Genomic DNA, 70310 nt, shown 5'->3' with positions numbered 1-70310 from the left:
GAGAAATGTGGGGTAATCTGTCTCCTGTGATGTTCCCTTCCTGACCACTAAGAGTGATCATCTTCAACCCTGAAGCATGAGGCTTTATAACCCTTCCAATAAGCCATGTTCATTGGGAAATGCCCAATATGCATCAGAAGCAAAAGCCATCACACTGTCATCCTCACCCCAGGGAAACGGACAGGTCATTTATTGCCCTCTGCCCAGACACAGAACTTGCAGATGCTGTCTTTCAAAAGATGCATTATTTGAATTACTAAAATCAACTAGAGAAATGAGCACATTTGGATTTGGATTCAAGGGTGATTATGCCACTGGCATCTGTTGATCAGAAGGGATCTTCATTGGGAGAACAGAGGTGTCCAGAGCGGGGCTCATTCCTTTCATTTAATTTTGAATGTCATCATTTTGTCTCCTCCCGGCTCTGGGGCTGTCACCTGAAAAGGACAGAAGGACAGACCTTCAGTGCCACTTCATTAGCAAGGCATCGGGACGGCAGAAAAGGATCTAGGGGTCAGGGTGGATCACAACTTGAATATGAGGTTGTGAAAAAGGCAAATATAATTCTGAGGTGTATTAATGGGAGCATTGTGTGTCAGACATGGGATGTCATTGTCCTGCTGTAGTTGGCATTGGTGAGGTCTCAGCTGGAGGACAGTGTTCAGTTTCGGGTACTGCACTTGAAGAAAGATGTGGGCAAATTGGAGAAAGTCCAGAGAAGAGCAACCAAAATGATCAGAGGTTTAGAAAACCTGACCTAGGAGGGGAGGTTGAAAAAATTGGGCAGGTTGAGTCTTGAGAAGAGAAGGCTGAGGGGGGAACCTGATAACAGTCTTCAAATATGCAAAAGGTTGCTAGAAAGAGGATGGAGAACAATTGTTCTCCATGGCCACCAAGGGACAGACAAGGAGGAATTGGCTGAGTTTGCAGCTAGGGAGATTTAGGTTAGATACTAGGAAAAGCTTGCTAGCTCTACAGATAGTTCATCTCTGGAGCAGGTTACCTAGGGGAGGTTGTGGCATCCCCGTCATTGGAGGTTGGACAAACACCTGGCAGAGATGGTTTAGGTATATTTCGTCCCGCTTCAGCATGTGGCAGGTGGGGGGGAGGCTTGGGCTCTTCAGGTCCCTTCGTATATCACTATGATTCCATAGTTGGATGGTTGGTGGATGTGTATGGGGATGGTTGGATGGGTGACTGTGGATAGGGATGTATGAGTGGGTGGATGGATGTGTATGGGAATGTATGGATGGGTGTGTATGGGGAAAGATGGATGGATGCATGTAATGATAGATGAATGGACACAGAGTCTTCAGATTGGGGCCCCATCACATCAGGTGCCACCCAGACACAGAGTCACAGAGATTGGGGTCCCCTTGAACCGGGTGTTGCAGACAGTCCCTGCCTGGAAAAGTTCCCAGTGTAAACAGACAAAAGAAGGAGGATCTCCCTGTGATGTTGCACTCCACATGCTTTATGGAAATATGCTTATGAATATGACATAACTGGAATATGCTTTATGCTAAATACCCCTTGTATGGTGTCATTAGAAAGCTTGTCATTTACTAAGTGTGTTCATCCTATTTGTTTGCATGTATTATTTCTATAGCTGGAGTTAGGAGAATAAGATATCAACTTGTATCACTGATGTAAACATATTAAGTGGAGGCCATTAAGGGCGCTCTAGAAACAATCAGTTGTAAATGGCCTTAGTTACTTTAAAGCCTTCCTGTGTACGTGTGGGCCAGCCCATGGGGAATGGAGACTAGGGGTCTTACAGTGATATGTGACCATGTCACCTGATAATGAAATCTATCTTAAATCTGGTACTTTTCCATTTAGATGGATGGGTGGGGACCCAGAGAGGCAAAATATTCCTGCCTTGTGCCAAAGCTATAAACGGGGATGGAGGAGGACAAAAGAGGCTGCCAGTCATGAGAAACCCCCTGCTTACCACCTGAGATGTCTGCTGGAACTAACAAGGACTGTACCAGGGGAAAGGATTGGGCCCAGACTAGGAAGGAGTCTAGTCTGTGAAAGAAGCTTATTGGAACATCTCTGAGGGTGAGATATTACCTGTAATCAGTTTCTTAATGTATTAGGCTTAGATGTGCGTGTTTTTGCTTTATTTTGCTTGGTGACTTACTTTGTTCTGTCTGTTATTACTTGAAACCACCAAAATCCTTCTTTTTATACTCAATAAAATCATTTTTTTCATTAATAAATCAAGAGTAAGTGATTAATACCTGGGGGAGCAAACAGCTGTGCATATCTCTCTATCAGTGTTATAGACGGCAAACAATTACCAATTTACCCTGTATAAGCTTTATACAGAGTAAAATGGATTTATTTGGGGTTTGGATCCCATTGGGAGTTGGGTGTCTGGGTGCTGGAGACAAGTACCAAAGCTGGGTGCAGCTTTGAGGGTGTGGCCCAGACCCTGAGTCTTTGTTGCAGCAGGCTAGCGTGTCTGGCTCAACAAGTCAGGGTTCTGGAAGCCCCAAGCTGGCAGGGAAAATGGGCTCAGAGGTAATTTCAGCACATCAGGTGACAGTCTCAAGGGGGTCTCTGTGACAGAACCCATCACACACACACCTGGTCCAGATGGGGATTCTATAAACAGAGTCCACCCCATTGCCCTGTCCTACCTGTCTTAGGCAGGGCAGTAGCTCCACTGATGGTCCCGGTCGTAGTTGTCTGTGCTGGAACACCAGAACTTCCCATTGTCCTCTGCCAGGTTGGTGCAGGTGTGGAATTTAAACTTTTTGTAGATGAAGGGGAAGACACAGGGCTTGTCGTAGTCTGCAGACCAAACACAGCAACAGAAGCAAACACTTTGTTAGATGGTTCCCCATGCAGCTTAGGGCTAGGGGAGAGAGCGCGGCCCCATGACAGGGCGCCAGACTGAACAATGAGAGATTTGGGTGCTATGCCTGACTTTGCTGAGTGACCTTTAGGAAGGCACAGCCCAGTTCCATGCTTCAGTTTCCCCACTTCTGCAACATGGGGCTAATGAGCCAAAGATGCCAAGGGGACAGGCAAAAAAACCCCAACTGTGCAGTTGGGGGTTGCATATACAAAATGTGTTAGGTGGTTTGTGGGTCCGTGGGAAATCCATTTAGCCAGTTTATACACACACAGGTGGTTAGACACAGCCACACCTCAGATGTGTTTTTGGGGTACATCCTCTGTGGTTATTACATGCATTAGTCAAGGCGTCTAGATACTAGCCTCAGAGTCACTGAGATTGGGGCCCTATCATGCCAGGCGCTGCCCAGACACTGAGTCACTGAGATTGGGGCCTCGTTGCGGCGGGCGCTGCCCAGACACAAAATCACCGAGATCGGGATTGTGCAAGGCGCTGCCCAGACAGACAGAGACTGACAGGCCCTGTCTCAAGGTGCTGCCAATCTAAACAGCCAATAGAAGGAGCCCCATCACTCTAGGGCGATTTGGGGGATGGTTTTAAGAACTGCTGAACAGCTGCTACCCATGAACTTCAGCTTGCTCAGCATTTCCTAAAGGGCGGAAGGTGGGGACCAAAAAACCAACCAACCTGCTCTTAAGTGACTCACCCAAGGAGTCTATGACAGAGCCAGGAATTGAACCAGACCTCGTTGAGCCAAACACCTTAACCGCAAGGTTCAGCTTCCTCCATCCCCTGTCCTACCTGGCATGGAGCAGTAAGTCCACTTCTTGTCCATGTTGTAATTCCTGGTGGTGCTGCACCACAGTTTTCCCGAGCTCTCCCTGTCGCTGGTGCAGGTGTAGTACACTTGTTTGTTATAGATGAAGGGGAACACACAGCTCTTTCCTGGCGCGTTCCCACCCAGAACTAGGGATGCAAAGGGAGGTGGTTATAGAAACCGCCATCACGTTCACCTGCCTACAGACTAACGGCTCCCCCATCCCACTATGACCCAGCCACTCATCACCAACAGCCAAGAAATCTCAGGTAAGTTTTCATGGATTTATAGATTCCATGACCAGATGGGTCCACTGGGATCATCTAGTCTGGAACACAGGCCAGTGAATGTTCCCCGATTCTCTCTGTGTTGAACCCAATAACTTGGGTTTCACTCAAGTATCTTCTAGAACGGCATCCGGTCTGGATTTGAAGACATCATGGCTAAAGCATCTTCCAGGAGGGCCAACAGGAATCTGGCTTCCCAAAACCCACTGAGTATCGCTTCTGGATCTGATTCTATGACTGCTCCTTGACCCTGGCCTTGAAGCTTTCCTGAAGGAATCCTTAGAGGCTCATTCAGCTGGTGGGAGGGGCGTGTTGAAAGCCAGGATCCCAACCATCAATCAGGTAGACTCCCATTGCCCAACTCCCATTGGCATCCAAGTGTCACAACTTCTGATTGGCTCAGGGGCACAGCAGAGAGGTGATGAGATCATACAGGAGATCTGGAGGCGCCTGGGTAACTTGGTAAATAGAGGTTGATGAAACTTTTCAGATTAAATGTTTTTGGCAAAAAGTACAGATTTGGTGAAGCCAAAATGTGTAGTAAGGGATTGTTCATGTTGGAAAAACGACCAAAAATTCAGAAAGGGTCGATTCTTCAATTTGAAACAACATCTGCTTTCAAAATCTCCTTCTATTTTATTAAAACCAACATTTAGAAAGTTTAAAAAATGCTCAAAATTGAAATGAAATGTTCCATTAAACTCAAAGGGATTTTTTTTCCTTAAATTTTCAGTTCAATGAAAATTTTTAAAAATTCATTTTTGGGATGCATCCAAAACAATTTTGTTTCCTGATTTTTTAATTCACAATAAGTATTGAAGAAAATTTCAATTCCAGGATCCACCCAAAATGTTTTTTCCCCTGATCTTTCAAATGATAGAAAATTACAAACAAATTTGTTTCTGGGATCCTCCCACAACACATTGTCCCCAAATGTTTTTGATTAATTAAAAACTGTGAAATGTTTCATTTTGTGGACAACCCAAGACAAACGTTTTTCAAATTTTTGTAACTCTCTGAAAATTTCAGAAATTTCATTTTAGGAATACACTCAAAACCATTTTTCTGACTTTGCAATACAATGACAATTTTAAAAATAATGAACTTTCATGATCTACCTGAAATTATCCCCCCCTCCCAATTTTTTGATTCACTGACAATTTCAAAAAATTCATTTTCATGGCAATCCATGACAAGCTTGTCCCCTAACCTGATTTTTCAGGCTAGGTCTACACTACCCGCCTGAATCGGCGGGTAGAAATCGACCTCTCGGGGATCGATTTATCGCGTCCCGACGGGACGTGACAATGGATCCCCGAATCGACGCTCTTACTCTACCAGCGGAGGTGGAAGTAAGCGCCGTTGACGGGAAGCCACAGAGGTCGATTTTGCCGCCGTCCCTACAGCGGGGTAAGTCGGCTGCGATACGTCGAATTCAGCTACACTATTCGCGTAGCTGAATTTGCGTATCTTAAATCGACCCCCCCCCCCGTAGTGTAGATGTAGCCTCAGAATCACCAGAAAACCAGATCTGCCCCAGAAGGAATATACAAACAGACTGGATACATTACTGATATCTGGACAGTAGCTCCACAGCTTATCCTGGTTATAGTTCTGGGTTGTGGCACACCAGAAATTTCCCATCTTGTCTCCAGCATTCGTGCAGCTATGAAACAGCTCGGTTTTGTAGATGAAAGGAAACGTGCAGCGCTCGCCACTGGTGTTCCCCCCATAGGCTGCAAAGGCAACAAGTTAATCAGAGTGAACACCAAAGAGAATGACCGTCATGGCCATTTTGTTAGCAAAAAAGAAAAGCCGGGGTGTCTCATCTCACTGCTGCGGTGAAACAAAGATAATTTTTTACAGTGGGTGCATGGTGTTGCGCCTAGGAGCATGGGATCACCCCAGGGGCCCATCTCGCCTGGCAATGGCCTCCCATCTCTGACAGTCGCATCACAAGGAGGTGCCAGGCAATCTGGCTGCACAGGGGAAGCCATTTGTAGCATGCAGCCCCACCAGGAAGCTCATTTGGCCCACAAGACTGGGTGATAGCATTCCCTGTGTTAGAGCTCCACGTACCGGCATGTCCTCCACAAACCCTTTCCCTCTGTGCCAACACAGAGCGCTCTGGTCATGGCCGGGACTCACCCTTGCTAAAGCAGAAGCGCCAGAGATGGTCTTCATTGTAGTTGGGAGTGGCAGCACACCAGGGCCTTCCCATCTGATCATCAACGGCCGTACAGCTGTGGTAGATCTTGTCCTTATAGATGAAAGGGAAGACGCAAGGGGAGCTGTCCAAATTTCCCCCTGCAGCTGGTGGAGAAAGAGGCAAGGGAGGAAAGGGTTAAGACAGGGCAGAAGGCAGACGCAGGGCAGGCGATTTGCTGGGAGAACTGGGCACGAATTTTCCCAACAAACATTTTTTTTAAGTGGAAAAAATGCCAATTCATAGGAATCGAAAGTGTTTGGGCCTTTTGATGAATGTTGCTGGTTTTGATGCATTTCCCGACTTGAAAAAAATGTAGAGGGGAAAAAAGCGTGGAAATGTTTAGACGTGTTTGAAATGGGAAAAAGAAAATCTGGGTTCCGGGTTGGGACCCTTTTTGTTTTGAAATGTAAGCAGAGTCTGAATGAGCTCTCCCCTGACATCTAGTGGTGAGCTGTGGAAGAGCACTTCAGAAGCTGATCTCGTTTGCATGGACACACCCACCCTGCCTAGGAGCTCAGCATGATGGGAGTGCTGGCCCAAATGGTCACTTTTGGCTGGTGTGGCATCCCCAGGCTCCTTGTTATTGGGGCAGGAGTAATAAAGAATTGCTATCCTTGTATGAATCAAGGGCAGCAGAACTGTACCTGGCATATCCCAATGGTGGGACTCACCCTCAACTAAACAGCACTCACTAGGCAGGGGACATGAGTTCCAAAGCCCAATAAACTGAGAGAGGGTGGGGACAGGTGTTTGTGTGGACTGTGCCCAAGGGCCCCAGACACTCTTTGACCCATCCTCTCTCCATGGTATAATAAAAGAGCTAATTTAGACTCAATTGAGAGTTTTGTTACATGCTGCAGAGCTGACATCACTGATACCTGGGTCTAGGTATTAGACTTGCTTTGGGACAGTGACTCTGATGCAAGAGACTGACCCATGTGCACCAGCAGTGAGGCTCCCCCACTAACAGTTGAAATCCTGAGCGCTGTGTTAAGTGGTGGGCCCTGAAGACATCTTAGCGAGTGGCCAGCAGGGCAGCTGGTGGAGAGGGCCAAAGCAGAGCCCTGCAGAGAGGGGCAGCGAGTAAGGTGCCTCCTTACCCACCCTCCCTCCACCCAGGGTAGGAGGTGAACTCTGCAGATGCACATCTGAACTCTAGGTCTGCACTGTCCAAGGACAGCAACTGTGAGTGGGTGCAGAGAAGAGATGGGCATGTTAAAGGGACGTTTAGTTGCTGAACTTAAGACCTTAAGGGGAAAAGGATACGGCCCAACTTAGTTGGGGGTGGGTCTTTTGCTCATGGTTTATGTTTATGAACCCTGTTTGTGGTGTTTTCCCAAATTAATGCAGAGTTACTTCCCTCCTTTTATTAAAAGTTTCTTTTTTTCTACACTCAGACTCTGTGCTTGCAAGAGGGGAAGTTTTGCCTCTTAGGGGCACCCAGGGGGTGGTGTGTAATTGTCCCAGATCACTGGGTGGGGGCTCAAGACGGTTCTGTGTTGTATTGTCGAAAAGGAACCTCTATGTACTGAACCCAGCCCTTGTTGCTGCCAGCTCTGAAAGGTTGGCAGAAACCTTTGCCAGGTTGGTTACAGAAATTTAAGCTAACTAGAGTAAAAAAATGTTAAAAAAGAAAAAAAGGTTGAAATGGAAACAGAACATTTCAAAATGAAACTTTTCAACGGAGCCGAACTGAAAGAGAGTTTGGCTTTTCAGTTCATGAATATTTTCAAGGTTTCATTTCCCCCCACCTCTAATCCCAGAGGGGAAAAATGTTGAATTCCCAAAAATATTTCTAGGCTAGGAAAAAGATCCAAGGTGTCGATTGGCAGCACTGGGCAAAATTTTGGTGTGGTTCAATTTGGGCACTGAGATGTTCCTTGCTCCTACAGGACCTATATAAAAATGAATGCTTCTTGTCCACTCATTTTGTTTGACCATTCAAATACCACAGTAATGGTTAGTCTCTAAGGTGCCACAAGTACTCCTGTTCTTTTCACAGTAATGGTAACACTAAAATCCCCCAGAGTAGTATAGAGCATTGCCCAGTGTAACGTAGTGTGGGGGAGTCAGCGCCCGGCACCCCTCTTCCTGAAATTCACCATGACTCTCAGCCAGCCAGTAAAATGGAAGGTTTATTGGACAATAGGAACGCAGTCTACAGCAGAGCTTGTAGGTACAACCCGGACCCCTCAATTAAGTCTTTCTGGGGGGGTTCAGGGAGCTTAGACCCCTGTTTAGGGTTCCCTGCGTTGCACCACCCAGCCCAAACAGGAAACTAAAACCAAAACCCTCCAGCAGCTTTTTCCCCCTCCCCTCTGCCCTCCTCTCCTTTGTTCCGTCTCCCGGGTAGAAGGTGCATTTCTCCCAACCCGCTTCCTGGTTCAGGTTACAGCTCAGGTATCTCCCTGCAAGGGCAGCCCCCAATCCCCAGTGTAACTCCCCTGCTTCATCACATCTCTCTCCCCTTCAGGACTGAACTGAGCGGGGTCACTCTGACAAGTGACCTGGGAAAGTTCAGGGCTCCCTCTCTGGGACATCGCGTCCGCTATCAGGTTGGCACTTCCCTTCACATGGAGCATGTCCATGTCATAATCCTGCAGGAGCAGGCTCCACCTCAGGAGCTTGGCGTTGGCTCCTTTCATCTGGTGCAGCCAGGTCAGGGGAGAGTGGTCGGTGTGCACGGTGAAGTGTCGCCCAAAGAGATATGGCTCTAGTTTCTTAAGGGCCCACACCATGGCCAGGCATTCCTTCTCAATTGTAGTGTAGTTCTGCTCCCAGGGTAGCAACTTCTTGCTCAGGTACACGATGGTGTGTCTCTCCCCGTTTTCATCCTCCTGCATTAACACCGCCCTCAGTCCCGTGTCTAAGGCATCGGTGAACACCATAAAGGGCTTGTCAAAGTCTGGGTTGGCCAGAACTGGGCCGCTGACCAGAGCCTCCTTCAGTGCCCGGAGAGCCTCCTGGCACTCTTGGGTCCAGACCACCTTGTCTGGCTTCCCCTTCTTGTACAGCTCAGTGATGGAGCTAAAGTGGGGCACGAACGTTTGATAGTACCCCGCCATCCCAATAAAGGCTTGGACCTGCTTTTTGGTTTGCGGAGCAGGCCAGTCTCTGATCACCTCCACTTTGTCTGGTTCTGGCTTTAGGCAGCCGCTCCCCACCCGGTGACCTAGGTAGGATACTTGAGCCATCCCCACCTTGCACTTCTCCGGTTTTACGGTCAGCCCAGCCTTCTGGAGTCGGTCCAGCACTTGTCTAACCTGGGATATGTGGTCCTCCCAGGTCTGGCTAAAGACACAGATGTCATCAATATACGCCACGGCAAAACTCTCCATCCCCCTCAGTAGCTGATCCACCAGGCATTGGAAGGTGGACAGCGCCCCCTTGAGGCCGAAGGGCAGGGTCAGGAACTCATAGAGCCCCAGAGGGGTGATGAAGGCCGATTTCAGCCTGGCATCTGCATCCAGCGGCACTTGCCAGTAGCCCTTTGTAAGATCCATGGTGGTAAGGTACCGAGCGCCTCCCAGCTTGTCTAGGAGCTCGTCAGGCCTGGGCATGGGGTAGGCATCGGCTACAGTGATGGCATTGAGCTTCCGATAGTCCACACAGAACTGGATCAACCCGTCCTTTTTAGGGACCAGCACCACTGGCGAGGCCCAAGGGCTGGAAGACGGCTGGACCACCCCCAAAGCCAGCATGTCCCCGACCTCTTTTTCCAGGTCCTGAGCAGTTTTCCCTGTGACTCGGAAGGGGGAGCATTTTATAGGCGGGTGCAATCCTGTCTGCACCCGGTGGACAGTCAGATTAGTGCGTCCAGGCTGGTTGGAAAACATCTGTTGGTACAGATGCAGCACCCCTCTGATCTCAGCTTGCTGAGTAGGGGTCAGCTGATCAGAGAGGGGAATTGCTTCCAGGGGGAAACCAGCTCTTGTCCCAGGGAATAGATCTACTAAAGGGTCATCTCCCTGCTCCTCCCAATGTCCACACACGGCCAACACCACATTCCCCCTGTCATAATATGGCTTCATCATATTCACGTGGTACACTCGGTGGCGGTGTGCCCGGTTTGACATCTCCACCACATAGTTTACCTCGTTTAGTTGCTTGACAACCTTGAAGGGCCCTTCCCAGGTGGCCTGGAGTTTGTTTTTCCTCACGGAGATGAGGACCATCACCTGATCCCCGGTGGCGAAGGCGCGGGCCCACGCCATGCAGTCATATCAGACCTTCTGCTTCCTCTGGGCTCGGGCCAGATTCTCCCTGGCCAGACCCGTGAGCTCAGCAAGTCGTTCCCGGAAGGTCAGGACATACTCCACCACCGACTCTCCATCAGGAGTGGCCTTCCCCTCCCATTCGTCTCTCATCGGGTCTAGGGGCCCCCTTACCTGCCTTCCATATAACAGTTCGAAAGGCGAAAACCCGGTAGACTCCTGGGGTACCTCCCTGTACGCGAACAGCAGGTGAGGTAAGTATTTGTCCCAGTCCTGTGGGTGCTGGTTCATAAATGTTTTTAGCATCATCTTTAGCATTCCGTTGAACCTCTCCACCAGCCTGTTGGATTGGGGGTGATAAGCTGAGGCCCAGTTGTGCCGGACCCCACATCTCTCCCACAAGCACTGGAGTAGGGTTGACATGAAGTTGGACCCTTGATCTGCTAAGACTTCCTTGGGAAACCCCACTCGGCTGAAAATGGTCAGCAGCGCATCTGCCACAGTGTCTGCTTCGATGGACGATAAGGGCACTGCCTTGGGGTAGCGGGTGGCGAAATCTACCACCACCAGAATGTATTTCTTCCCTGACCGGGTTGTCTTGCTGAGAAGTCCCACTATGTCCATAGCCACCTTCTGGAAAGGCTCCTCTATGATGGGCAAAGGTCTCAAAGCTGCTTTCCCCTTGTCCCGGGCCTTCCCCACCCTCTGGCAGGGGTCACAGGATTGGCAGTACTGTTGGACGTTGGTTGTTTCAGAATTGATTCTTTGAGGACCTGCTCCATGATTTTTCCAGGGACTGAGGTGAGGCTGACTGGCCTGTAGTTCCCCATATCCTCCTTCTTCCCTTTTTTAAAGATGGGCACTACATTAGCCTTTTCCCAGTCATCTGGGACCTCCCCCGATCGCCATGATCTTTCAAAAATAATGGCCAATGGCTCTGCAATCTCATCCGCCAACTCCTTTAGCACCCTCGGATGCAGCACATTCGGCCCCATGGACTTGTGCACGTCCAGTTTTTCTAAATAGGCCAGAACCACTTCTTTCTCCACAGAGGGCTGGTCACCTTCTCCCCATATTGTGCTGCCCAGTCCAGCAGTCTGGGAGCTGACTTTGTTTGTGAAGATAGAGGCAAAAAAAGCATTGAGTACATGAGCTTTTTCCACATCCTCAGTCACTAGGTTGCCTCCCTCATTCAATAAGGGGCCCACACTTTCCTTGACTTTCTTCTTGTTGCTAACATATCTGAAGAAACCCTTCTTATTACTCTTAACATCTCTTGCTAGCTGCAACTCCAAGTGCGATTTGGCCTTCCTGATTTCACTCCTGCATGCCTGAGCAATATTTTTATACTCCTCCCTGGTCATTTGTCCAGTCTTCCACTTCTTGTAAGCTTCTTTTTTGCGTTTAAGATCAGCAAGGATTTCACTGTTAAGCCAAGCTGGTCGCCTGCCATATTTCCTATTCTTTCTACAGATCAGGATGGTTTGTTCCTGCAACCGCAATAAGGATTCTTTAAAATACAGCCAGCTCTCCTGGACCCCTTTGCCCTTCATGTTATTCTCCCAGGGGATCCTGCCCATCTGTTCCCTGAGGGAGTCAAAGTCTGTTTTTCTGAAGTCCTGGGTCCGAATGCTGCTGCTTTCCTTTCTTCCTTGTGTCAGGATCCTGAACTCAACCATCTCATGGTCACTGCCTCCCAGGTTCCCATCCACTTTTGCTTCCCCTACTAATTCTTCCCTGTTTGTGAGCAGCAGGTCAAGAAAAGCTCTGCCCCTAGTTGATTCCTCCAGCACTTGCACCAGGAAATTGTCCCCTACACTTTCCAAAAACTTCCTGGATTGTCTGTGCACCGCTGTATTGCTCTCCCAGCAGATATCAGGGTGATTAAAGTCTCTCATGAGAACCAGGGCCTGCGATCTAGCAACTTCTGCTAGTTGCCAGAAGAAAGCCTCATCCACCTCATCCCCCTGGTCTGGTGGTCTATAGCAGACTCCAACCACGACATCACCCTTGTTGCTCACACTTCTCAACTTTATCCAGAGACTCTCAGGTTTTTCTGCAGTTTCATACCGGAACTCTGAGCAGTCATACACCTCTCTTACATACAACGCAACTCCCCCACCTTTTCTGCCCTGCCTGTCCTTCCTGAACAGTTTATATCCATCCATGACAGTACTCCAGTCATGTGAGTTATCCCACCAAGTCTCTGTTATTCTAATCGCATCATAGTTACCTGACTGTGCCAGGACTTCCAGTTCTCCCTGCTTGTTTCCCAGGATTCTTGCATTTGTGTATAGGCACTTAAGATAACTCATGGATCGTCCCTCTTTCTCAGTATGAGACAGGAGTCCTCCCCTCTTGTGCTCTCCTGCTTGTGCTTCCTCCCAGGATCCCATTTCCCCACTTACCATCTTCAGAGTAAGGAGCTTAGACCCCAGCCCTGGGGCTGCCTCCATTTCCCCAGCTAGCTCCAAACTGAAAACCCCCTCCAGCCATCTCCCCCAGCCTCCCCCCAGCTCCTCCTCCAACCTTTGTCCAGTTTCCTGGGCAAAGGTGTCACCTGGCCCCAACCCCACTCCTGGGCTCAGGTTACGTGCTCAGGTATCGTCCCTCAAGTGAAGTCACACCCTTAAATCCCCATCACCAATGCAGCCAGTCCCAGTAAAACTCCAACGCAACATTCCCAGGTCAATCCGCCCCACTCCATCACACCTCTCCCCCCTTCGAGACTGAACTGAGTGGGGTCACTCTAACCAGTGACCTGGAGAAGTTCAGGCCCCTGTCTCCGGGACAGTGCATCAGCTATCATATTGGCACTTCCCTTCATATGGACCACGTCCATGTCATAATCCTGCAGGAGCAGGCTTCACCTCAGGAGCTTGGTATTGGCTCCTTTCATCTGGTGTAGCCAGGTCACGGGAGAGTGGTCAGTGTACACAGTGAAGTGTTGCCCAAAGAGATATGGCTCTAGTTTCTTGGCCAGGCATTCCTTCTCTATGGCTGCGTAGTTTTGCTCCCGGGGTAGCAACTTCTTGCTCAAGGACACGATGGGATGTCTCTCCCCCTTTTCATCCTCCTGCATTAACACCGCCCCCAGTCCTGTGTCTGAGGCGTCGGTGAACACCATAAAGGGCTTGTCAAAGTCTGGGTTTGCCAGAACTGGGCTGCTGACCAGAGCTTCCTTCAGCTTGCAGAGAGCCCTCTGCCACTGCTTGGTCCAAACCACCTTGTCTGGCTTCCCCTTCTTGCATAGGTCCGTGATGGGGGCGGCTATGGAGCTAAAGTAGTGTACAAATCTTCTATAGAACCCCACCATCCCAATAAAGGCTTGGATCTGCTTTTGGGCTTCCTGGGCTCAGGTTACATGCTCAGGTATCGTCCCGCAAGTGAAGTCACACCCTGATATCTCCATCACCAATGCAGACAGTCCCAGTAAAACTCCCACGCAACATTCCCAGGTCAATCGGCCCCACTCCCTACTCCGTCACACTGAGATTGGGCCCCCGTCATGCCAGGTGCTGACTAGACACAGAGCCAAAACCAGGAATAGAACCCATGTGTCCTGATTCCCTCTCCTGTGCTCTCTCCATTGGGCCATGCCCCCCACAGTCTGTGTATATACGAGCTGCAAAGCAAACCCATCCCTTTAGCCTCTCCTGGCCCCATGTACCTGCCATGCCGCAGTACCTCCATGTATGGTCTGCTTCATAGTTGCTTGTGGTGGCACACCAGGGCCGCTGCCCGTTGTCCATGGTGCAAGCCGTGTACTTCCTGCCTTTGTAGCTGAATGGGAACGTACAGGGCTCCTGCGAGTTCCCGCCAAGCACTGGGAGAGATGGGACGGGGGAAAGAGATGGGATGTGGGAGACAGAAGAGACAGAGAGCATGCTGGGTAACGTGGCTCACACTCAAACCAGAATCATAGAATCATAGAATATCAGGGTTGGAAGGGACCTCAGGAGGTCATCTAGTCCACCCCCCTGCTCAAAGCAGGACCAATTCCCAACAAAATCATCCCAGCCAGGGCTTTGTCAAGCCCAACCTTAAAAACCTCTAAGGAAAGAGATTCCACCACCTCCCTAGGCAACCCATTCCAGTGCTTCACCAGCCTCCTAGTGAAAAAGATTTTCCTAATATCCAACCTAAACCTCCCCCACTGCAACTTGAGACTATTTCTCCTTGTTCTGTCATCTGGTACCACTGAGAACAGTCTAGATCCATCCTCTTTGGAACCCCCTTTCAGGTAGTTGAAAGCAACTATCAAATCCCCCCTCATTCTTCTCTTCTGCAGACTAAACAATCCCAGTTCCCTCAGCCTCTCCTCATAAATCATGTGTTCCAGCCCCCTAATAATTGTTGTTGTCCTCCGCTGGACTCTTTCCAATTTTTCCACATCCTTCTTGTAGTGTGGGGCCCAAAACTGGACACAGTACTCCAGATGAGGCCTCACCAATGTCGAATAGAGGGGAACAATCACGTCCCTCGATCTGCTGGCAATGCCCCTACTTATACAGCCCAAAATGCCATTAGCCTTCTTGGCCACAAGGGCACACTGTTGACTCCTATCCAGCTTCTCCTCCACTGTAACCCTTAGGTCCTTTTCTGCAGAACTGCTGCCTAGCCATTCGGTCCCTAGTCTGTAGCAGTGCATGGGATTCTTCCGTCCTAAGTGCAGGACTCTGCACTTGTCCTCATCAGATTTCCTTTGGCCCTATCCTCTAATTTGTCTAGTTCCCTCTGTATCCTATCCCTACCCTCCAGCATATCTACCACTTCTTCCAGTTTAGTGTCATCTGCAAACTTGCTGAGGGTGCAGTCCACGCCATCCTCCAGATCATTAATGAAGATATTGAACAAAACCAGCCCCAGGACCGACCCTTGGGGCACTCTGCTTGATACTGGCTGCCAACTTGACATGGAGCCACTGATGACTACCCGTTGAGCCTGACGAGCTAGCCAGCTTTCTATCCACCTTCTAGACCAAGTTGAGCCCATTTTCAGTTAAATAAAATCCCTCACCTCCCCGAGCCCCCCAGCAGCCTGACCACTGCCCCCCAACCACCCCAGGGTAGTGCAGGGAATGGGGGACTGGGTTATGGGGCACTGACAGAGCTGTATGGGAGGGGAGCCCAGGGCTGGGGTAGCACAGGCTGCAGGTCATGAGTGAAGGGCACCGGCAGGGCTGGGTGCGTGTGGAGACACTGGGCGTGGCTGTTTCCCCTGCCCATGACCCCTGGCTGGGGAGCCCCCGGAAGCACCATACTTGTGTCGGGACAGTAGCTCCAGCGGCCGTCCGTGTCGTAGTTCGCTGTGGTGGAGCACCAGTGCTGGGCCCCATGGCTCTGCTCAGTGGTGCAGGTGTGGAAGGTGCGGCCCTGGTACACGAAGGGGAAGAAGCAGGGCTGGCCGTCCGTGTTCCCGCCGTAGGCTGGGAGGAGACACAGACAGGGACCGTCAGGGGGTGGGACACCCTGAGGGCAGCGCAGATGGGTGCGCATCCTTCACCCCACCTTGGGCAGAGCCTGGGGTAGGTAAGGCCCACCTGAGATGGGGACCTTCTTGCCACCCTGCAAGGGTCTGACCCATAGACAGACAGACAGATGGGCGGGGGTGGATTGGGCTAGACAGACAGAGCAACTGGGTGGCTCTGCCCTGCTCAGCTCTGGAGATGTCGCTGGGGCTGGTGTCAGGAAGACGGTGGCTGAGCACCTGGACATGGGCCAGAACCGCCAGCTCTGGACGTGTGGGATCACAAACAGGGAACATGACGCTCCTCCATGCTGCCCGGTGCTGCCCCCCGTCCCCATCCCATCCCCCGGCTGCCTCTGTCCCATCCCCGTCCCCTGGCTTCACTCCCACCCCGTCCCCCAGCTGTCCCCCCGTCCTGTCCCTGTGCCACCCTTGGGCGCTCACCCTCCTCGGAGCAGACCCTGTAGGCCTTGTCCTGGTCGTAGTTGGCGGTGGTGGCGCACCAGGGCTGGTCGCTGTCCTCAGTTATGCATTCCGTGTAGACCTTGTCCTTGTAGGTGAAGGGGAAGACGCAGGGGGCAGGGTCCGCACCTGCCCATGAACAAGGGGCAGAGATCAGAAAAGGGGGCAACGGCTGCCAGGGGGCCCCTCAAAGCCCAGCAGGGAGAGCCCGGGCCGGGGGTCAGGACACCTGGGTTCTAGCCACAGCTCAGGTTGGGAAGGGGACATCCTGGTTTGAGCAGGGGGGCTGAGAGCCAGGACTCCTGGATTCTCTCCCTGGCTCAGGGAAGAGAGGGGGTCTGGTGGGGATGGGTCTGGGAGTCAGGACTCCTGCTGTCCATCTCAGACCTCCTGCCAGGCTGGTATGTCTCGCTTCACAAAACACACTGTGCTACTCTACACAATGACAGCGTGTCCCACAGCACACACACACTGCCACACAGCATCCACTACGCCACAACCCCCACACCACGATACTAGCAAACAACACACTGTTCCATAACACACAGTGTATTACACTTCACAACAAAACAGTCCCCTGAACAGCACCATATGGCTCCACAACACAACATGCTGCTCCACAACATGGTCTGTTATACTTTACAGCTACACAATGACAGACTGCTCCTCAGCACACACTCTCCTACACTACACACCAACACACTGCTGCAGAGGCACACACTCTACTACACTACAACACACTGCTCCACAATACAGACTCTACTACACTACACAACATGCGCTCCACTACACAACACACTACTGCCCTGCACTACAACACACTGCTCCACAACATGCACTTTACTACACAACACCACACTGCTTCACAACACAACATATTGCTCCACAACTTGCACTCTACTCCACTACACACCACACCACGTCAGAACATGCCCACTACAACACACTGCCCCACAACATGTACTTTACTACACAACACACTGCTCCACAACACGTACATTATTACACCACACAGCAGCACACTGCTCCACAACACAACAGCACACTGCTCCACAACACACACTCTACTAAACACCGACAGCCTGCTGCATAGCCACACACTCTACCACACTACACACCAACACACACCGACCCGAGACAGCCCCTGCCTCCCTTACCTTGGGTCCCCTCGCAGAGCAGTGCCAGGGCCCAGACCAGGACGCATGTGGCTGTGGGTGAAGCCATTGTCCCATCCACACTGCCCCAGCCCTAGAGCCCCAGCCCCATATATACAGCCTCCCTTGGGGCTCCTCCCCTTGGCCACCCCCAGGGGATTCCCTGCTCGCCAGATGGATTAGGAAAGGGACCAAAGGGCAAAATCAGGGCTGGGGGGTGGGGAGGAGTTAAGACCAGGGGTGAGGCGCTGGCAGAGGGTGACAGAGGGCAAAACCCAGCACAGGCAGGGGCACAAGGGGTAGCAGTTACCGTAGTGGGACTGAGACACCCCTGCTTGCAAAAATAGGGGGGGGGGGCAGAGGGGCTTTTTTATTTCCCCTCCCACAGACAGCACCTCTCAGCATAGGCTTCCCAGGGCTGGGTTCTTAAAGGCACAGGCATCCCAATGCCTAGTCAATGCAGCTCCTCTTTGATCTAATCTACTGAGGCTATGTCTACACTACAAAGTTCAAAGCGCTGCCGCGGGAGCCAGTGCTCCTGGTAATCCACCTCGACAAGGGGATTAGCTCCGAGCCGAGCATTGGGAGCTGTGCCTGTCCACACTAGCACTTTAAAGTGTTCAAACTTGCTGTGCTCGGGTGTGTGTGTGTGTGTGATTTTTCACACCCCTGAGCCAGCAAGTTAGAGTGCATTAACTTGCCAGTGTAGATAATCCCTGAGACTTAATTCAGTGAAACATTTTACATATATCTCCTCAGAAACAAAGAATCCCTTATCACTGTATCTGATTGCATAGAGTTTCCTAGCAGTTTCCCAACTTGTCTTATCTGCTGCTGTGATTCCCTGAATTCCCAGAACTTTTCATTCTAATTTTTTCTTCTTATTTTTAGAGCAGATGTTTATTCTGTTGGATCACCTGACTTCCAGTCTGACTGGATTTCTGGCCTAGTGTCAAAACTTAGTTTTGATTCAATCCACCAATGGGGATTGCATTTTTGCAACTGTTATTTTGCCTCTCAGTCCAGCTCTTAGTGTTTTTTCGCATGCCATTGCTTGTGTGTACAACTTTTTGATTCTCAAATATTCAATAAAGGCAGTATGCTACCTCCTATAACATCTTTCTCCCTGGAAAAAAAATCTATTGTAATTTTTGCTGAAAATTAGAACTGCCATCGTGGGTTAGACCAATAGTCTGCCTAATCTAGTTGTGACGTTGCAGTCTATATGATTTTATAAAAATATGCTAATGAGTGAATCTAATGTAACTGGCATATGCTTCATGCAAAGGGTCTCTTGTAAGGTATCATTACAAAGCTTATAATCTACTGAGTGTGATCATCCTATTTGTTTAAATTTACCACTCTTGTATCTAAAACTAGAAATATGAAATCTAACTCTTAGAGCCTATTGTAATTATGTAAAGTGTGGGCCATTAATGGTGGTTTGGAATCTTGATGACTCCCATTAACCAGGACCATTGTCTGCAGATGGCTGTGTTTTACCTGTGAGTCTTCCTGTATATGTGTGTGCTGGCAAGTGGGTAATGAAGTCTTAAAGTGACATGTGATCATGTCACCTGAACTGGAATCCATCTTTAACCTGGTGCTTTTCCATTGAGAAGGGGGTGAGGACCCAGAGGGACAAAGGATTCCTGCCTTATCCAAAAGATATATAAGTGGGTGGAACAGAACAAAGGGAGGGGAGAGGCCATCATGAGGAATCCCCTAGCTACCACTTGAGCTGGAACAAGAGCTGTACCAGGGGAAAGGATTGTGCCCAGGCTAGGAAGGTGTCCAGTCTGTGAAGAAACTTATTGAAGCATCTCTAAGGGTGAGATTTTACCTGTATTCAGTTGTATTACTGTATTAGGTTTAGATTTGCATGTTTATTTTATTTTGCTTGGTAATTCACTTTGTTCTGTCTGTTACTATTTGGAACCACTTAAATCCTACTTTCAGTATTTAATAAAATCACTTTTTACTTATTAATTAACTCAGAGTATGTATTAATGCCTGGGGGGGGGGCGACAAACAGCTGTGCATATCTCTCTATCAGTGTTATAGAGGGCAAACAATTTACGAGTTGGGCATCTGAGTGTTAAAGGCAGGAACACTTCTGTTAGCTGCTTTCAGTTAAGTCTGCAGCTTTGGGACAAATAATTCAGACCCTGGGTCTGTGCTGGAGCAGACTGGCGTATCTGGCTCAGCAAGACAGGGTCCTGGGTCCTGAACTGGCAGGTAAAGCAGGGACAGAAGTAGTCTTGGCACATCAGTTGGCAGTTCCCAAGGGGGTTTCTGTGATCCAACCCGTCACACTAGTATCCTGTCTTGTGACAGCGGCCAATGCCAGGAGCTTCTAAGGGAATGATCAGACCAGGCAATCCCTCAGTGAACCGTCCCTTTGTCCACTCCCAGCAGCTGGCAGTCAAAGGACAGTTTAGGGACATGCAGAGCATGGGCCTGCATCCCTGATTATCTTGGCTAATAGCCGATGTACTTATCCTGAGGGACTGATCTAATTATTTGTTCAACCCATTCATAGTTTTGCCTTTCAAAATATAATGACCACACATCTACAACCCCAAGATACCTTGACAACCACAAGAATTCTAAAATCATGAGTTATACACCCTGAAATCAAGAAATTTTAATAAATACAGGATATCTTTTATTTATGTGCCTCTTTGTTCCTGAACCTGTAGGGTGCAGTGAGGCCAGTTCCATGCCTTGAGCCTAAACAGCTGAATGAATCTTGGTCTGCCCTCATACTGTTCCTGTTACCTCTCCCAAACATTTCAGATACCTAAGGCCATATCTACACTTTAAGCGTGTGTTAACTCAAGTTATGTCAGCATAGATTCATTACCGTTACTATGTCACTTGTGTGCGTGCCTCCTGGACTCCTTGTCTCAGCAGTCAGGGTTCTCACCAGAAGCACTTGTATAGATTCATAGTGAGGTGCACCATGAATAGATATCCCACTGTCCACCCACTGGATTTTGGGAAGCTTTGGTTTGCCCGTGTATGCTGGGTACCAGGGGTTGTTGTGACCATGGGATCCAACTTCTCATAATGCATTATTAACTATACACTAATTTTATATGTATCTGATACATAAACGTATACATAATGTTTACACCTTTTTTTCTAAACCCACAAACCTGCCTGGCCTTCCTCACTATCTGCCATCTCACACAGAATCATGGAGCTTGCATGGTTCTGCACTATTGTCATGAACTTTTCAACCCAAAGGTGCATGGTCCTGTACTATTTGCAGAGCAGCAAACATACACATGGGGTATGACATTATACTTTATATTCTCTATGAAAATATGCTTATGATATGGATATGACATTGCCAATATATACTTCATGCAAGATGGCTGATGGGGGGTATCGTTGCAAAACTTAAGACCCACACACACACAGCTACACTGCACATAATGATGTGCGCACACACACACACACAGATTTGCACACACACAGGTGAACTTACACCAACGTAGCACATCGATGTGTGTGCTCCCCCCACCCCCCTGAGGGAGCGGATGTACACAGCAGCAGAGCAGACCCAACCCCTCCACCAGGGGGCAGCGATGTTCACACACGCACAGCTGCTCTGACACACTCTGTCCTGTCCAGCAGTGGGCTCTGGAGAGCAGCTCTTCCCCCCGCCCCTCCCCCAGGGAATCCAGCGACACCCCCTCTCCCCGGACACTCCAGCCACAGAGCCCCATGGGGCAGAGATCAGGGAAATCCCCCTGCCCCCGGCACCTGCCCCCGCCCCACCCCCAGAGTTCTGCTGACAAGGTCTTAGTCCATCTTTCTATCCCTCATCAGATGCGCTCCCATCTGTCCACCACCTTACGTTCCCACAGACCAGTGGCCGTAGGTCCCCACGGATCTATCCATCATCCTCTGTGTAGACGACCTGAACCCATCAGTTCTGTCTGCAGGGACCATCCCCCTCCAAACAGCCTGAACAGCCCCGTGGGCATCTGAGCCGGGAGCTCTATTCCCTGGGGGGTGAATTGTTCCATTTCTCCCGCTCACCTTCTCCCTCTGGCTCCATCGTGGGGGGATCCGGCTGCCGGGACCCAGCTGGGTCGGTTCCCTCTGTGGGATTAAAACGAGCGTCGGCTGGGATGGGGGAGGAACGGAACCAGTACCAAGGCCTGGGGCAGGAAGGGGCTGAAATGGTGACTCAGCAATTGGGCCGCTCGCCCCATGACCTGGCGTTTGTTACAGGTCCAATTGTCCAGGCAGCTGGGGGGTGAATTCAGCACTGGGGCTGGTGCTGTGTGGGAAGCCCCTGGGCCCCACCTCCTCTGTGCATCCCCAGAGCGGGGGCAGCTGGGGGAGCATCTGCTCTGTAGCTCCCCCTGAGGGCAGAGATCCTCCCTCCCTTGGTCCGGAACCTCCAGTGGCTGCTGCTCCCCCTGGCTGGGAACCCCCCAGTGACTGTCCCTGCTCCCCAGCCGGGTGTCCCCTCTGCCGGGCCCAGGGCTCAGGGCAGAGCTGGCTCTGAGTGTCCCATTGGGTTCTATGTATTTTGCCACCCCAAGCACGGAAATCAGGCAGCTTTCGGCGGCACGCCTGTGGGAGGTCTGCTGGTAACGCGGATTTGGCGTCCCCACCACCAAATTGCCGCTGTCAGTTTATTTTTGTTTCTTAAGTAACTGACTCTGATCTCTACGCTAGCTAGTTATAATCACTTCAACGCCATCTCTCTGGAGTTAATAAATCTGGTTTCTATTTAACCTCAAACAGTGTGTTTTGGTTGAAGTGCCTGGGAAATCTCAGCTGAGGTTGCAAAGGCTGGTGTGTGTCCTCTCCCCATCGAGGGAGGCCAGGCTAGGTAATGAACAGACACTGCTCAGGCCTCTGACCAGTGCAGGACGGTACCGGTCCGGGCGCAGGGAGCTCTGCGTTCACACACAAACAGGAGTGAGATGGGGAGACACAAACCTCTCCCCTGTGTCTGTAACCTGCCCTTAGCGCCCAGCCCCAGGGACAGCGCCAGGGTAACAAACACCTCACTGCATCCACAGGGAACCTGTGAGCCGGGTTCTGATCTCAGCCCCCCAGGTTCAATCTGGAGTCACCCCCGACTGCACTGGGGGCAGGGCTGGGTTCTGATCTCAGTGTCCTGGGGTCAATCCGGAGTCACCCCCGGCTGAGTTTTGGGGGAAAATTCAGGGCTCAGCTGCTCTTTTTCCCTCCACCTTCCTCCACCTCCCCCCCCATCCTTAACACTTAGCCTTGAGCAGCACAGATACTCACCTCCCGAGACCTCACTCCGCCCAGCCAGCCAGCAGCAGCCTGGGGAGGAGACGGCTTGTTAGGGACCAGATCCCAGGGCGACTGGATCCTACACTCTGGCCTCAGATCCCCACCATGGGCACATGCCCTGGTCTCAGATCCCCCCTATGGGCTCATGCCCTGGTCTCAGATCCCCCCTATGGGCTCATGCCCTGGTCTCAGATCCCCCCCATGGACACACCCTGGTCTCAGATCCCACCCATGGACACACCCTGGTCTCAGATCCCCACCATGGGCACACGCCCTGGTCTCAGATCCCCCCCACAGACACACCCCCTGGTCTCAGATCCCCCCCATGGGCACACGCCCTGGTTTCAGATCCCCCCCATGGGCACACATCTTGGTCTCAGATCCCCCACCCCCCATGGGCACATGCCCGGGCCTCAGACCTCCCTCCCCCCATGGGAACACTTCCTGGCTGTCTGCAATACTCACTGAGGAAGAGGACGGTGAGAGCAGGTGCCATGATGGGGCAGTGAGGGGCCCCTCAGCGCTGCCACCAACACCCCGGTGACCAGCTCCACTGAGCCCCACATAAGAAACTCAGCTAGTGGCTGCAGCTAGAGGAAGTTGAGGATGTCTCATCTCTTCCTGCATCCATCACACCTTGTCTTCAATCTGCAGGTGAAATCTAACACAGCCAAAGTAAGCTGCAGTCACTGCAAAACTGAGGAAACCCTGAGAGCTTCAGCCTGGCCAATCTCATGATGCAGCGCGCAGCTTGTTCATGGCTCTGTGGGGAGGGGGAGAGGTCACCCTCAATATACCCTGCAGCCTTGGGGAAGGTGCACCAGGCTGGGAGCCAGGAGACCACAGAGTCTAGTCTTCGGTCTTCAGCTGACCACGATTTCCATGAAGATTCCTCCCTCCCATCCTGTCCTTCCTTACATTCTGGAATCAACCCCCACCCCCAGTGTAGACAAGGGCCAAGAATGAAAACTGTGTTTTCTTCCACAACGTGATCATGCAATGAAAGGATGGTGTTGTAATGCATGTGCATGTGCACGAGGGGGCAGAGTTAAGGTTGTTCAGGAAACTGTAACTGGCATTTCCTGGTGGTGGAGGATTTGACTCTGCAGCCTTCCTGCTCACCCTGCCAACCTGCCCACGTCTGAGGAGCGGGCGCGATGGGGGAACACCCGGGTTTGCTGCCCCTTGCACCATAACTGAGCAGTGAGGCCGGCTTTACACTGTAACGCCTGGTTCAAAGGGTCTTTTCTCAGCGTGTGAATTAAATAAACCGGGTTTAAAGGAAACCTGGAGTAAGAGAAATTCCATCCCCAGCCCCCAGCTGGGAGAGATCCGGGGATCTTCCAATGCCCCTGCAGAGACCCTGCCCCCGAGCTGGAGGAGACACTGTCAGTGGTTATGTGGCCAGGCCCCTAGAGAGGGAGGTGACACAGGCTTTGTTTATATGCCATTGCCTAGAGGGCAGGAGGAAGCTGGGGGTCAGGAAGGTTTGACTCTATTCTGGGCTCTGGCAGGGGAGTGGAGACTAGTGGTTAGAGCCGGGGGGTGGAGCTGGGGTCAGGACTCCTGGTGTCACCGTCGTGGTGTCCCCCTCCGGGGCTTGCACACAGCACTGGGCCAGGCCGGGGCTGCGTTAAAGGTGCATCAACTGCCCGGCTGAAGGGTCTCAATGAGCCTTCTTCAATCAGCCCCCTCGTCCCAGGGCCCCGACCCCCTGCTCACCAGCTCCCCGGGAGCCTTCGCCCCCAGCCCCGGAGCAGGAGGGAGATGGACAGCAGATTCATTGTGAAGCAGGGTCATTTCCCCCCCACACACAGCCTGACCTCCCCTCCCGGCCTGACTCCTCCCCCGGCCTGACCCCCCGAATCTCCCAGCTTAGCCTGTGTCACCCCACACCCCTCCTCCCCACATTGTGCCCCCTGGCCCGTGTCCCCTCACGGACCACTGGCCCCTTCCCCCCCCATCTCCCAGCATCTCCAACCTGTCCCCCCTCAGCCCCCGCTAGCCATGGCCGCCAACTCCCATTGCTCCCCAAGGGAAGGGACCCCAGCTGCCCTCAGTTAACATGGCCACCCTGTCGCCCCCTGCAGCCCTCGCAGGGCGGCCATGCTGCCCCCGGCTAAGATGGCCGACGCCTCAGCCTGGGGTGGGGAACAATTCTGCCCCCCCGGACTGTCTATAGGGGCAGGGATGGATGACTGTGGGGTTGGGGGCATCATGGGGCACGGAAGGTGGGGCAGGAGGGATATGAGTGAGGGACTGAGGGGACAGAAAAAATTAGGGACCCTGAGGTGAGGGGGCTGGAACGGGGGTGGGGGCTGAGCAGGGGGCAGTGAAAGGGGAGGCTGCTGGGGGTAGAAAGGGGAGCCCAGGGGGAACTTAGGGGCACCGGCTTCCCCCTTGCTCCTCAACTGCCCCCAAAATCCTGCCCCCCTGCTCTGACCTTCTGAGGAGGGGAGCCTGGCTGCTTTCAAATTCCATCCTGGCCCCTCTCCCCTCAGTTCCCCTCCCAACACCCCCCAACCTACATCCCTCAAACTCCCAGCTCCCCCCATCCAGTTCCCCCCAAACATCCGCCATAGGGGGCCCAGAAGCGCCAGGGGCTAAATCCTTCTGCGCCCTGTTGTGTTCATGGAGACGCAATAAAGGACCTAAGGCGGGGTTCTCAAACTGGGGGTCGGGACCCCTCAGGGGGTTGCGAGGTTAGTACATGGGGGGTCGCGAGCTGTCAACCTTCACCCCAAACCCTGCTTTGCCTCCAGCATTTATAAAGGTGTTAAATATATTTAAAGTGCTTTTAATTTATAAGGGGGGGGTCACACTCAGAGGCTTGCTATGTGAAAGGGGTCACCAGTACAAAAGTTTGAGAGCCACTGGCTTAAGGTGTGCCCCAGCACCTGCCCCACACTGAACATGGTTAAACAGAGGCCGTGGGTGGGGTCCAGAGCCCTCAGCCTCTTCAGCCCCACGGCAAACCCCCCATTGACCCCTGGGACCGGCTGTTACAGACCCAGCAGAGCAGGAACCAGGGGAGCTGTGGCAGGCGCCGTGTGAAACGAGGGGTTTGTTCCAGCTCCGGCCCTGTTCACTGGAGCGAGTCTCTAGCCGGAAAATCCCCCGCGTTTGGGCGTCTCCCCGCTGGCCAGAGATGCTAGCGACTGTCCTGGGGGGGCAGAGGAGCCGGTGGAGCTGGGCTGGAGCCGGCGTCACCGCGGCTGCTGTTAAAGTCCGACCCCGTTTCCTCCCGGGTTGGGGGTTCGGCGGGGGAGGGGTGATGGCATCAGGGGCCCTCTCTCCGGCCGCTCTGCTCAGGACATCTCCACGGAGCAGGGTCCGGATGGCCCGGAGGGCCCAGGAGATGGGGGGTGGCAGCCACGACAGTGAAGCTAATTTCCCCCCCCCCATCTCTTTGAGGACCCAAGTCCAGAGAAAGGGCCCATGAACCTCGTGGCAGGCGGCACCTGGGGGGAGTCGGGGCTGATCAGATCTGAATTGATGGTGATGCCGGGCTGGGCATGGGGCAGGCTGAGCTGCTGGAAAAGCAGGAGCTAGCAGGGCCGCCCCGGGGGGGCAAGTGGGGCAATTTGCCCCAGGCCCCGGGCCCCACAGGGGCCCCCATGCGAATATAGTATTCTATAGTATTGCAACTTTTTTATGGAAGGGGCCCCCAAAATTGCTTTGCCCCAGGCCCCCTGAATCCTCTGGGCGGCCCTGGGATCTAGACACGGGTTGGTGGGTGAAAATCTCCAGGTCTAGGGAGGGGAGGGGGAAATCGAGGAGAGCAGATGCCCTGAGTGCCGGCCCCGAGGGAAAGGGCTCCGGAGGAGTGTGGAGAAGGACCCCGATGGAGAGGAAACAGCCCAGGTTTGGGATGGGACAAAGGTTGGCTGGTGGTTGTAGGTCTCTGGGCTGGACCCTGGAGTGGCAGGCAGGCTGCAGTTCCCCTGCCAGCCACGGGGGCATTGGCACAGAGCGGGCAGAGGAGCCGGAGCCTGCCTGGACCAGTCACCCAGTGGAGTTTGATACCCCAGATGGGGAGGACCAGAGAGGCCAAACCCCAGAGATGGGGTACCCTGCGTGATGCAAAGGGAGCAGCCGGGCTCTAGGCAGCGAGTGTAAGACACCCAGGGTGAGAGACGGAAGGAGGGGGCATCGGACAGGATATGAGCTAATCCCCAGACGTAGCTGCAAGGAGGCACCCTGCTGGTGAGTATAACACACCTAAGCCCCTTCGTTCTCAATTTAAACTGATTTTTACGGCAAAAATCCCGGGATTTACAAAAATTCGGTTTATTCCAATTTTCACCCTTCTTTTGTATCATTCAACTATATAAAAAGTAGCTTGTTTTATTAGGAAAATACAGTACACATTGCCTGAGAGATCTGTCCTATGCTAAGACATTAGTCTGTGTGGATGTGCAGAGCTGCCGGTTGAAGTGAGGCTATGGCTTACCTGATACACTCAATAACCAAACAGGTGCGCACACAAGCTCTGAAGCGCGTTCGCATCTGAACATACCGATGAATCTCACACGCCCACCACGGACACATTTCAAGCTGCTAGCAGAGAACAGGTTAAAGATCTGACGCACTAAAATAGGAAGAAAACGACAATCTGTCTCAGAACACGTTTCAGTACACGAGGCATCCAAGTTATAGGCTAACAGTTCTAACTGTACACCAGTAAACTGTTTATTCAAATTAAAAGTTTTATTGGGGGTGCATGCCCTGGTCTCAGCTTCCCCCCCTCCCATGGACACACGCCCTGGCTGTCTCCGATACTCACCGAGGAAGAGGAGAGAACAGATGCCCCTCACCCAGCTCCACCAAGCCCCAAATAAGGAACTCAGCTGGTGGCTCCAGCTACAGGAAGCCAATGATGGCTCGTCTCTTCCTGCATCCATCACACCATGTCTCTAATCTGCAGGCGAAATCTAATGCGGTCAAAGTAAGCAGATGTCTTTGCAAACCTCAGGAAACCTGGGGACCGCCAGCCTGGCCAATCATCATGCAGCTTGCAGCTTGTCCATGTCTCTGTGGGGAGGGGGGACAAGCCACCCTCAATGTACTCTGCAGCCTTGGGTAAGGGCCACTGGGCTGGGAGCCAGGAGACCAAAAGGTCTGGTCTTCAATCTTCTACTGACCACGATTTCCATAAAAATGCCACCCCCTTTTCGACCCCTGGGTTCAAGTGGCTGATGACACATGTATGTAAAATTAGTATGTGATCATGCACTGAAAGGATGGCGTTGTAATGCATGTCTACAAGGGGGCACTGGAGGGTTTGACTCTGCAGCCTTCTCTCTCAGTCTGGGAGGGAGTTTGGGTGCAGGAGGGGGCTCTGGGCTGGGGCAGAGGGTTGGGGTGTGGGAGAGGGTATTGGGTGCTGGCTCTGGGAGGGAGCTGAGGGCTGGGGCAGGAGATGGGGGATGAAGGGTGTGAGCTCTGGGAGGGAGTTTGGATGCAGGAGGGAGCTCCAGGCTGGGGCAGAGGGTTCAGGTGCGAGAGGGGATGAGGGATGTGGGCTCTGGCTTGGCAGCACTTACTTCGAGTGGCTCCTGATTGGCGGCATAGCAGGGCTAAGGCAGGCTCACTGCCTGCTCTGGTCTCTGTGGCCCCTGGTGCTGAAGCACTGGAATGGGTTACCTAGGGAGGTGGTGGAATCTCCTTCCTTAGAGGTTTTTAAGGTCAGGCTTGACAAAGCCCTGGCTGGGGTGATTTAGTTGGAGATTGGTCCTGCTTTGAGCAGGGGGTTGGACTAGATACCTCCTGAGGTCCCTTCCAACCCTGATATTCTATGATTCTATGACCTTAAAAACCTCTAAGGAAGGAGATTCCACCACCTCCCTAGGTAACCCATGTGACAGGTTGGATCACAGAAACCCCCTTGGGACTTGCCAACTGATGTACCAAGACTACTTCTGCCCCAACTTTCCCTGCCTGCTCGGGACTCCAGCACGCTGTCTTGCTGAGCCAGACACGCCCATCTGCTCCCACACAGACCCAGGGTCTGAACCACATGCCCCAAAGCTGCAGACTAAACTGAAAGCAGCTTACAGAAGTGTTCCTGTCTTTAACACTCAGATGCCCAACTCCCAATGAGGTCTAAAACCCAAATAAATCCATTTTACCCTGTATAAGCTTTATACAGGGTAAACTCATAAATTGTTCGCCCTCTATAACACTGATAGAAAGATATGCACAGCTGTTTGCCCCCTCCCCCAGGTATTAATACATTGTCTGGGTTAATTAATAAGTAAAAAGTGATTTTATTAAATACAGAAGGTAGGATTTAAGTGGTTTCGAGTAGTGACAGACAAAACAAAGTGAATTACCAAGTAAAATAAAATAAAACATGCAAGTCTATGTCTAATACAGTAATAAAACTGAATACAGATAAAATCTCACCAGTTCCAATAAGCTTCCTTTTACAGATTAGTCTCCTGCTAGTCTGGATCCAGCAATCACTCACACCCCCTGTAGTTACTGTTCCAGTTTCTTTCAGGTATCTTTGGGGGTCGAGAGGCTCTCTCTTTAGCCAGCTGAAGACCAAATGGGGGGTCTTCCAGGGGTTTAAATAGACTTTCTCTTGCGGGTGGAGACCCCCTCCTCTCTCCTATGGAAAGTCCAGCTCCAAGATGGAGTTTTAGAGTCACATGGGAAAGTCACATGTCCAAGCATGACTCAGTTTTTACCAGCCAAGCCACATTCCTGGGAAAGCTCAGATGTGGATTGGCATCTTCAAGTTCATTGTTGGCTTAAGTGGTTTTTGATCGGGCACTTAATTTGCACTTTTCTCAAGAAGCTGACCAAATACTCTACTAGGCTAGTGAAAATCAAGCCAGCACACAGCCAATATTCATAACCTCGAATACAAAAAATGATACATGCATACAAATAGGATGAATACATTGAGTAGATCACAGCCTTTACATAGATATGTTACATGGCATATGTAGCCCAAAACATATTCCAGTTATGTCACATATACATTCATAAGCATATTCCATAAAGCCATATGGGGGGCACCATCACAACCCATTCCAGTGGTTCACCACCCTCCTAGTGAAAACGTTTTTCCTAATAGCCAACCTAAACCTCCCCCACTGCAACGTGAGACCATTACTCCTTGTTCTGTCATCAGGTACCACTGAGAACAGTCTAGATCCATCCTCTTTGGAACCCCCTTTCAGGTAGTTGAAAGCAGCTATCAAATCCCCCCTCATTCTTCTCTCCTGCAGACTAAATAATCCCAGTTCCGTCAGCCTCTCCTCATAAGTCATGTGCTCCAGCCCCCTAATCATTTTTGTTGCCCTCCGCTGGATTCCTTCATTGGGCCAGGCTTGGGCCCCCACTTTTTGCCAGAGTGACTCCCGTGGATCCCCTGCTCCAGACCCCTGGCCGAGACGTCACCCTCTTGGGAGCGATGTGTCCGGCAGGGACTGGGCAGAGAAGTGGCACAGCCTTTGCCAATCTAGCCGGTGTTTATCAGTCACCAGGATCCAGGACTGAAGGGGGCTTGGGGTGGGTCTGGGACAGGGACACGTAACTGAGAGCCCCAGGCTGGCAATGTCTCATCCCCGGGGGACACTGGGGCAAAGGTTTAGTTTGCCGCTGTTTGGTACCTGAAGGTCTGCTTTCCAGGTGAGGGGAAACTGAGGCAGGGCTCACCCATGGCTCCATGCCTGGCCACAGGGGTCTGTGCTGGCACGGCCTGCACTATGACCGAGCGGCTTCTCTCCAGCGCCTGGCTGGCCATGGGGGCTCGGCACACAGGGATCGGGCCCCAAGCGGGGTTAATGCGGGGCAGGTTGTAGGTGCTGGGAAGGGTAAGAGCACAGGAAGGACCAGCCTGGACCACAGCTGGGGCCGGGCTCCCTGGCACTGCCCTGTCCTTCGGGGGCTGTGACATACCAAAGTACAATCCAGACTAATCAGCAGCTGTGTCACCCCTACCCTGCACCCTTGGGTGCCTTGCAATGCCTTGCTGAAATAGCTTCCACACAGGCCACTCACAAACAGCCTCCAGCGTGCAAGCCACCCCAGGAGTGTCTGTGTGTAACTGCAACCTGCCAGCTGCACCCTGGCTCTCACCAGCCCTGGTTATACTGCAGGGTGACCCCGACACACCCCCAGTCCCATATTTCCCTCAGAAATCTGTGTCCTGTGCTGCCCAGCCCTCTCCTGGACAGCGCAAGTTACATTCAGTCCATTGTTCCTTTCAGAGAATAACATGCAAACAACTCGTCACCCCAAATGGAGTTTCCCAAACACTTTAATTTAAATACACCGGATCAGCTAAAACAATACAACAAGTTTATTAACTACGAAGAGAGAGATGTACAAGTCAGACATGGATACAAGAAAACTTAAGATAAGACATTTACTAATCCCTAACATAACAAACTATATCCGGTTCAAGCAAAGTTTCTCCCCACATGCGTTCGGCAGTCTTACTGACCCAAACCCCTGTCAGGATCCCTCTCCCAAAGTCCAACGAATGCTTCCTTTGTTGCTTCCGGTGCCGTGAATGTAATGGGCAGGGAGACAGAGCTGGGTGCCTTGGGGTGTTTTTCCCTCCTTTTTATAGTTTCTGTTCCCCTCATGAAAAACATTTGCAGCTGCACACTAGGAGATGAAAAATCTGTGTGGAAGGATGTTTCCTGGTGTTTTTTTCCCCACCTGTTTGACCTGACTTTGTCTTCCCTTCTTGCTTGATGATTCTGTTTACTGCTTAAGTGCAAATTAAGCAGCGCACACATTCCATTGCTTAGGACAGACTTGTTTGCCGACTGTCTGCCTGGGACTCTGGGGTTTATGTTAATAACACCATACAGGTCTAACTTCACATACCATGTTGTCACACATATTTTACCAGGACAGTAATGACCGACAACTTATGAATTTTCAAAGGAGTCCTTACAAGCCAAACTTTTACAAAGATTGTTAGAGTAGCGTGTCGGGTGTGAATGACAGACTTTATACAAGCTTGTGTTGTCCAGAAGAGAGCCGGGCCGTACAAGACGCACATTTCTGGGGAAAGTCTGGGGCTGGGAGTTTACTGGTGTCGCTCTGCAGTGTAATCCAGGAGTGGCTGGCAGCACTCACACAATATAACTGGGAGTGACTGACCTGCTGGAGGCTGGTGTGAGCAGACCGGGAGTGGTAACTACCACAGCGCAGGAATGCAAAAGGCACCTGGGATGTTGTAGGATTGACTATGACCATTTATTCATTGATATTACCACTGCTATACAATTGCAGCAAATCTTGTACTGAGTATGTCATGGGAGGTGTCACTGGAGAAGTGACACTCTATCAAGGCGTAGGGAGCATGAGGGGCTGCAATCTGGGGTGGGGTGGAGGGTGACACTGCCTGCAGAGGGGTGATCTCAGGGGAGCTGGCACCTCTGGGGAGGAAAGAGACAAACACACGGACAGAGACATGAGGCCAAGGGCTGCTCTAAAGCTTTATTGGTGTCGATCACACAGCACAAAATGACCAAAACTGGGTTTGTCAGGCACAGAGTTAGACAAACCTGACTCCCAGCATGGGCCCTGGTGTCTGCCCTGCTACAACCAGGATGGGTTGGTTGTTGATTGATTGCATCGCAGCTTACAATCTCCTCCCACCTTGGCATCCGCCCCCAAGGGCTGCTTTCGGGGCTGGCGTGGCTGGGTTTTTCACTGCTGTTAGGCAGAGGTTCTTGTTGACGTCCTTCTCCTCGCAGCTCTGGCAGCCCTGGTCATCGCGCTGGTACATGGCCACATTACAGAGCGTTTGCCATGAGTTCCATACAAGCTGCTTCCCCTGATTTCTGTCCTGACCGAAAACCTCCTGGAAGGCCAAGGCGCAGCGGTCTTCATCTATGGCGCCGAAGATCCCGTCCATGAGTTGCTGGATGCAGTGGTCGTCCTTCAAGCTGAGGAAGGTGCCCAGGCAGGGGGCAAAATAAGTGAAGAAGACAAAGCAGCGGTTCCAGCCACATTGGTTGTTCAGAAACCACCCGGTGTAGCGGTTCCTTCCAAACTATTCTTCCAAGGCGCGGGTCTCCTGGCACTTGGTCTGGCCCCGGGCCTTGTCCAGGAGGCGGGAGACGGGACTCACCCCATTCTAGTCCAGGCAAAGCATCAGCCACTCGGAGTGCAGGGAGTGTTGGCCATTTTTGTCGGGTTTGGCGGCGACAGTGTGATTCCCCCCATACAGAAAGTCCGTCTCCAGCTTGGATTTCATCACCTGGAGCTCGGCCACGGGCAGGTGCCTCTCCAGATCATTCGGGCTGGTACCTTTGCACACGGACTGCGGCAAGGAGATGGCCACCGTGTACTGATCATAGGGGGCGGGAGTGGTGACAGGGCGATACCTGGGGGAGGGGGGGAGGGGGGAGTGGGAGCCCAGGGGAAATCAAACACTGAGCACAGGGTTAATGAGCATGAACTGTGCAAACACCTGCACAGTCCACAAACATTCATCCTCCCCCTGCACCCCCAGAATCACCCCTCCCAGCTCCAGACCCCATCTCTCCCCTGCATCCCCAGAATCACCCCTCCCAGCTCCAGACCCCATCTCTCCCCTGCACCCCCAGAATCAACCCTCCCAGTTCTGGACCCCATTTCCCCCCAGCACCCCCAGAATCACCAGTTCTAAGGCAGTCGCTCTAGGTAACCCTGTGATACCAGCAGACACAAGGGGTCCCTTTGTGGCTAGGGGAGTGGGGCAGGCCCAAAACACACACGCAGCCCAGGCCGGTCACTCACTGGTGGACGTGATCCACGATGGCTTTGAGCGCGACCAGGTTGATGCTCCCGGCGGTCTCTGGCCTGAAGCAGAGGAGAAGGGGCAGCAACAGGAGTCCAGCCCTGGGCATCTGTCCTCGCACCTGCACAGGACCCCACAGCGTCAGCGCTCCCAAGCCCTGGGCACTAACTCAGAGCCCCCCGACCCACATCCCCTAGCCCCTGGAGCTTGATGGGGTGGGGGGTAGGTGAGTGGCAGAGGGGACCCACATGAGGCAGGGGGCAGATGGGCAGAGGAGTCACCCCTGGGGCTCCATGGGCCAGGAGGTGGGGGGTAAGGGGGACTCACCAGGTTTTCCATGGGGCAGGAGTTCGGGGTACCATCCCTCACTGACAGAGGCTCACATCAGATCTCCAGTGAGATCGGTTTGCCATGGTCTGTGCCAGCACTGTGCAATGAAATGGGACATTGGGCACGTCCCAGTGGGTGCCAATCAGCCCCGAGCCATTGGAGTCAATTTGGCAGGTCCCAGCGGGTGCCAATCGGCCCTGATGTCAATGGAGCTTCTCCAGCTGGGAATCCTCATTCCAAGCTCACCCTGGGCTGGGGAGAGGTTCTAGGTGGTACCTTAGAACACACGCAGGGATGGGGGTTCTAGACTGGAGTTCAACACTCGCCCAGGGATGGGACAGAGGTTCTAGGCTGACGACAGGTGCATAAGAACGTAAGAATGGCCATACTGGGTCAGACCAAAGGTCCATCCAGCCCAGTATCCTGTCTGCCGACAGTGGCCAATGCCAGGTACCCCAGAGAGAGTGAACCTAACAGGTAATGATCAAGTGATCCCTCTCCTGCCATCCATCTGCACCCTCTGACAAACAGAGGCTAGGGACCCCATTCCTTACCCATCCTGGCTAATAGCCATTAATGGACTTAACCTCCATGAATGTATCTAGTTCTCTTTTAAATCCTGTTGTAGTCCTAGCCTTCAAAACCTCCTCAGACAAGGGGTTCCACAGGTTGACTGTGTGTTGTATGAAGAAGAACTTCCTTTTATTTGTTTTAAACCTGCTGCCCATTAATTTCATTTGGTGGCCCCTAGTTCTTATATTATGGGAAAAAGTAAATAACTTTTCCTTATTCACTTTCTCCAGACCACTCATGATTTTATATACCTCTAGCATATCCCCCCTTAGTCTCACTTTTCCAAGTTGAAAAGTCCTAGCCTCTTTAATCTCTCCTCATATGGGACCCGTTCCAACCCCCTAATCATTTTAGTTGCCCTTCTCTGAAGCTTTTCTAATGCCAGGGTGGGTGGGGTTCAAGATTGGAGGCCTTCACACACTCGGGGGCAGGGTTCTAGAGCCAAGGCTGACACACACTCAGGAGAGGCGGGGTTCTGCATTGGGGGCTATCACACACTCAGGAGGGGCGGGGTTCTAGATCAGAGGCTGACATACACTCAGGAGGAGCGGGGTTCTAGATCGGAGGCTGTCACACACTTGGAGGGGTGGGGCTCTAGATCGGAGGCTGTCACACGCTCAGGAGGGGTGGGGTGCTAGACTGGAGGCTGTCACACACCCAGGATGGGCGGGGTTCTAGGTCGGAGACTGTTGCATGCTCAGGAGGGGTGGGGTTCTAAATTGGAGGCTGTCACACACTCAGTGGGGGCGGAGTTCTAGATTGGAGGCTGTCACACACTTGGGGGTGGGTTTCTAGATTGGAGGCGGTCACACACTCAGGAGGAGTGGGGTTCTAGATAAGAGGCTGACAAAGACTCAGGAGGGGACACCATAGTGTGGGTGGGTGGGTGAGCTGTCAAGGTGGAGGGCCCTTTCTTTTTGCACACATGTGATTTTGCTGAGTCCCCCTCACCCCACACGATTAACACCAATAAAGTGTCAGATCATCCTGGGGCCTCGCATCCGTGCATCTGGCGCCCTCGTCTCTGTCCATGTGTCTCGGCTTTCCAGGGCGCACAGGGCCTCCCAGTCTCCCTGCCAGTGCCCTCTTCATCAGGCCAGGCCAGGCCTGGGCCTCCTTCTTTTTGCCAGGGTGACCCACGTGACTCCCTTACCCCAGACAGGGCCCTCTGGCTCCATCTGCCCAGTTCTCTCTGGGCCCCCGCACAGGCCCAGGAACAGACGTCACCCCCTTAGGATCCAGGCACCCCACCCCCACCAAGCTGCCAACGGCCCCGGCCCAATTTCCCCCGCTGCCACAACCACAGCTTGAGAAATCAACGGCCCTTGCAGCCGTAGTGGTGGCACAAGAGCCGGGGGGGCGGCAGCCTCCAGCCCCTTGTGGTCTTGTCCCTGGCAGGGTGTGGGGAACAGGCGGAGGCCTCCCTCCCACACCCCTCACCCTTCCTCTGGGGGAAAAGGCACCTCCCTGCCCCCGGACTCAGCCCTGTGACCCCTGGGGAATCAGGCCGGGATCCGGGTTAGAACAAGGAGCAGGGTGGAAGTGTGGGGGGGTCCCCAGCGGGGCAGAAGAGCAGGACGAGGGTGGAGCGGGTGTCTCTGGCAGGTGCAGGGGAGCAGGGGGCGATGAGAGAGTGTCCGACGCACGGTAGCAAGAAGCTCAAGACTGGCAGAAAGATCCTTGTCGGGGAACAATCCTTGTCCCGCTGGTCACAGATGACTCCCAGTGAGTGGCAACGTCAGGTTTCCCTGTGAGCCAAAATTCCAGCCCTCACTCAGTGGCCGAGCCTCACCCACCAGCCATGTCGGGCTTTGGCCTGCTGGTTCTGGCAACCGAGACTCACTGCATCCCATCTGCCTCCTTCGGTCGATCCCTCAGGCAAGTTCCATGCCCCACATACAGGTTCAGGGAGCTGAAGACACCCGCAACAGAGCTCAACCAGGAACCGGTGTCTTGCCCAAACTTCAGCCTCTCTGGAGTGTGCCCCGTTGCATCATGCCAAATGCTGTTATGGACAAGGACCCACATTTCCTCCACGGAGGCTCCGGGGTTCCCAGAATGTTGAGCAGCGTGCGGGTGACTGGTTCTGACGCTGAGGGCTGGCGGGCGGCTTTTTGAGCCCCAGGGTCATTGGGGCCGAGTGAGTGGAGCTGTCAAATGATTTTCCAGAAAGTTTCTTCGCTCTCGGCGGTCCACGGCTTCCTGAAAGCTGCGCCCGCATGGAAGTTCTACTCCGCAGTGGGTTCCCCTGCTTCTTATTTTCGGGGGGTGGGGGTATGCCTTAGGGAGCTCCGTGACCATATGCAAGACGTGGAGAAAATTCCTTATGAACCTGCGGTGACATCTGCAGAATCCCAGAAACAATGGTGATTCCTGGAGGGTTGTGAGCCTCAGCCGGATGGTGACGCCTTCCTGTTCCCTGGTCCGCAGCTACACCGTCTGCAGGAACTGATTCCCGCGCAGGGCCGGCTTTAGAAAGAGCGGGGCCCGATTCCTGCGGGCGGGGCTTGCCGGCAAGCCCCGCCCCCAGGAATCAGGCTGCGCTCCGGCCGGAGCTCCGGCTGCGGTCGTGGGGCTTGGGGCCGGGCCGGAGCCGCTGGGGCCGGGGCCGGTGTGCTCGGCCAGAACCGAGGCCCGCGCCCCGGGGCCCAAGCCGGGCTGGAGCCGCTGGGGCCGGGGCCAGAGCCGCCGGGGCCAGGGGTGCTCGGCCAGCGCTGCTCGGCCAGGGCCGGGGCCCTGGGGCCCAAGCCGAGCCAGGCCGGAGCTGCTGGGGCCAGGGCCGGCACACTCGGCCGGAACCAAGGCCCGCGCCCTGGGGCCCGAGCCGGGCCGGAGCCGCTGGGGCCGGGGCCGGGGGTGCTCGGCCAGCGCTGCTCGGCCAGGGCCGGCGCCCCGGGGCCCGAGCTGAGCCGGAGCCGCTGGGGCCGGCGCGCTCTGCCGGAACCGGGGCCGGCGCCCCGGGGCCCGAGCCAGGCCGGAGCCGCCAGGGCCGGGGCTCGGGCCGGGGCTGGAGCCGCCGGGGCCGGGGGTACTCGGCCGGCGCTGCTCAGCCAGGGCCGGGGCCCCGGGGCCCGAGCCGAGCTGGGCCGGAGGGGACGTGACTGGAGCCGCTGGGGCCGGGGGTGCTCGGCCGGCACGCTCAGCCGGAACCGGGGCTGGCGCGCTCGGCTGGAACCGGTGCCAGTGCCCTGGGGCCAGAGCTGCTTGACCGGCCCGGGGCCGGTGGGAGCTACTCGGCTAGGGCTGGACTGGGCCGCACCGCGCCTCCCCGGAGCCCTCCTCCTCGCGTTCCCCTCCGCCCCAGCTTACCTGCTGCTGCCCGCCTGCCCCTGCTTGTTTTCAGGCTTCCCCCGAACATCTGATTCGTGGGAAGCAGGGGAGGGGGAGGAGCAGGGGAGCGGAGCATTCAGGGGAGGCGAGAAGGGGGAAGTGAGCTGGGGGAGGGGTGGACAGCTGCGGGTCCCTTTTAGGTGCGGGGCCCAATTCAGCCGAATCGGCTGAATCGGCCTAAAGCCAGCCCTGGTCCCGCGTACCCTACGGACATCTGGCAGAGAAGGCGCTTGTCTAGGGATAACTTCAGGCCAGCCTCACCCACGCCTGGCTGCAAGGGGGCACTCTGGGATGGCCTACGCTATGACCGAGCCCCTTCTCTCCAGTGCCCGACAGGTTCGGCAGGCAGCCACTGTTGTTCTAACGCAGGGTTAATGGGGGCGGGTTGTAGGTGCTGAGAGGGGTAAAAGCACAGGAAAGACCAGCCTGGATCGCAGCTGGGGCCAGGCTCCCAGACCCCTCCCGTTCTTTGGGGGCTCTGGTGCTGCCCAGCGAGCAACGGCCTCATAGCGAGAGGGCTGAAAGCACAGCTGGGGCGTGTTTGGGGTCACACAGCCATCAGGAGAGACCACCGATCTGCGTGCCCCTTCTGCACCCAAGTGGTTCCCCTGGGGACTATGGGGCAGGGCAGGTCATGTCACTCGGGGACAGAGCTGGGGCCTGTCCCTGTGGGGCGCTTGCACTAGCAAAGTGGTTCATGGCCCAGCCTGGCTGGGCAAGGTCCCTCCACCCTCCACCATGCCAGACACAGGCATCTCTGCTGACCGTGTTCCCCCCACTGTTGCAACTGCAGCTTGGGAAATAAACGGCCCCTTGTGGTGGTGACGGTGGTGCAAGAAGTGTGCGGCTGGGAGGCCTCGCTCCTGAGTCTCACACCTACCAGTCACCTCAGCCCTGGCTGGGCCTCCCCCATGCACACAACTGCGGCTTGAGAAATAAACGGCCCTTGCGGCCTTGGTGGCAGAAGAGCTGCAGGGCCCCCGGCCTCAGCCCCCGAGGGAGCAGCCGCTGGCAGCCTCATCTCCGGCAGGGAGCAGGCCAGGGCCTCCCTCCCGAGCCCCTCGGCCTTTCTGTGGGGGAAGGGACTGCTCTGCCGGTGGCTAGGGCTGGATTAACCTTTTGTTGGCCTGGCACCAAACCTGTTTGTGAGCCCCCATGGGGAACATGTGTAAAAGCCAGGAGATGGGCACAGCCTTGGACCCCACCCCGACTGCACCCCTGCCCCCGGGGACCCCCATCCCAACTGCACCCCCTGTCCTGGGAACCCCACCCCAACTGCACCCTCTGCCCCCGGGGACCTCCACCCTGACTACACCCCGTACCCCTGGAGACTTCCATTCCAACTGCACCCCCTGCCCCAGGGACCTCCAGTCTGACTGCACCCCCTGCCCTTGGACTTCTGCCTCAAGTGCACCTCCTTCCCCAGCACCCCCACCCCAATTTCACCCCCCCCGCCTGAAGACCCCCCCTCACCCTCCCGGAGGCTCCCCTGACTGTGCCCCCTGCCCCAGGAACTCTATCCCCACGCAGACTCTGACCCCTGCCTGGGACACCCACCTCAACTGCAGCTGCTTCCCCAGGACCCCCCAACCTGACTGCGCCCCCCCCCCGGACCCTCATCCCCAACATGGCCTCTCCCTCAGGTGTCATCCACCGGGCTCAGGGAGCAGCTCCCCCAATCCGGATCCATAACCCTCTCCCCTGCCCTAGCGCTGCAGGGTTTGATCACCTCCCTTTGCATCAGTGGAGGGGGAACTGGGTCTTGCGACAAAGACGGGGAGCAGCGGCTTGTGTGGCTGGAGCAGCCACTGCTGGTGGTGCCCAAACAGCAGCTGGTGCAGCTAGTCCCATGGACGGATGGAGCAGTGGCCAGTGGGGCTGCCCCTGGGTCCCCCGAAGCAGCAGTCCCAGGGGCCCCCCAGGTAAGGTTTAGTCAGGGGTATTTATAATAAAGGCAATAGATAGGTCATGGACCATGAATTTTCCCATAACCTGTGCATGACTTTTACTAAAAGCACTGCGACAAAATGGCTGATGTTGGTATGGTGGGCCTGTGACGTTATTGACATAATCTGGGACCATATAGAACATGGTTGCAACCAAAGTCCTGTAGTGGCACCAAATCTTGTATAAAGGGGGTCAAATGAGGTGTCTAAGACGAGGTTATGGTTTACTGGTTATGATTATGTTGTCTATATGTGTGTATCAATTTTGTAGTTGAAGTTATGAATATTATGTACTGTCAGTATTTCAAACTTATGCTATGTTTCTGGGAAACATCCCAGACAAGTTGGTGTTAGCTCTGCCTAGCCTGCTTGATGGCCCATTAAGGACCATCAGCTATACAATCGACCCATTGAGAGAAGGCAGATATGCCTTGTAACTCAGCAAAGTATGCAGGGACTGGCCCATGTGACTCCAGACTCCATTTTGCTGTAATTTTCCACAGTAAGGACAAAGAGGTGTTCTTACACCTGGAAAAGACTATAAAAGGCTGATGCCTCATCTCCATCTTGTCTTCAATCCTGCTTCTTACCTCTGGAGGGACTTCGCTACAAACTGAAGCTCTGAACAAAGGACTGAATGACCCATCCCAGCTGTGGATGTACTCCAGAGACTTGATTTTAAACCTGTAGTTTATTCTATCACTGCTACAAGCCTGTGTCACAGAGTGGGGGGGGACACAAGGCCCTGCACCCCCAGCTTCCTGCGATTCACCATGACTCTCAGCCAGCCAGTAAAGCAGAAGGTTTATTTAGAAGACAGGAATACAGTCCAAGACAGGTCTTGCAGGCACAGACAACAGGATCCCCCCCAGTCAGGTCCATCTTGGGGTCCCAGGGCACCACAGCCCCCTTGGGAGGTCAGAGCCATGTCTGCCTCCCAGCCATTCCACCAGCCAGCTCCTGAAACTCTCCCTTCAGTGACCCCTCCCACCGCCTTTGTTCAGTTTCCCGGGCAAAGGTGTCACCTGGCCTCTAACCCCTTCCTGAGTTCTCATGTTACATGCTCAGGTATCTTCCCTCAAGGCCAGTCTCCCATCCCCCAATGCAGACTGTCCTAGCCAACCTCCCCTGCCTTCCCAGCCAACACTCCCCACTCAGCATTCAAAGACCACATTAAGAACAGTCCCAGTTCGTCACAGCCTGAACCAAGAACTTTGCCATTACTGTATGTAATTGATTCCATTTAACCAATTCTAAGTCTCATCTATATCTTTTTCCTTTTATGAATAAACCTTTAGATTTTAGATTCTAAAGGATTGGCAACAGCGTGATTTGTGGGTAAGATCTGATTTGTATATTGACCTGGGTCTGGGGCTTGGTCCTATAGGATCAGAAGAACCTTTTTTCTTTTCTGGGGTATTTGTTTTCATAACCATTTGTCCCCATAATGAGAGGCACTGGTGGTGATATTGGGAAACTGGAGAGTAATTGTTTGTGTGACTTGTGGTTAGCCAGTGGGGTGAGACCAAAGTCCTCTTTGTCTGGCTTGTTTAGTTTGCCTTAGAGGTGGAAAAACCCCAGCCTTGGGCTGTAACTGCTCTGTTTAAGCAATTTGTCCTGAATTGGCACTCTCAGTTGGGTCCCGCCAGAACCGCATCGTTACAGGGTCCCGCGCTTTTCTTGCAGTGGGCTAGGGCATCATTCCTTGTCCCTGCTCTTGGGGCACCGAGGGCCCCGCTAGTGGCCCAGGAAGGTGGTAGAGAAGGGAAACAGGGAAGGGATCTGGGTCTGAGCCCCAGCCCCTCTCAACCCCTGCAGGTTTCTAACCCTCTTCCCCCTGATTAGGGTGACCCTCAGTCCTTGACGCTGGGGGAGGGAGTCTCCCTGCTCTGCTGGGACAGGGTCTCCCTCCTCCAATTCTCTGGTCTTTCAAATCTCAGCAACACACCTCGAAATTCCAGTCCTGTCTCCTTCCTCACTCCCCCTGTCTGCCTGAAGCAGGGAGCAAGGGGGGGTTATTAGGTTCCTGACAAGGCCTAAATTTGCTACAGACACTTCAATTCACCTACAGGGAACCATGCCTTAATTAGGCTGTTGAGTGACATTAGGTTCCTGACTGGGTTTTACTTGGCTACAGCTGCTTCAATTAGCCTGTAGTAGCCTTCCCTAGTCTACAGGGAACCACCCTTAAATAGACTATAACTCCCCTCTAGCACTCTCCCACTACTCTCTGGCCCTGCTGTATCACACATCTCCCTCTCCCGCCCCGCCCCCTGGGTTGGGCTACTTGGGACGAGAGACAGTGTTGTCGTGACAGGCCATCCCCATTGCCGTGTTGGCTTCCGGCTCTATGTTGGATTCAGAAGTGGAAAGGTTCTAGGGATAGAAGCCATCTAGTCACTCGTGCATTCCTCTCCTTGTTTGTGTGCATCCATTGGAGTGGGGCGTGGTCCGTCACAGGGGTGAACCGCTGCCCAAGCAGGTAGTGCCATAGCGTCTCCATGGCCCATTTAACCGCTAGGCACTCCTTTTCTCCTACGGCGTACCGTTGCTCCCTGGGCAGGAGCTTCTGGCTGAGGTAAAGGATTGGGTGCTCCTCATCCTCCACCATTTGTGAAAGGACCGCCCCAAGTCCTACCTCCGAGATGTCTGTTTGTAGAATGAATTTCTCCTTGAAATCTGAGGCTGTGAGCACTGGATGACTGCAAAGGGCCGTCCTTAGGTCTGTGAAAGCTTCATCCACCGCCTTGGTCCACTTAACTATCTCTCGCCCCCGAGCTCTTATCAGGTCCATCAGAGGCACTGCCCTCGTGGCGAAGTGAGGGATGAACCGGCGATAGTACCACCCACTATCCCTAAAAACTCTCTGACTTGCTTCTTGCGGATCGGGATGGGCCATTCCTGTATTGCCTCCACTTTGTTCCATTGGGGTTTCATCAGGCCCCTTTCGACTACATACCCGAGGTATCTGGCCTTGGCTAGCCCTATTGCACATTTGGAAGGTGCTCAACCCTGGAGGACCTTCTCTCCCCAATGCGGATGGATTTATGGCCCAGGACAGGCAGACCGAACAGACTTCCTGGCACCCCACCCCACCTCCAGGAAACATGCAAAGCAGGGCACGTCCTGGCAGCCCCACCACAGACGTGTCTGACAACGACTCCAGGTTGTGCCTGTCAACGTGGCACATGCCTGCGAGAGCTGGGAAGGGGCCTCTGACTTCCGGCAATGGGCCAGGCCCCAGGCTGACGTTACCTGATCAGCAGTGAGTACAGAACTGGGATTTTGCCCCCCTTTATGCCACCGAGCTTCCCCTACAGTGAACCCAAGTTCTGCCCGTGTTCAGGACATGCAGCTTCCCTGCCGCTGCCTCGATCTCCCCAACACGGCCTTCTGGCTTGTGGGGGTGTTTGGACCCCCCAGAGCAGAACTCCCCCAGGAATAGGGGTCTGTCTCTGCCCCATGGCCCCACTCAGAAGCTCCCTGCCCCTGGCTAGGCCGGTCTCACATGCAGACACCCTCGTTCCAGAGGGGATGGGCCAGCACCTGAGCCTCCTTCCAGAGCCACGGCCCGTGCATGCCGGCTGGCTGGCTCTCCCCACACTAGCCCTTGCTGAGATGCCAAGTGCCCCTGGCAGGGCAGCATCTGGGATTGGCCCCTGGCCGGCTGCTCAGACACGGTCAAACTCCCTTCCAACACACAACACGTCCTGGGGTCAGGATGCTTGGCCCAGGCCTGGCCCAGGCGGTGACAGAGAGAACCAGTTCACCCCCTTCCTCTCCATTCTCCATGCCTGGGCCCGTCTCTCCAGCTGGCCGCTGCCCAGAACCGCTGGGTTTTGGGGTTTTTTTTGAATTACTCTGCAAAGCCCTTGCAAGTTCCCCAGGCATTCACTGGACAAGAGCCAATTCTCGGCTGTCTCTGGACTGGACCCACAAGCAGATGCCGTTCCAGAGTGCAGGCTGAGCTGGGTGCCCTGGATTTACCGCCTGTGCCATCGCCCTGCTCTGCAAACATCCCCTTGCCAGTGCCAAGCTTTGGGCCTCCGCCCTTGTGGGGGGCAGAGTGGGGGGCACCAGGCAGTAAAACCCCTCTGGCTTGTGGGGACCAGTTCCACAGCCGGATAGAGCTCTCCAGAACTCAGACTGGCCGGAGGTTAAACAGTAACTGAACGGAGTGAAGTCGATTAACGGCTGGTGCCAGCCTGTGTCAGCAGAGACCTGGCTTCTCGCCCTGCAACCCCACAGCCCCAGGTGAGCGCCCCCCTCCCTTAGCCTGGCAGCGAGTGGCAGACGCGCGCCCCCTCTTGGCCACTCACCAGAATGCTGTGAGGGGACCCAGCCACTGGATCTGGGACTCTGAACAGAGCCCAGACCCAGGTTCTGTCTTGGGGTCCCCGGGCACACTCTTGGGGTGCAGACCCTCTGCCTAGCACCTGCCCTGACGGCTTAGACACATGGCGCCCTGCCCAGCCCTTGCAACCGGGGCTGACCCCTCAGAATCTCCTGTAGCTTAATCACCCCTCTGGCAGAGCTCCACCAAAAGGTGGGAGCCCGCGAAGGGCCCGCTTTATCGTCCCCCCCTGGGAGGTGCAGCACAGACACACAGACACTATGCACAGAGTAGACACAGATCTACTCACCCCTCCCTATTCAACCCCTGCCTCAGTTTCCTTCCTGCTCTGGACTGGAGACATCTGGAACCACCAGGCTTCTGTTGCCATTCATGGCTTGTGATCTGAAACATGGGGCCGGGCCTGGGGGTGGGGGAGGTGCCCTGTCACTGTGAGCAGAAAATTCTCACCTAAAACCCTTGTTGGAAACAGAAAACCAGGAAAGTCTTTTCTTCTGGAAGTGGGGCTGGGGAATAACCTGGGCTGGGGGAAGGGGGGGATGAGACAGGGGAGAGTAGGAGGGGGATGTGTCTGGTGACAGGGGATGTCTGACCACAGTGATCGATTACTTGGGCAGCTGGGCCAAGCACTCATCACACAACTGTCACTGCCGGGATGTTTATAGGCATTAGCATGGGTCCCTTTACATGAGCTGAGAGTCACGCCTCCCAGTCAGGGCTGCCCGATGCCAGGTGTCTGGTTTTCCACCAGAACACTTGGTCAAACAGGGACCCTGGTGGCTCCGTTAAAAGTCCGGTTGCTGGTGCAGGCAGGCTCCTTACCCGGCTCCGTGCAGTTCCCGGAAGCAGCTGACATGTCCCTGCAGGGTGCGGACTCTAGGCACAGGGGTGGCCATGGAGGCTCTGCACGCTGCCCCTGCCCCAAGCGCTGGCTCCACAGCTCCCATTGGCCAGGAACTATGACCACTGGATCTGTGGACAGGAGCAGCACGTGGAGCCCCATGGTTGTGCCACCACCTAGGAGCTGGAGGAAGATGTCGCAACTTCCTGGGAGCCGCCTGAGGTCAGTGCCACCCAAAGCCCGCTTCCCGAACCCTCTCCCGCACCCCAACCTCCAGCCCGGAGCCCCCTCCCACACTACAAACCCCTCATTACTGCCCCCACCCCAGAGCCCAAACCCCCAGGCCAGAGCCCGTACGCCCTCTCACACCCCAACCCACTGCCCCCACCCCAGAGCCCGCTCCCCAACCCCCACTCCCACACCCTAAGCCCCTACCCCAGCCTGGATAAAATGAACGAGTGAGCAAGAGTGGGAGAGAGCGAGTGAGGGGGATGGAATGAGTGGGGGAGGAGCTTGGAGATGGGGCAGGGAAGGGGGTGGGTCAAGGGTGTTCAGTTTTCTGCTATTAGAAAGTTGGCAATGCTACAGTTGCTGTGCAGACACTTACCTGTCACGTCAGTCACGTGTGGGCATTGGCTCTGTGCACACACTGGTGGGTTGTCATTTCCGTGGCTTCCTTCAGATTTGTGCTGGTTGTTAACTCCCTTATAAGCCTCACAAATGTTATAGATCCAAATTTAGAGAGGGGAAACTGGGGCACCCAGACAGGAGGGGACCTGCCAAAGACAGTGGCAGAACTAAGGCTAGAACCCAGGTGTCCTAGCACCCAGACCCAAGTGTCACCCCCAGGATCATTTTTCCCACCCTCCGCAGTGGAAGGGCCGGTGTCTGGTCCGTGCCCTGAACAAGTTCAAAAAGCAAAATGTAACCAGGGGCTGGACTCTGCCTGGATTAGGTGCAGCAGCTGTGACACCAGAGCTAGGGTTGTGTGCAACACGTTTGTGTTTGGACAGTGGCAAGGATGGTTGAATATCTCGTGTTGTTGAGTGAGTTCTAATAAAACAAACCCTGGGTTGTACTGTTTGGCCCATGATGGACTCTGTGTGTGTGTGTGTGTGTGAGAGAGAGAGAGAGAGACATTTGCAGATATCCTAGTTCACAGACCAGATGTATGGTCTCCAAGGATACCATTTTTAGGTACTTGTGTGGGGTTTTTTTTTAATACTTTTTGTGCCTCAGTTTGAAGCTGCCAAATGTCCAAGCCCCAGGTCTCTAAGGTGACAGAAGCCCCTCTGATCTGCTGCTGCCCCACCCTGTCTGTCAGACTGACCAATCCAAGGTGGAGGCTGAGATTTCTAACTACTAAGCCACACTCACACAAAGCTGCAGGGAGAAGCCAGGATTCCTGGGTGCCAACATGCTACTGCTGACAAGTGAATGCTTGGGTAACTCACTGAGACAGCACTGCTCACGTCCTTCTCCGGCTGGGTCAGTTACGGTGTGAATCCCTGACACACACACGTCAGGTGTTTGTCGCATGCTTTGCCTGTGGAAGCCCCGGCGTGGGTCTGTGATCGGCCTCCTGCCCCACACACAGACTTGTGGAGTCTGTGACAAGGCTCGGCCTGGGAGCCTGGCGTTGCTGGTCCAGACCCTAGCATTGGCCACGGTGGCAGCCAGCCCTGGCAGGTGTCCCTCGTCAGCCTGCTCCTGGCAGTGAGGTTTGGTTCATGCAGGAGGGCAGGGGGAGAGCCCGGGCAGATCGGCTGGTACCACACAGACCCAGCTGCTCCTGGCCACAGCCAATTTCCCTGAGCGCTTTGGGAGGTGAGTGATTGTGCAATACGACCCCAAACTGCCCGGCTAACACAGCCCCTGAGCAGTGACCTCTCTGCTTATATCTCCGTTACAGCAGCCTGTCCCACAGCCGCACACGGCATGCACTGGTACCATCCTCGTGCCTGAACCCAGAAGAGGTCACTGCTGGTTCTGCCTTCCCTGCAGGTTCGGTGGAGCTGGGGATGGATTGTTCTTGGGTGTCTGTCCAGGAAGGCCGTGAAAGGAGAGTTTGGGGCAGCATTGTGGGCAATGGGAAGGAGGGGAGGGATGCACAAGTCTTTCCCTGTCACTTCCCTGTAATTTTCCATTAAATAGAATTCGTTCTGATTGCTACAATCCCTTCCCTGCGCATTGCCCAGATTTTAAAGATTTATCGGGTTTCTCTTGTGTTTGATTCGAGCCACCTTCACGGAACAGAAACCTGTTTCTTCTCCTCTGAATTGTCTTATGAAGCTCGGGCTTTAGCGACAGGCACCTGACCCTAGCCGTGGCCTTTGTCACACACCTGTCCACGTCAGCGGATCCCGGCCTGGCTAACAAGCCGGTGAAACTGGCTCAAGGAGAGAAGCTGAAGAAACGAACAGGCATGTACGACTCACCAAGCCTGGGCAGGCCCAGGTTTCTGTCTAACTGTCTCTCCTGCCCCCTGTTCCCATCCCCCATCCCCAGCGCAGCACCTCAGAGCCTCCAGCCACTGACTGGAACCTCGTCCCGTCAGTCTGGGGAGCTGCAGGTCCCCGTGGAGTGATGGGGCACCTACACGTCCCACTGCAGGTGGACGTGCGCCCAGCGCTAGAGCCAGAGCGCTTTGCCCAGCAGTTCTCGTGGTGTGGACCAATCTCATGGACCCACCCAGAGCACACAGGGCAGATCTGCCCCAACCCCCTCTCAGCCCCCGCTGAGCTCCCCCTCCACCTCCCTTCTGATCCAGCCAGTGCGGGGCTGTCAGGAAACATGCAAACGGGGGTCTGCCCATTGTGTTTGTCATGTGTCTACCTTCACATCACCAGCAGATGGCAGCACATGGCCAGGTTCATCCATAGCCGTGCTGGGTGTCTGGCAAAGGCTGCCCTGCCTCACTCCCAAGGGGGTGACTCTGTGCCTGGGGTCTGGGCTCAGGCAAAAAGTGGGGGCCAGGCCTGGCCCAAGGAAGGGGGCACTGCCAGGGAGACTGGGGGGCCTCCCACACTGTGTAAAGTCCAGATGCACGGACAGAGAGGAGGGAGACAGACACAGGGACAGAGACACGAGACCCCAGGAGGCTCCGACAGTTTATTGGTATTAATCATTCAAAATCACAGGCCTTGAGAGAAGAAATGTCCCACCCCCTGCATCCCCCAAATCTTCTGATGGTGCCCCATGCCCTACCCTCCCCCCTCCCCCAACGGTGCCCCCTGGCCCGCCATCCCCCCAACCCTCCAGCGGCACCCTCAACCCCGCCGTCCCCCACGCCCTCCACGTCCCCCGCGGCGCCCGCCGCCCCGCCGTCCCCCACGGCGCCCGCCGCCCCGCCGTCCCCCACGGCGCCCGCCGCCCCGCCGTCCCCCACGGCGTCCCCCACCCCACCGTCCCCCACGCCTCCCATACCCTCCACCCCACCGTCCCCTATGCCTCCCATACCCTCCACCCCACCGTCCCCCATGCCTCCGACGGAACTCAATATCCGGCCATCCCCCCAATGTTACAATGTCACCCCCTGCCTCGCTGTCCTCCCAGCCCTCCAGTGGTGCCCCCTGCCCCACCATCTCCCCAGCCCTCTGAAGGTGCTCCCTGCTCTCCCCTACATCCTCTGCTCTCCTCTCTGCCCCCTGCTCTCCCTCCTGCCCTCTGCCAGGTAGGTGCAGCGGCTGCCTCATAGCTCGCATCTCGTCCAGGCAGGCGTTGGTGTCGGTGTTGGGGTCGTTCCCACTGCAGTCCCTGCAGCCCTTGGTGTCACAACGCAGCAGGGGCACGTCGGGCAGCTGGTGCCAGGCCTCCAGCAGGCTTTGGGGATCCAGGTCCCGGTCCTGGCGGTAGATCTGCCGGAAGACGAAGGCCTTGTAGTTGTGGTCGATGGGGCGGAAGGTGTCACTCACCATCTGTAGGATGTTGTGGGGCCTCTTCACCAGCAGGCACGTCCCCGCGCAGGGCGAGCGGACGGTGAAGAAGATCAGGCAGCTTCTCTCGTTGTAGGGCCGGGCTAGGAGCTTCTGCACGGGGCTGTTCTGGTCGCCCTGGAGCAGGCGCCACTCGGCGTGTTCCCCTCCCCTGCCCAGGTGCTTCATCCAGGCAGCCACAATGGGCCCTTCGTCTGGGTCATACAGGCTGCCCTCTGGGTTAATGGCCGCCTGCATGTCCTGCAGTTTGTTCCTGCGCAGCATCTGTTCCAGACCAGATGGGTTCTCGCAGCTGGCTTTCTCCAGGCTGACGGCGAAGGCGTATTCAACAGCCAACCCATCCCTAAGGGAAGGCAAAGCAAAGGGCAGTGAGGGGACGCGGGGCTCTGAACAGCTCTGCCCCCAGCCCTGAGCGGCAAACTTGGGCTGGGTCACACATGGCGCCGTCACTGGCCGGTTCTAGGCTCTCAGGGCTCCAGCCTGGGTCAGGGGATGTTTGCTCCCTGGGAGAATGAAATAAACTTGGAGGGCGGTTTTAAAAAGAAACTGCCACAGGTTTCATCAGGAATCATTAGCCCGGTGTGAGCTCAGGTCTGTCAGCGCCACAGGGCTGAGTGTTATCGCTTGAGCTCCAGGAGCAAGCCGGAGCTTTTACACGGAGCCACCCCAAGAGAGGGACGTGACACACAGTTGGCCCCGGGACACACAGCGATTTGCTGGAGAGCTGAAGAATACTGGAGATCGGGGCTCCTCATTTCTCCCCCCAGCTCTGGGAGGGGACTGTGACTGTGGTTAAAGGGAGGATAACAGTGGCACATATATGTAGCACATTCAGTGTGAAAGGCTTTGTGTCTGATACGTTAGAGAGCTGGGTTCTCATCCCACCTCTGCCTGAAGTGGCCTTGTGCAGCCGAATTGGGGAGGGTTCGGGGCTCATAACTGACTGAGGACAGGGCACTAATCTGTAAGGTCTGAGGCCTTTCTCAGCAATAAGCAGCGGCAGCCAGGAAACAGAGAATCACATTCCCTCTAAATTATAAAAAACAATGCAACATCGGGTTGTTAAGGAGGCGCTTCTGTCCTAACAGTCCCCACCATCACCAGGTCTTAAGATCTTTAATCAAAACTTTGTTTGACAGCATTCAGCAGTCTGGCAAGAAACCATTTATCAGCAGTTGTCATTGTTCAATCTGTACGTCTATCGTTTTGCCTTTATAGTCCCCCACTTCTCTACTGTTTATCTAGATGGACTCTGTCTGGTTCTTTGATTGTTTCTGTCAGTTGCATGACTAATTGTGCAAGATTTAAATCAACGAAGGTGGCTGGTTACGATTGGGTAAAGAATTGTTTTGTAATGGAGTAGGATGGGTGAAAAACACGATGTTGCAGTATTTCAGTTTACAATGATTGGGTCAGGTACAGCTGAGCAGGACTCAAGTTTCACTATAGAAACTGGGGTCCAAAAGGAAATTCGTTGGACGCTAACTCCAGGGCACAGCCCAAGGTCAGAGCTGCCAGACCTCAGCACCCCGCCAGCCCTTAATGCAGCAGCTGGAGCCCCAGATGACCTGACACTGGCTGGCCCCCAGGAAAAGTCCATCTGCCTTATTGGGAGCGGTGAGCATTGTCTGCTTCCCCTGTGTGTTCTGTTTGGGTAACTGTTTGTAAATAGAGGTTAAGGATATGACTGTACAAGGCTCTTTCACTGGTAAAAGGCCCCACAAACCTGCAGAAAATTACGCCCTGAGCCCTAGGAAGTGGGAAAGCGCGCGAGTACCTAAATGAACCGGGTTACGCCTTGAGCCCACAGAAGGGTAAAGGTGGGTGGAGTGTGCAGGTAACAAATCAGTAACAAGGGCTGTGATGTGCGCTAGACAGCAGACATGGGAGCAGAGCTCCTGATTCCCAGACCAGTGCACCTTCGCCTTAGCTACAATCTACTGGGAGGGAATCTTGCTCTGGGTGGACACAGCATGGGCTTGGGGGAACACAGGTGTCACCTGTGGGGGCAGGGTGAGCCCTGAGACCTTCATCCTCTAAGCTGAGCCCCCCCTCCCTCTGCAGCCCCCAGCCTCTGCAGCAGGGGGTGTGAATGAAGCTGGGTTCATGGTGGTTTGTCCTATTATAGGACCTGAGCGTGATCATGAATATTCATGCTAATGCTCAGCCTCCCATGCCCAAATCTAACCTCCTCACCCTCATAATACTTGGGGGGGGGGGCGGGGGGGCACATATCCTACAGGCCAGTTCTTTTAAGAGTCCTGGGTGCAAGGTATTATTTATTCCAGTAAGCACATGACTATCGCTGGGCAAATTTTTTCTGACAGAACAGTTTTCTTTAGGGAAAGGCTGATTCTACAAAATCTGAACGTTCCAAGGGAATACATCAATTTTGTGTAATTTTCTGATGAAAAATTATCAGAACAATTTGTTTGGATTGAAACATTTGGTTATGACTTTATTTGTTTTACTTTTGTTATGTTATATTGCTGTTTATAATATACAGTGAAAACATCTGGACTTTCATATTATATTATATTATATTATATTATATTATATTATATTATATTATATTATAAAGCAGGAAACTCAAGTTGCTAAAGCTGAAATGGAAATATTTTAATCTTACTGAAATGAAATATTCAGATATGGTCCAACTGAAATCTGTTTTTAATTTTTCCAAAACAAAATTTGGAATTCCCATTCCGTGGAAGTTTTCAAATTTTAGTTCTAATTCAGACTGAAAAGAAAATAGAAATTTCAGAATTTCCGAGGCAATTGGAATTCCAGTTTCCAACCAGTTTTCAACAATAGTAATGAGACCCACCCCCTACCCCCGTGCACCCCTAGAATTACCCCTCTCCCAGCTCCAGGATCCATCTCCCCCTGCACCCCAGAATCACCCCTCCCAGCTCCAAGCCCCAGCTCCCCCTGCACCCCAGAATCACCCCTCCCAGCTCTGAGCCCCAGCTCCCCCTGCACCCCAGAAACACCCCTCCCAGCTCTGAGCCCCAACTCCCCCTGCACCCCCAGAATCACCCCTCCCAGCTCTGCCATGCACTGAGCCACCTGTGCCATAGAAAATCACAGAGGGCAAATGTGAAGCACCTTCCCCCCTTTTTTCCTTCATTTACCACCCAGGGAGGGCAGAGGGGTCCCAGCCAGATGGGAAATGCCCCACTGGGGTCTCACTCACTTGTTCACATGATCCCCAATCTCTCTGAGCGCGGCCGGGTTGATGCTCCTGGTGGTCTCTGGCCCGAAGCAGAGGAGAAGGGGCAGCAGCAGGAGTCCAGCCCTGGGCATCCGTCCCGGCACCTGCACAGGACCCCGCAGCATCAGTGCCCCCGAACCTGAGCACAAACCCAGAGCCCCCCAACCCACATCCCCTAGCCCCTGATGCGCCACCGACAGGAGGGGGGCAGAAGATAACCCCCTGGAGATTGATGGGGTGGGGTGTGAATGGCAGACAGGTCTTCCATGAGGCTCTATGGGCCAGGAGTGGGGGGAAGGGGGACTCACCTGGGATTCCATAGGGCAGAAGGAGGCGGTGGGGATTTACCAGGGTTGCCATGGGGTAAGAGGTTGGGGGGACGTCTCACCAGGGTTGCCATGGGGCACGAGGTGAGGGGCAGCGGGGACTCACCAGGGTTTCCATGGGGCAGAACAAGGTGGGGGACTCACCATGGTTTCCATGGGGCAGGAGCAGGAGGTGCCGTCTCTCACTGACAGATGCTCTCACCAGATCCCCAGTGATGGGCTCTCAGCTCCCAGCCCCTCTTCTTATAGCTCCATTCCCCCCCACCCCCCACATGCTGCAGAGGGGTGGTGCCCACTCCTGCTCTCCCCGTGACTAGCCCGGGGCAGGGGAGGTGGCACTAGGTGGGACTTAGCTACTTCATTCAATATTGCCTTGAAAGGAAACTCCAGGGGGCTGAGCCAGGAGGGGTGGGGTAGACAGGGGAACGGGATGGGAGGTGACAAGGGGCAGGGCAGACATGGTGGAGGATGGTAGGTAGCAAGGGCACTGGGGCAGATGGGGCAGGAGATGGGAAGTGATGAGGGCCAGGGGAGATGGAGCTGAGGGATGGGGTATAGTGAGGGCCAGGGCACATAGCAGTAGGGGATGGGCGGTGGTGAAGGCCGGCCAGGGCAGACTCCAGGCTGGAGCGTTGGCCCCGTCCATGTGGGGTTGGTTTGTCTCATGCTGGTGGTGACAGGGTGAAGTTCCTGATTCTCTTCCTCATGAGCAAGGCCTGGAGCCTCACATCTCTGTCCCTGTCCCTGGCGCTGTGACCCTCTGTGCTCCAAAGCAGTTCCCTGGCACCCCCATATTTACCATGGTGATATAATTCTGCTATGTTGTGTACACAGTGTGTTTTGTGAGGTATCATTCAAAAAGGCTTGATCTGTTGAACATTAATGTCCTGGTGGATTGTATGTGCTGTCATTGTATGGGCAGTTACGAAGTTGTGGTTGGTGTGTGTCACTGGAAGATGTTGTGAGGTTGGAAACATCCACAACCAGTCTTTCAGGTACAACAGTGAAGAAGCCAGACAGTGCTGATGGCCCATTAAGGGGAATGCACACTCCCAAGGACTGAAGGCTTCTCAGAGGAAGCCCATAGACGATGGACATGGCTTGACTCATGTCATAACAAAAGATCTTTCCAGCAAGCTGGAAGAGCCTATAAAGGATGGGAAGTGACTTTTGGCCTCTCGCCCCCCACAACTCAACACCTGGGAGCACGTCTGGAGAACCAAGACTGTGGACAGGGGAGGTGGTTCCAGGCTGCAAAGGGGAATCCCAGCCTATGTAGTGAGGAACTCGACCATCTATCGGGGGTAGCCAATGATTTTAGTTTGATATTCATTTATTGTGTGATATTATGATTACATTCTATATACTCATTATATGTTCATCAGAATTGACTTATAGGATTATAATAGTATAAGATTAAGCAATATTTCGAGGAACTACGTAATAAGTCAGACAAGCTGAAACACGAGAAGACTGTAGCCTGAGACCTGCTGAAAGACATTGCTTAGCTATTTTAGGCCTTGGATACCAGTTGGTGACCTAAAAATGACCTGATGCCCTAAAATTCTAAGAAAAGAGGCAGAAACTGGTAATATTGAGAAAGTCGAAGTGGGAAAATTAAATTTAAACCATAAAAATGATGTAACAACAAAATGTGCTTATAACACGTGCCTTAAACCCCGAGACAAAGGCGGTACTTCAACCTACCCAGCCTATAGAATTTGGGGTCCCTCGTGTCTGCAGGGAATATAGACCAATAAGAAAGAGAGGGACGATGCTGTCATGTACATGTGCAGAATGTAGGTATAGACAGAGTCACAGTATCAAAAAGGATGCCCAAAGTAGGCAAATTGAGCTTCCTATGGGAAACTCCAGCAGAAACCACTCCCATATTGACAGTCAATCCATGCGAGGGCCAACGGAGTTTGAGAGGGCCAACAGACTCTAACGCCACCTAGGAGGATGCAAGTATCTCTATAGTTATAATTAGTGCGTGGCACATATCTTGATTTGGAATTATATGTGCGGTAACGTTTTTGATTTTATTGGCAACTTTAAAAAAACTACTAAAAGATAGATGCTCTTGTAATTGTATGTGTTACTTGCCTATGGTTTCCTGTGTTCCTGTGGGTCCCAAATCTAGAACAGAGACATAGAATCATAGAATAACAAGGTTGGAAGGGACCTCAGGAGGTCATCTAGTCCAACCCCCTGCTCAAAGCAGGACCAATTCCCAACTAATCATCCCAGCCAGGGCTTTGTCAAGCCGGGCCTTAAAAACCTCCAAGGAAGGAGACTCCACCACCTCCCTAGGTAACACATTCCAGTGCTTCACCATCCTTCTAGTGAAATAGTGTTTCCTAATATCCAACCTGGACCTCCCCCACTGCAACTTGAGACCATTGCTCCGTGTTCTGTCATCTGGTACCACTGAGAACAGTCAGACAATTCTGTTGAACTTGAGACTGTAGCCACCAGAGCTGAACCCAGGGAAATGTGAATGATGTTAAATAGAATGAAAGGCTCCAGATTTGGTGCCGAAACCCAGGACCGTAGAAAACGCATGAAACCATAAAGAGCACGTGGAACCATAGTAAACACAGAAACCCAATAAGAAACAAAGGTTTTAAGAAAAAAATAATATCTCTAGGTCAAAAGTCATACTGGAAGACGTCTTGCTTTTGCTTATGCCTGCTTGCATTCTATGTCTGTCTGTCTGGGTAATGTTGTAAACATTGAGCTCAGGGGAAGAAAATAGGAATTGCAATTGTGTAACAGATCCTTGAACTCATGTACGGGTAAAAGCCCCCTATCAGGCGTGGCAGAATGGGTCAGACACTTTGCTGTCATTTGTCAATAATAAGCAACAAGCGCCCCTCCCCCCGTATTAGTTAATAAGCTCCCCAAACTTTAAACTCCTCTGGACTACACCACCGATGGAGGAAATCTTTGTGGGGTTGCCTTGGTCACTGCTCCTCCTCTCGGTGTGCTCCAGCTGTAAAACAGCTGAAGGAGAAGTAAGCACCACAAGCCCTTCTCAATTTAAAAAATAAAATAAAATCCCTGGAAACATTTTAGGAGCAAGAAAGGGACACCTGCCCACTTTTCCAAAAGAAATAGGGAACAAAATAAGTTACCCATTCAGGCATTTATTGCAACAATTCCAACTCCACAAACGTCCTGGGAGGCCTTTGTGCGAGACTACATTAAAGCCCATGGGGGAGAGTTAGTTAGAAACCAAGGACTGTAGTGCTTGGAGCGCCTAGAGATCCCTGACATTTCCTGTAATTCCTCTTTGAAAAGGTAAACACAAAAAGGCTTAAGAGGTGAAAGAAATAGCCCTGGATTGTGTATATATAGCATGTAATATCCTACGGAAAAGATTTAAAAGAAAGGTAAAACTGGAGAAGGCAAAACAAGGCTTAAGCAAAGAGCAGAAGACTAGTTACACATTGAAAAAACAACTTAGTAGGGTAAGGGAGGTAAATCCTGTTCTCCTTAATCAAAGGAACAGTTTGGCAAGAGACTTAAGCTATAGTAAGCAACACCTGCAAGAGGCTGGTTATAAAATTATGATGTGAAAAAAGAAAACACGGGGCAGAAACATTTGTTTGGGCAAGAAGTAAAAATAGTAGAGGTGTCTCACAAAACGCAGGCACTAAAGCAAACTTGTGACATTCTGGAGGATCTGTATCAACAGGTAATTGATAGTGAAGGGGAAAATGGACAGATCCCTCAAGTAAATGTGGAGGATAAGTGCATGGAGATGAAGTTGCCACCTGTATACGTTGCAAATATAATTCCAGATGTTCCAGTGGCTGTGGTGGAACCTGGAAATGACCAACCCACAGCAAGTGGCGGTAGAATCTCACCCCCACTTATCAGCCTGAAAGCTAAAATCAGACAGGAAGAGCAACAGGAAACGGAACAATCTGGAAAGTTAGGAATAGAGAAAGTATCAGATGCCAACACGGTTGCCAAAAAAATTGTTTGTTTTTTTTTTGCGGGGGGGGGGGGGGGGAATCTAAAAAAGCTGTTAGTGAGAAAAAAAAAGCAGGTCACAGCCAGTGTTAGTGAAAGTTTTGATCAAAAATTAAGTATTAAAGGATTAAACCAGAAAATGAAGCTAACAGCAATTCGTATCTATCGTGAAAGAGGGGAGGAAGAAAAAAAAAATGGGTAAGCCAAATGTCTTGGAAGCCCATCCACAATGGGGTCGTTTATTGCAGGAAATTCAGGGAACTGTAGAAGTTGCTGTAAAAGCCTGTAAGGATGAAATTCTGGATATCAGTATCTCTCAAGAAAGACAAAAGGCTTTGCAATCTAAAAGTAACTGTAATATCGCTAAGCCAATCAAGTCAGAAGCCATAATAAAAAGAACAAGTGGCATCATTCATTTGAAATCTAACATGTCCATTGTACCCCAAGAGACTTTAGAGCCCAAACCAGAGGCTCCACAGAAACCCATGCCAGGGCCAGACTTTTCTAAGGTGCAGGCACCTACCCCAGCCAAATGAAAATGTAAAGGGTTCCAGTAAAATTCCCTACCTAGATTGTCCACTGTTAAAGTTGCCCAAACTTGGCAGATACCAATTCCTCTAGAGGAAGAGGAACCCAGACTCCCCAATGTAACTGTAAAAGAGAAAAAAATCTAACAGTCTCTCCAATAGTCACAGTAACAAGTATAAAAACCTTAGAAGTAGGGTGACCAGATGTCCCGTTTTTAAAGGGACAGTCCCGTTTTTTGGGACGGACTTTTTCTTATATAGGCGCCTATCACCCATCCCCACCCCATGTCCTGTTTTTTCACAGTTACTATCTGGTCACCCTACTTAGAAGACATTGTAAAAATGGAGGAGCCAATAAAAAAAAGGGGGGAAATCTGGTGGCTGCTCACACAGTACATTTAGAAACTGTAGTCACATTGTTTCAGGTAGATGCAGAAGACAAGGTTAAGATTTTACAGTTAACTGCAGACGGGGCTTTATGAAATACACTGCCCCCAAAGTTTCAAAACAAGACAAGTCATTTAAAGACACGGTAGAGTTGTTAAAAAGCAACATGTCCCCAGGCCAGGCAGGAGTGACTTTGGTAGCTTACATGAAGCAATGGGAAGGCAAGTCACCGCATACATTTCACAATAGACTTTTAGCCGCTTGGCTCTCTAATGAAATGCCTGGTCAGGAAACAAACCCACAATGTATTAATTTGTTTCTTAACAATTCTTTACCAGCAGTTCGGGGTAAAGTAATAATGCATGTTAACCCTGGAAGCACTCTTCCAGAACTGCTGGACTAATTGTCTAAAGCTTAGAGTTACATTCAAACCCAACCAAAAAATCCCAAGACAAATCATCCTCCCCTATAGCAATTATTCAAGGAGCCTCTGATAAAGCAGTAGTTAAAGTAAAGGTACAGACAATAATAGTTAAAAAGAACCATAAGCCCCAAAACTCAGTAAAATGTCCAAAATTGCAAGAAGGCTCTGTTAGTGGTCTCACTGCACACCTGTGCCAGGGGTATTAATTAATCAGGTACCAATTCATACATATCCCTGTTGTGTTAAATTTGTCTAACTGGCAAATGAGAAAATTCAGTTATTGCCGACACCAAAATGGCATCTTTCTTCTCAGTAATCCTTAGGGATAAGATTACCACTTATCAAGAACGGGTGCAGGATAGAGCTAATTTGGGTTTAAAAATACACCATAATAATGGAATGAATTGGGTTTGTTTAGTCTGGAAAAGAGAAGACTGAGAGGCGCCATGACGACAGTTTTCAAATACCTCAAAGGTTGTTACAAGGAGGAGCGAGAAAAATGATTCCTTAACCTCTGAGGAGAGGACAAGAAGCAATGGGCTTAAATTGCAGCAAGGGCGGTTTAGGTTGGACATTAGGAAAAACTTCCTAACTGTCAGGGTGGTTAGGCACTGGAATAAATTGCCCAGGGAGGTTGTGGAATCTCCATCTCTGGAGATTTTTAAGAGCAGGTTAAACAAACACCTGTCAGGAATGGTCTAAAGATGGTACTTGGTCCTGCCATGAGTGCAGGGGACTGGATTTGATGACCTCTCGAGGTCCCTTCCAGTTCTATGATTCTATGATTCTGTGATCTCCATGCGCCTAAAAAAAACCCCCCAAAAACAAAAAACAAGTCCACTGGAAATTCTAAGCAGCATTACAGAATTGTTTGGTACAGAAATGTTAATTGAAAGTAAGGTGAATGTTAACAAAATCAGAAAGCACGATAATGAGCCGGAAAATAAGCCGGGCTCCTGGTGGGGTGTCCGCGCCTGTCCTGCTGCCCCTCTCTCCCCTCTCTCGCTGGATGCCAGGCAGTGCCTATGCAGTGCCTGTGGCGGGCACTGCTGCCGGCAGCCCCTGGGAAGAAGCCAGGGGAAGGGAGCGGCAGGCCAGGGGGGTCTCTCACGTCCACCGCCACCCGTTTCCCTGCAGCAGATGTGCCCCCACAGCCGGCCACAGCTCCCTCGGCAGCAAACAGGAGCAGCGGGGCAGGGACCCGTCCACCAGCCAGGTAAGGTAACCCGGCCGTGACCAGGACTGCCCCAGTTCTGAGTCTCCCCCCACGCACTCCCCCCTACATACACACACCCAACCCTCTTCCCTGAGCCCTCCGCATCCACAGCCCCCTGCCCTAACTCTTACACACACACACCCCCACACAGCCCCCTTACCTGTGGCCCTAGGGAATGGAGGTTCTGTGGGGCGTGCTGGGCAGTTGTGGTGGGATTGTGGGCAGGGGGGCGCTGGGCAGGGGTGGTGTTTTGCAGGGTGCTGGGCATTTGTAGAGGGGTCTGGGGGGGCACTGGACATAGGGAGTCGGGGGGTGTTGGGCGGAGGAGGCTGTGTGGTGTGGCATGGGCCCACCCCCGAGGGGAAGGGGCACGCTGGCAGCACGGGGCCGGGCAGGCCACTGTGTGGCTGGCAACTGCCGGTATATAAATAGTGCCCTCGCACTGGGCTGCGCGGAGCGGGGCCGCCCCTGCCATGCCGCTCCCCACCGCCCCTGGCTGGCCCCTCGCTCTGGGGACTGACCTCCCCCCACCATACTCCATTGCCTCCATGGGGGCCCCCAAATATGTTTGGCACTGGGCCCCCAAAAGGTTAATCCGGCCCTGTCTGAGCCCCCACCTCCAGCCTCCTCCCCTGACTCTTGCTCCCCCCCACACACACCCAGCCCCCTGCCCTGAGCCTCCCCACATCCCCACCCCCTGCCCTGAGTCCCCCACAGCCCCCAACCCCCTGCCCTGAGCTCCCTCCCACACAGCCTAGCCCCCTGCACCCCACACTTAAATTTCTAACAGGTACTGTCGTATTGCAACCCCCCCCTCACCCCGACCCCCCCCCCCAGGCGGGGTTGTGACAGGACAATACCTGTAAGAAATTTAAGTTACTTTCACCTCTGCCCACAAATAACTTGTTGCTCTTAAAAGGGGCATCAATGGATCTGTGGGTGTAACAGGTTTAAGGGAATAACTCCCCTATGTGGTCAGCTGGTACCAACAAAACTTACTGGTAGTAAATCTTACACAAGTATCATGTCCAGTACAACTAATTGCATGGAAATCTCCCATGAAGCAAATAGCCCATGCAGGAAAGAAACAGTATTGTGTAGTACCCAATCAGAAAGAATTGTCATAGAATCATAGAATCATAGAATATCAGAGTTGGAAGGGACCTCAAGAGGTCATCTAGTCCAACCCCCTGCTCAAAGCCGGACCAATTCCCAGCTAAATCATCCCAGCCAGGGCTTTGTCAAGCCGGGCCTTAAAAACCTCCAAGGAAGGAGACTCCACCACCTCCCTAGGTAACGCATTCCAGTGTTTCACCACCCTCCTAGTGAAACAGTTTTTCCTGATATCCAACCTGGACCTCCCCCACTGCAACTTGAGACCATTGCTCCTTGTTCTGTCATCTGCCACCACTGAGAACAGCCGAGCTCCATCCTCTTTGGAACCCCCCTTCAGGTAGTTGAAGGCTGCTATCAAATCCCCCCTCATTCTTCTCTTCTGGAGACTAAACAATCCCAGTTCCCTCAGCCTCTCCTCATAAGTCATGTGCTCCAGACCCCTAATCATTTTTGTTGCCCTCCGCTGGACTCTTTCCAATTTTTCCACATCATAATCAATTTTCTGTCATAGTTAACGCAGATACATGGTCACAAATCCAAATTTTTGTTTTAAACCAGAAATGCCCACTGTGATAAAGTGGGGATGTTCTTAATGTTTTCTCTGAATACTGTGTGGGTGCCTCAGTTTCCCCTATGCCTTTCTTAAGTATCTAGGTCAGTGGTTCTTAACCTGGGGTGCACTCACCCCCTGGGGGAACGAGATGCCCTTTCTGGGGGTGCGAGACATGCCAGATTTTTTTAGACGGTAAATCATCGAAAACACAAATTAAGCACAGGCACGTAAGTACAACTACACCTCTACCCCGATATAACGCTGTCGTCGGGAGCCAAAAAATCTTACTGCGTTATAGGTGAAACCGCGTTATATCGAACTTGCTTTGATCCACCGGAGTGCGCAGCCCTGCCCCCCCTGGAGCACGGCTTTACCGCGTTATATCTGAATTCATGTTATATCGGGTCATGTTATATCGGGGTAGAGGTGTACTATTTTTCATCAAACCTATGTTTTTATTAACATTATACATTTTTTAACAATTACTGTAATATAAAAACAAAAAATATATCGATTTAAAGAACTGACCTACTTCAACGATTTTTGATAAGGGGTGCGAGAACATATTTTGAGAACCAAAGGGGTGCAGGCTGCGGTAAAGGTTAAGAACCACTGATCTAGGTGGTGGGAGAAGGGGGTGTGATTGTTGCAGAGCCCTAGAGGGCCAGTGTGATGCCATCTGCACAGAGAATGGCCAACACCCTGTCTCCTGGCAACTGATGGCCTAGGTCCCTCCCCTGCAAGTGCCAACAGCAGGTGTTGGAGAACAAAGAGATCAGGTGACCTCCTGGCCCGGGGAGAGACAAAGGCCAGAGGAGGGGCTAGAGGGGGACTGAGGCTTGGCTAAGGGAAACGAGTCAGGCTCCGGTTGGGGACTCAGGGGGAAACTGGCTCCAGGGCTCTGGGCGCCCTCCTCCAAGATGGACTTTTCTGAGAGTCCCTGATTCCTGTGCTAACAAAATCTGTTCTACCCTGTGTTCCTGTTGCCTAATAAACCTTCTGTTTTATAGCGCTGGCTGAGAGTCACTGCTGACGGCGAGTTTGGGGTGCAGGCCCTTCGGGAGCTCACGGTGAGAACGGGGGTGCTGAATGCTCCGAGGTCGGTTGCAGGAGGCGTCGAAGCCAAGGAGGCTTCCCTTAGAAGAGTGTGCCCTGAGGGGAGTCACGCTAAAGAGGGTCCCGCCTGGGTTTGATTCCAGAGCACTGAACCTGTGGCTTCCGTGTGGCTTCCATGACACCCACAACAATTGGTCATACAACAATATTTCCGATACCCACTTTTAAAAAATAAAACTGTTATTCTTAGTAACCCTAACTATCAGAATTTGGTCAGACAAAGTACTCCAATTTATACCACCCCCAACCTTACAGCTAAAGCAATTGTAAAAAAAAAAGAATTCACATTTAATTGAAATTAGCAATAATCTGAACAAAGCAAATCAAGCATTAATTAAAATTTTAAATAGTGGTCATTCACAAAACAGTACACCTGAAAAATGGGAATTGGATAAAAAGGATAAATTATTGGCCATAATATCCTTACTGTGTGCAACATCTTTGCCTTCTGTATTATGGAAGGAAAGCTTAAAGCAATACGTGCACAAAGGTCTTTAAGGTCAGAAGGGACCATTATGATGGTCTACTCTGACCTCCTGCACAACGCAGGCCATAGAATCTCACCCACCCACTCCTGTAATAAACCCCTAACCTATGTCTGAGCTACTGAACTCCTCAAATCATGGTTTAAAGACTTCAAGATGCAGAGAATCCTCCAGCAAGTGACCCGTGCCCCACGCTGCGGAGGAAGGCGAAAAACCCTTTACCGCATGTGCTTCCTATTCCATTACCTCTGTGGTCAACTGTTACAACACCAGCAACAACCAAAAAGAATTAAAAAAAAGAATACAAGAATGTTAATACTTATAAGGTAATGCAAAGCCTAAGTCCACATCAAGTTCCAAAAGCAGCCAATAACTATGTACCATGTCCTAACTGTCCTAACTATGTACCACTTCCTAACTGTCAGAGTGGTTAGGCGCTGGAATACATCGCCAAGGGAGGTTGTGGAATCTCCATCACTGGAGATTTTTAAGAGCTGGTTAGACAAATACCCTGTCAGGGATGGTCTAGAGATGGTGCTGGTCCTGCCATGAGTGCAGGGGACTGGACTAGATGACCTCTTGAGATCCCTTCCAGTCCTAGGATTCTATGATTCTATAAAATTTGAATGTTCTATCAAGTATATATGTATGTTATTGTCTTAATCATTGTTATAGTCTGTCATATGTATGTGACAGGGCACTTATAATCTAATCATCACTTAATAATGAGATAACTTTAAGTTGGTAACCTAAAAATAACCGGATCCCCTAAAATTCTAAGAAAAGAGGCAGAAACTGGTAATATTGAGAAAGTAAAAGTGTGAAAGTTAAATTTAAATCATAAAAATGCTGTAACAACAAAATGTGAGTATAACACGTACCTTAAACCGCAAGACAAAGGCGGTACATCGACCTACCCAGCCTATAGAATTTGGGGTCCCTCGTGTCTGCAGGGAATATAGACCAATAAGAAAGAGAGGGACGATGCTGTCATGTACATGTGCAGAATGTAGTTATAGACAGAGTCACAGTATCTAAAAGGATGCCCAAAGTAGGCAAATTGAGCTTCCTATGGGAAACTCCAGCAGAAACCACTCCCATATTGACAATCAATCCATACGAGGACCGACAGACTTTGAGAGGCCGGCAGACTCTAACACCGCCTAGGAGGATGGGATTATGTCTATAGTTATAATTAGTGCATGGCACATATCTTGATTTGGAATTAGATGTGCCGTAACTTTTATGATTTTACTGCCAACGTTAATAAAATGGCTAAAAACTAGATGCTCTTGTAATTGTATGTGTTACTTGCCCATGGTTTCCTGGGTTCCTATGGGCTCCCAATGTAGAACAAACAGAGATTACTCTGTTGAATTTAAAACTGTAGCTGCCACAGCTAAGCTCAGGGAAACATGATGAATGTAAAATAGAAATAAAAGGCTACACAGGGTGAGACAATGCCTGGATCAAATCCTGTTTAGTTTTTAGAACTAAGACTGCAAATTAGTTTTATTTCATAGGTGACCAACTTTGATCTCTACACTCACTACTTATAATCACTTATCGTCTGTCTTTCTGGAGTTAATAAATCTGGTTGATATTTTACCTAAAACAGTGTGTTTTGGTTGAAGAGCTTGGGGAATCTGCTCAGTGTACACTAGCTGGTGCATGTCCTCTCCACAGCAAGGGAGGAATGGACGGGGTTATAAATTTACACTGGCCAGGCTTCTGACTGGGGCAGGATGGTACAGCCCTGGGATCCAAGGATGGAGCGCTGGGGGACTTGGCTGGATCCTCTCTGTTGTTGGTTCATGAGTGGCTGAGAGAAGAATTCATGTAACTTGGAGACAATGGGACAGGTCCCAGCGGGTGCCAGTTGGCCCTGACATCAGTGGAGCTGCTCCAGCTGGGAATCCTCTCTCCAAGGTCACCCCGGGGAGGGGAGAGGTTCTAGCGGGGAGCTTAGAGTGTGCTCGGGGTGGGGGTTCTAGACTGGAGTTCAACACTTGCTCGGGGAAGCGGCAGAGGTTCTAGACCAAAGCTCAGAGGTGGCTAAGAAGTGAGGGAAGGGTTCTAGATTGGAATGTGGAGCAGAGTCAGGATGGGGTATGGGTTCTAGAGTTGAGCCAGGTGCACACTCTGGATGGGGCAGAGGTTCTAGATAGGAGCCACATGCACACAGGGGCTGGGGTTCTAGACCGGAACCAGGCCCACACTCAGGAGGGGCAGGGGTTCCAGACTGGCAGCTGTTACGCACTCAGGGGGGAGGGGGTCCTAGATTGGAGCCTGGCACATACATGCGGGTTCCATACTGGTGCTCAGCAGGGGAAGATTTTCCCTGTGGAAAGCACACCACACCCCGCAGGGACTGGCAGAAAGGCAGAAAGCCAGTGTTTCACTAGGATCCAGGACTGACGGAGGTTTGGGGTGGGTCCGGGACAGAGAAATGTAACTGAGAGCCCCACGCCAGCAGCATCTCTGCCCCCTACAGCCTCCTGGGGACATTGGGATGAAGGTTTGGCTTCTGATGGTCCCGTCCAAAGGGGTTTGCTGTTTGGAACCGGAAAGTCTGCTTCCCAGGTGAGGGGAAACTGAGGCCGGGATCACCCTCAGTGATCCCTAAGGGGGCATGACGAGACGGCCTGCACTAAGACCAAGCTGCTTCTCTAGAGCACCTGGCTGGCCAAGGGGGCTCGGCACACAGGGATCGGGCCCCAAACGGGCACACTATTGTTCTAACGCAGGGTTAATGCGGGTGGGTTCTAGATGCCAGGAGGGGTAAGAGCAGAGGATGGACCAGCTTGGATCACATTTGGGGCCAGGCTCCCAGACACCCCCCTGTCCTTCAGCAGCTCCCAGTGCTGTCCAACGAGCAACGGCTCCATAGCAATGGGACTGAAGGCACAGCTGGGCGGTGGGTGTTTGGGGGTCACACAGCCATCCGAGCGTGGGAGGAACCCACTGAATGTCTAATACTCCTGAGGAGACCCCCTATCTGCCCGCCCCTTCTCCGCCCAAGTGGGGCCCCCGGGGACTATGGGGCAGGGCAGTTCATGCCCCTTGGTGGCTGTGCTGGTGCCTGGGCTCTGCGGGCGTGCACCCTGGGAAGGGGGTTCATGGCCCTGCCTGGGTTAGTGGGAAGCTCCCCTCTGGCCCCCGAGCTGCTAACGGCCCCAGCCCAAGCTTCCCCTGCTGGCGCAACCGTAGTTTGAGAAATAAACGACCCTTGCGGCCATGGTGGTGGAACAAGAGCCGTGGGGCTGGCAGGCTCCACCCCTGAGGGACCAGCCGCTGGTGGCCTTGTCTGTGTCAGGGAGTGGGGAGCAGGCCAGGGCCTCCCTCCTGATCCCCTCACCCTTTCTCTGGGGACAAAGTGACCCCCAGGAGAATGTGGCTGGGATGCGGGTGAGAAGGAGGGACCAGGGCAGAGCGAGGATGCCCAGTGGGCTGGAGAAGAGGGAGTAGAGCAGCACAGTGATGGGGTCTCCGTGGGGATGTGGAGAAAGTATTTCTGGCAGTTTGGGGGAGAGCAGGAGGCTGGGGCAGAGTAGGGGGCAAGGAGGAGAGCAGGAAATGTGGGTGTTGCTTGGTCTGCCCTGCAGTCCCTCAGCTTGGTCCCTGGCTCCCAGCCTGGCCGCCCCTTCCCAGGAGAGGAGCTGTGACCCCTGAGGATCCCTTCCCCCGGACAGCCGGAGCAGGGCCCCAGGGTGCTCGAGTCCCTGTGGAGCCAGATGCGCAGGGGCCAGCAGGAGGAATTGGGGCTGGGGCGGCTCCCCGGAGGGATGGGGCGATTCCCTGTTGCTCTTGCTCCATGTTGCTCTCGCTCTGGCTGTGTCCAAGGCCTGGGCTGGATGCAGGGGAGGCAGGACCGGGATGCAGGAGTCCGGCTGGATGGTCCCAGCCCTGTCCTGGCTGTGAACCCGGAGCTGAGAGCAGGATGCTGGCTGGGCTCCCCTCTAGCCCGCCACACTCCAGGAGCTCCCGGTGCCATCCCTGCCAATGACGGCCTCGTGGGGACAGTGCCTTGAGGGAGGCACTGAACCTCTAACCACCAGGAAGCCATTGGGCTGCGTGTCCCATCTGCACCCAACCGGTGCCCCCACGCCAGGGAGACTGTGGGTGGGAGCTGGGCCCCCAGCTGGGACAATGGGGCAGGGAGGTTCATGTCACCTGTTGGCAGGGCTGGGGCCTGTCTGGGGGGGGTGCTCGTCCTGAGAAAGGGATTCATGGCCCAGCCTGGCTGGTTGAGACCCCCCTCACCACACTGTGCCCGGCACAGGGCGGTCCCATTGGCCGAGCTCCCCCCGCTGTCGCAAATGCGGCTTGGGAAGTAAACAGCCCCTTGCGGTGGTGACGGTGGTGCAAGAGCTGTGTGGCCAGGAGGCCTCGCTCCTGAGCCTTCCGCCAACCCCTCGCCTCAGCCCTGGCCGAGCTTCCCCTGTGGCCTAACCTTGGTTTGAGAAAGAAACGGCCCTTGTGGCCGTGCTGGTGGCACAAGAGCCGCGGGGCTGGCAGCCTCCAGCCCCTGAGGGACCAGACTCTGGTGACCTTTGTTAGAAGGTGTCATGGAGTGTGCGGGAGACAAGGCCCTGCACCCCCGGCTTTGTTAGAGGGCTTATTTCTTCACCCTCCCACTTCCCTGGTCCTTCTCACATGGACAGAGAGCGACAATACCCGAAGTCTGAAGGTGCAAACAATTCAATGTTTACTGGGGTGAACTTCCAGCAAGCTTAAATCCAAGTTCCTTTTTCCTTATTTTTGAATCCCAACTTACTTCCTGTTTGCCCCTAGTTTATATAGTAATATTCTCAGCTATACCTTAACCAGTCGTTTTACTGAAATCTATCTAACCAATCCTAACATATTGTAACATAATTCTCTAACCAATTACTCATAGATTCATAGATCCATAGATTATAGGACTGGAAGGGACCTCGAGAGGTCATCAAGTCCAGTCCCCTGCCCGCATGGCAGGACCAAATACTGTCTAGACCATCCCTGATAGACATTTATCTAACCTACTCTTAAATATCTCCAGAGACGGAGATTCCACAACCTCCCTAGGCAATTTGTTCCAGTGTTTAACCACCCTGACAGTTAGGAACTTTTTCCTAATGTCCAACCTAGACCTCCCTTGCTGCAGTTTAAACCCATTGTTTCTGGTTCTATCCTTAGAGGCTAAGGTGAACAAGTTCTCTCCCTCCTCCTTATGACACCCTTTTAGATACCTGAAAACTGCTATCATGTCCCCTCTCAGTCTTCTCTTTTCCAAACTAAACAAACCCAGTTCTTTCAGCCTTCCTTCATAGGTCATGTTCTCAAGACCTTTAATCATTCTTGTTGCTCTTCTTTGGACCCTTTCCAATTTCTCCACATCTTTTTTAAAATGCGGCGCCCAGAACTGGACACAATACTCCAGCTGAGGCCTAACCAGAGCAGAGTAGAGCGGAAGAATGACTTCTCGTGTCTTGCTCACAACACACCTGTTAATGCATCCCAGAATCATGTTTGCTTTTTTTGCAACAGCATCACACTGTTGACTCATATTTAGCTTGTGGTCCACTATAACCCCTAGATCCCTTTCTGCCGTACTCCTTCCTAGACAGTCTTTTCCCATTCTGTATGTGTGAAATTGATTTTTCCTTCCTAAGTGGAGCACTTTGCATTTGTCTTTGTTAAACTTCATCCTGTTTAACTCAGACCATTTCTCCAATTTCTCCTATAGGTAATAGATGCCTATATCCCACCACTTTAATTAACTTACACCTTGCAAAATTAATTACACACCTGACAGAAACAATTAGAGAACCAGACAGATTAACAATAGAAAAGTGGGGGCCATAAAGATAAAACATACAGAAATGACGGTTTCACAACCACAGTCACTGAGAAGTGATTTCTTGCCAGACAGGATGTTATCAAAGTAAGTTTTCTTTAACCATCTTTATCTGGTGGTGATGGGCATTATCAGGACAGGATTGTATTCCTAACAGCCCAACAGCCCCTTATTTCAGTGTGGCTGGTTTGGGATGTGAGGAGGTGACCGTTCGCTTCCCAGCTTATGGTTCTGTTGCTTAGCCAAAGGCCTTCGCCTAAGAACCAGGCCTCAGACTATCCTAGTGAGCGAAGGCCCAGACACGAGCAGACTGTGATTTTGATTCTTTGTTTTACACCCCTGTAACTAGCTAAGTGATAAAAATACACCTAAGTTCTTAAAGTCTAGGCCTTTATAGGCAGGCCTGCATATCTATATCCTAACAACCTTGTCTGTGGCAGGGAGTGGGGAGCAGGTGAGGGCCTCCCTCCCAAGTCCCTCATTCTTTCTGTGGGGGTAAAGGGACCTCTCTGCCCCTGGCCCCCTCCTAGGGTGACCAGATAGCAAGTATGAAAAATCGGGACAGGGGGCGGTGGGTAATAGGCGCCTATATAAGAAAAATCCCCCAAAATCGGGACTGTCCCTATAAAATCAGGACATCTGCTCTTTCTACCCCCTCCAGAGGAATCCAGCTGGAACAGTCTTTGGCCTGGGTCAGAACCAGGGAACAAGTAATGGGCGTCTCACACAGCACGTACCCGTCTGAACCAACCCCAGGATCATAAACAGGAGCTGGTCTATTGGGTCAGGTGCTGCTGTCCCGGCTGCCGTGCCAGGGGGTGAGTCGGGGCCTCCTATTCTACAGCCACAAGCTGCTGCCGCTTGGGAGCCAGCCCAGGAAGAGATTTTCTGGGCAGAGCTGGATGAAGATGTCCTGGCATCCAACCTCTGGGCAGAGATGCCAGGGGCCGGGACCATGGGAGCTTTATTGGCCTTCGTTGCCCAGCAGAGAATCAGCAACTTCATCACATGTTTAATGAACAGAGTGTGACGGAAACTTCTCATGACACTACCCTGATTGCACCCCCTGCCCCAGGGACCCCCAACCCAACTGCACCCCTCCTGCCCTATGCACCCACAACCCGACTGCACCCCTCCTGCCCCAGGGACCCCCAACCCAACTGCACCCCTCCTGCCTTAGGCACCCCCAACCCGACTGCACCCCTACTGCCCTAGGGATCCTCAATCCGACTGCACCCCTCCTGCCCCAGGGACCCCCAACCCGACTGCACCCCTCCTGCCCCAGAGACCCCCAACCCGACTGCACCCTCTGCCCTGGAACCAGCAACCCCACTGCACCTGCTGTCTGGAGACACCCAACCTGATGGAACACCTGCCCTTTTTTGAGACCCCCCCAGCCCGATGCTGCCACCTGCTCTGGGACCCCCACCCAACGGTGAGTCCTGCCCATGGACTTCTGCCTCAGGTGCACCTCCTTCCCCAGGACCACCACCACAATTTCACCCCCCTGCCTGGAGACCCACCCCCCCCGACTGTGCCCCCTGCCCCAGGAACTCTATCCCCACGCAGACTCTGACCCCTGCCTGGGACCCCCTCCTCAACTACAGTCCCTTCCCCAGGATCCCCCAACCTCACTGTGCCCTGCCCCTGGACCCTCATCCCCAACAGGGCCACACCCTCAGGTGGCATCCACCAGGCTCAAGGAGCAGCCCCCACCCCCGCATCCGAACCCATAACCCTCTCCCCTGCCCCAGTTCCTCAGGGTTTGATCACCTCCCTTTGCACCAGTGAGGGGGCACTGGGTCTTGTGAGCCATGATGACAAAGATGGCTACCTCCTCCCCCTGTGGGGGACAGACTGTGTGGGGCCCACACAGGGGACTCCCTCAACCCCCAGATGCCACAGGATCAGCTCTACAGCAGGATGGGGGGGCAAGGGGATATGCTATAATAATGGCTCAAAGCCCAGGATGACAGAGCCCCCAGATTGGCCTCAGCCCGAACCCCCATCCCTGACTCCTTGGTCCCCAAGCAGATCAGCCCATCCCCGCACTGGCTGGACTCTGGACATCAGTATGGCCAGGCGGGAGACACTGGGCCAGTCAGCCCCAAAGGGTTTGGGGTCAGGCTGAGGCCTCTTCAGCCCCACAGGTCTGTGACTAGCCCGTCTGGCGTTGGCAGGGCCCCTGTGGGTGCTGTGGCCAGGGGGGTTCGGAGGCTGGTATTGCTGTGGGTCCCATGGGGGCTGGACATTGCTAACAGCCCAGAAATCAGAGCAGTGTGAGC

General features: G+C 53.0%; 2 protein-coding genes and 1 long non-coding RNA gene across 3 annotated transcripts; all 3 read right to left on the bottom strand.

Annotated features, from left to right (window-relative positions):
- Positions 1-168: 168 nt before the first annotated feature.
- LOC128826643 (epididymal sperm-binding protein 1-like) lies at positions 169-17588 on the bottom strand. Its single transcript, XM_054010038.1, has 9 exons — positions 17485-17588; positions 16310-16456; positions 15660-15824; positions 14067-14222; positions 6122-6286; positions 5545-5709; positions 3671-3835; positions 2649-2802; positions 169-437 (listed from the first exon to the last, which is right to left on the bottom strand). Exons 1-8 carry the CDS (start codon positions 17549-17551, stop codon positions 2654-2656), a joined length of 1179 nt encoding a protein of 392 aa, XP_053866013.1. The 5' UTR covers positions 17552-17588; the 3' UTR covers positions 169-437; positions 2649-2653.
- Positions 17589-21547: 3959 nt separating this feature from the next.
- Positions 21548-23386, bottom strand: LOC128826412 (uncharacterized). Its single transcript, XR_008442841.1, has 3 exons — positions 23239-23386; positions 22765-22803; positions 21548-21597 (listed from the first exon to the last, which is right to left on the bottom strand). It is a non-coding gene; the product is annotated as an uncharacterized LOC128826412 (long non-coding RNA).
- Positions 23387-25874: 2488 nt separating this feature from the next.
- Positions 25875-52614, bottom strand: LOC128826330 (uncharacterized). Its single transcript, XM_054009579.1, has 9 exons — positions 52526-52614; positions 52038-52159; positions 48378-49184; positions 33532-33594; positions 32979-33137; positions 32394-32696; positions 30445-30593; positions 27293-27364; positions 25875-25936 (listed from the first exon to the last, which is right to left on the bottom strand). Exons 1-9 carry the CDS (start codon positions 52535-52537, stop codon positions 25875-25877), a joined length of 1749 nt encoding a protein of 582 aa, XP_053865554.1. The 5' UTR covers positions 52538-52614.
- Positions 52615-70310: the final 17696 nt, after the last annotated feature.

This window comes from Malaclemys terrapin, chromosome 20 (assembly GCF_027887155.1).
Source record: "Malaclemys terrapin pileata isolate rMalTer1 chromosome 20, rMalTer1.hap1, whole genome shotgun sequence".
NCBI lineage: Eukaryota > Metazoa > Chordata > Testudines > Emydidae > Malaclemys > Malaclemys terrapin.
Note: the sequence above shows the minus strand (reverse complement) of the source record. Positions and strands in the feature narration are given on the sequence as shown.

Bases quoted from the DNA above. Each gene is read 5' to 3' on its own strand.
- LOC128826643 (XM_054010038.1), bottom strand. From the start codon at position 17,551: ATGGCTTCACCCACAGCCACATGCGTCCTGGTCTGGGCCCTGGCACTG. The intron at 14,223-15,659 runs GTATGGTGCTTC...CATCTCTCCCAG, and splicing joins GAGCTACTGTCCCGACACAA to TGCTTGGCGGGAACTCGCAG. The intron at 6,287-14,066 runs GTACATGGGGCC...TTTCTCCACCAG, and splicing joins GAGGTACTGCGGCATGGCAG to CTGCAGGGGGAAATTTGGAC.
- LOC128826330 (XM_054009579.1), bottom strand. The intron at 49,185-52,037 runs GTGAGTGAGACC...GCCTTCCCTTAG, and splicing joins ATTGGGGATCATGTGAACAA to GGATGGGTTGGCTGTTGAAT. The intron at 25,937-27,292 runs GTATGTTCAGAT...CTGCCCCCCCAG, and splicing joins TGGGCGTGTGAGATTCATCG to GACAGTCGCTAGCATCTCTG.